This window comes from Convolutriloba macropyga, chromosome 1, assembly GCF_964194025.1.
Source record: "Convolutriloba macropyga chromosome 1, txConMacr16.3, whole genome shotgun sequence".
NCBI lineage: Eukaryota > Metazoa > Xenacoelomorpha > Acoela > Convolutidae > Convolutriloba > Convolutriloba macropyga.
Window position 1 is genome coordinate 80,773,205 of NC_134468.1, and position 72,089 is coordinate 80,845,293.

The 72,089-nt window shown below is 35.1% G+C and overlaps 3 protein-coding genes across 4 annotated transcripts; all 3 read right to left on the reverse strand.

The window, feature by feature from the left end:
* Nucleotides 1–779: 779 nt before the first annotated feature.
* On the reverse strand, nt 780–21,729 carry LOC142343095 (lanC-like protein 3). The gene is made up of 6 exons (XM_075394784.1): nt 19,672–21,729; nt 9,550–9,810; nt 8,930–9,202; nt 7,228–7,463; nt 6,279–6,487; nt 780–1,066 (listed from the first exon to the last, which is right to left on the reverse strand). Exons 1-6 carry the CDS (start codon nt 19,823–19,825, stop codon nt 934–936), a joined length of 1,266 nt encoding a protein of 421 aa, XP_075250899.1. The 5' UTR covers nt 19,826–21,729; the 3' UTR covers nt 780–933.
* A 12,879-nt stretch (nt 21,730–34,608) lies between these two features.
* Nucleotides 34,609–37,880, reverse strand: LOC142343104 (uncharacterized). 2 transcript variants are annotated; one of them, XM_075394799.1, is made up of 2 exons: nt 37,535–37,880; nt 34,609–36,175 (listed from the first exon to the last, which is right to left on the reverse strand). In XM_075394799.1, exon 2 carries the CDS (start codon nt 36,104–36,106, stop codon nt 35,063–35,065), a length of 1,044 nt encoding a protein of 347 aa, XP_075250914.1. In that variant the 5' UTR covers nt 36,107–36,175; nt 37,535–37,880; the 3' UTR covers nt 34,609–35,062. The 2 variants fall into 2 exon arrangements, with proteins under 2 accessions (XP_075250914.1, XP_075250909.1); XM_075394794.1 differs by lacking the exon at nt 37,535–37,880 and adding an exon at nt 36,605–36,795.
* Nucleotides 37,881–38,227: 347 nt separating this feature from the next.
* LOC142343119 (UBX domain-containing protein 4-like) lies at nt 38,228–43,234 on the reverse strand. Its single transcript, XM_075394810.1, has 3 exons — nt 42,836–43,234; nt 42,028–42,335; nt 38,228–39,220 (listed from the first exon to the last, which is right to left on the reverse strand). The coding sequence occupies exons 1-3, from the start codon at nt 43,207–43,209 to the stop codon at nt 38,487–38,489; spliced, it is 1,416 nt and encodes a 471-aa protein (XP_075250925.1). The 5' UTR covers nt 43,210–43,234; the 3' UTR covers nt 38,228–38,486.
* Between the last annotated feature and the right edge of the window lie 28,855 nt (nt 43,235–72,089).

Here is a 72,089-nt window from a genome sequence, read left to right on the forward strand (position 1 = left end):
AATGAGAGAAAGTCATCAAAAATGTTGACAATTTCAGATTCAAAAAATAATACAAAAAAAAGCAGCAAAGCAAAAAAAACAAGGCAAAAAACCACCTTTCAGTTATAGAAAACAACGGATTACCGTCCTAAGAATTACACTGATTGTTAAAAAGTCATGTCATCGAAACTGTTTTTTTTAACAAAAAAGGGCCTACATAAAGAAAAAGTGACAAATATGGTGGAGACGTATGAAATTGGCCCCGCACTTTCCTTCAAAGCAATAATGCTTTCAGGTCAAAAGCCCCCTAAATTAATTGCACTTTCGGTTTTGGAAAAAAATGTATAAAACCGAGACTCGTTGTCGAGTCCTAAAAACACGGGAATCTCAATATTCGCCAAGCTATGGCTTGGCACCTTAAAAAGAATCGCAAAAATTAGTACTGAAAACGAATTTTCTATGCCCAGGAGTTTTGGGTCTCGCACGCAAATACCTTGAAATGCACTAAGCGTTAAATTTGGTTTAATTTAATGTCTCGTTGCCAGCTCAAACAATATTTATATATTTGAGAACAGCATTTGAATGCAAACTAAAGTCTCAGAATACGGCTGCAGATTACTAACACAAATGTCTTATCTCAATTTCAAGCGTAGCTGTGGACTGAAAATGAGTCGCTTTTCTGAGATTCAACTAAAAGAGAAAAATTGCGACATCCGACCGAGTAGGACTTTTACCAGGAGCATCTTCATCTTAATTTCATAAAATGTCCTTCTCATTATTGTCTTCGAAAAAATTAACGATTATTGCAAACTATTATTTTCAAACAATTAAATCTAACGACTATTTACAAATTATTTACAAATTAATAGTACAAATTTGATTGACCGATTTAGCATCGATGATTGTTTGTCTGCGGCAGTTTACGGCAGATGTTAGTGAGGACTTTTTCGATGATCAGAAGACGTGCGCAAAAGGAAATTCTGCCTTCGTTGGCTGTAGAAGATCGACTAAGAAGCAGATGGTACCAGCCCAACCTTCGAACAGACTCCATGGCTCATCAGGCACACGTGCATTTAACTCAAAGTCCCTGAAACAGAGCACTGCGTTATAAATTTACAATCTAGGCAACCTAGGCTCCCATTAGTTCTCATGAAAGGATGGAAAAACGTACTAGCGGTGTGGTTTGCATCTGAAATTCCTAGATGAAGAGCCACACTATTCAATCGAACAACTGTACTTATGGAGCGGGAGACACTATTGACCAATCAGTTTATTCAAATTGAGTGAGAACGTTAAGTAAGGCACTTTTATTATGTGACAGTTGGAGGCAAGCCAATGCAAATCTAATAGCAATTGAGCTCAGCTCATTAGCATTTCCGAATGAGTAGTTTTCCTCAAAAAACGAAAAGCAAATATAGGAGCGCCGTTAGCTTCAAACAAAAGAAAGAACAAAATAGCTCCAATAGCTCGTAGACCTGCAGTCTATGTTCACAGTAAACAAAATCTGTCAGTTTGAAGCAAGATATTTAAAATCGAAATGGTGCATCAATATGCTCGAGAAGCCCTTCTCATTTTGGCAGAAGGTTGTTTTATTGATGAAAATAGTGCGTATCCTCAGAGATAAAATTGTCAGTTTCTCGAAGTAAAACATTTTTTAAAAACAAAATTTCGAGTTTAGATAGGCGATCACTCACTTATGATTTGGAGCGCAATACGGTCAAAATGGGTGGCTCTTGATTGATAGATGTCCAAAAATCTCGGGAGTTACATAGAAATTTTGAAACCTTAAAAATCATTCTTTTGACCGTATTTTTTAAGATAATGCTCCTGTGCATAAAACAAAGCAATTTCTTTAAAAAGGGGTGGAAAGTACTGGAAGGGAATTACTGGAATTGAAAATAAAACTTTAGCTTTCAAAGGACCGGTCGGCTTCGGCTCAGCACACCTACTGCTATCGCGGCTATTAAAAAAACGAACAGCTCCCAAATGACCGGTCGGTTTTGGTAGTAGAGCTTAGGGAGGTTAGCTTTATGGGAATGGGAGGGTAGCTTTATGGGGGGGATGAGCGGATTGGGGGGTTATCAAGCGATAGGGTGGGGGGCTAAAGCTGGACGAGAGGGGGATCCATATCACCAGCTGGAGAGAGGTGGACGAGGGGTAACTGCGTAACTGCGCGGGTCACACATTTAAGATCAAGAACCACACTTTACAATTTGAATCGCATAATTAGAGACTAGTAAGGCCCCAAGAGCTGCCTGTGGTTAGCCCGTTGGTTTTAGAGGACAAAAACTCAGAAGGGTTAGACGAAAAATTGGTCAAGCAAAAAAAAGCCGAAAAAAGACAACACGACTTATATAATTCCAACAAACTTCGATTTAGAGCCATTAAACACATTTCGGGAAAATAGAAATTTTCTAGCTGTATGACCACTTCAAAATCGATGTGATGCTTCAATTCAATTTAGCTTCTAAACTAAAACGTACTCAGGCAAAACTAGGAAAACATAGCATTCGCTCAATTGAACTCTGATAACCTAACGCATTTCATATTGATGACAGGGAATTATCTTTTTATCCCGTCTTCGTATTTCGCTTTTGACTTGACCGTATTCAAATATAGCTTTGATTTGTGAAAGAATGTTGAGAGACAAGTAGCGGAACAGGTGATCACCATAAACGATCTAAACAATCCAAAATTGCAACTTTTAAATGAAAACATAGCCGGCATACTGCCGGAAAAAAGCCGCCATTGATTCGCATAACACCGACTGGGATTGAAGACAATGAAAAAAATATTTCTCATCAGTTAGACATACTACTGTTTCTTAAAGAGAGGAAATGAAGATTCGGTTCTCCTTCTTTTCATATAAGCTCGCCTTGCAGAGGAACTGCTGTTTAAAAAGACTTTGAAAAGAATGAAACTAGATTAGAAAAGTCCGAAAGATTTCATGCAAAATGTCAAAAAGGAAGAGAAATGATATAATGCTATAATAGCCGGCTGAGAAGATGAGGGCGGCTATTTGGCACTAAAAAAACTTTCGGCCATACTTTTGATAGGTCTGCCATTACATAACCAGATCTAGAAATCATAAGTTGAAAACTTCCCAATGAATCAAAATATTTATTCAACTGTTTTCTCTTGCCTTGGGGCTTACACAGCAAATTTAGTCGATTAGATGCATTTGCTGATATAGATAATATTGCAGAAACCGCGTTGGAAAAAACTGATAAAAAACATAGCAGCTAGATTGTCAGAAAATAGCCGCAATAGCTTTGTAGATCTGCAGTCCCAAAAATAAACAGACCAATAATTTTTTTTTATTAAATGGTGAGATGTGAGATTTAAGAATCTGTATTGTTCATTGATGCTTCTTTTCGCTGCTCTCAAATAACCTTTAATTAGAGTGGCACATACTCACTTGACCTTATCGCTCTGAATTAAAGGACAGTCAATTTCAGTTGAAATTGCATGAACAAATGAACAAAAAGCACACTTAAATTTGTTGTGACGTCATATGGTCGTAACAAAAATCGCGACGAAAAACATAGCCAAAAGAATTTCGGAAACGACTCGAATAGTCGCGTTCAGGAAACAATTACCTTTTAAATCCACTGGTTCCTACTAAAGTGACTACTAAAAACAAAAAAAAAATAAGGCAAAAAATGATAGCCCATAAAACCAATTGAACTAAAAAAATACAATAATTCTATATAACATACCAATTTTTGCACTAAATTTATTTTTTTTGACAATGGAAAACATCGAAGCACGCGAGAGGCAAAAGTCAAGCCATGTTAGGCTGCCAAACATCTCGGAAGAAAAATTCGAATACAGCAGGAAGTGGCAAAAATTATAAATTTTTTTTTATCAATTTCTGTAACTTCTCTCTATCGAACCACTTTTTTACAACAAAAAATAGCAATCAATTGGTAACTAAATGAACTTTGTCGCTAAAACTATAAACATTAGTTGTCGCCTCAAATCACAATGAACGCAATAAAATTAAACAATGACAAAAATTAAGTCGAAATTAATCATGAAAGACTAAAGAGACAGAACAAAATTCCAACGCAAAATTTTTATGTTACCAAAAACAAGCCCTAAAAATATTAGCAGAAAAAGAGCGTTGTTAAAAAATTGTAAAAGTGAAGCGAGCAAAAGAGTGCCATTTTATGTTGATAAAATCAATTGCATACAAAAACAACTCTAATTCAAAGGTAAAGGACAAAATTATTAGTTCAAATCGATAATTTTCAATTTAACAAAGGCATGACGAATAAAACTATAGGTCTTAGGAGAATGTTAGCAAGAACCATGCTAGAATGTGGTGAAAGTGGATAAACTGTGCAAAAGATGAAAAAACTAATGAACAATTTCTGAAAAATCAAAACTATATTATAAACTCTAAAATCAAAAGGAAAAAATGGGGCAAAAAACATGATTTTTTCTTATTAGGCAATAAAGGTTTAAGAACATCACATAGTCAAGTTCCCGTGTCAGTAAAAACTGACAACAGCTCAATTGCCAACAAAAAAGTATTCGAAAAAAAATTTCAAAATATGGTAAAAATGTTCACTGAATTTTTAATTTTAAGGGTTAACGCCGAAAACAACTCCATTAGCAAAACGAACCGAAAACACCGATGGTGCACCAAGAGACTTTTTATGGTAAATAAACTCAAAGTACAAACGAAACTTAGAAAGCTGCCAAAATCGGATTAGTATGTGTAAAATTTAATAAAACAAAAACGCCTCACGTGAAAAAGAGGCATCTAATTCAGGAATAACCGAAAAGACGTTGGCATATTTACTATTTTGGCTTTAAAAGCACGCTCAAAGAACCACAAATGAAGAAATTATTGAAAAAAAGTCCAAAAATTGACAAAAAATATGGAAATATGCACTTGAAACGCATTATTCAGCTCTCAGGATCATTGTGGTACCGATTTCAGATTGTTGCATGTCCAAGCGGCATGGATTAAAATTTACTTCTACAAAAACAAAGCTACATTTGAAAAAATTGGGCCACATGGACAAAAAAACGCTAAAAAAACTCATCTACACGCACCAATCTCTCAAAAACTCTTTTCAATCTATACGCACCAATCTCTCAAAAACTCTTTTCAAAGTGAAACATAACCAACTAAACGTCGGAAGAATTGCTCTCAAACGACTAGTGGGAGACGTAATGAATTGCAGCCTGCTTCAGTCCGGGAGGGGGGAGGCAGGGAGCCTAAATGGGACTAAGAAGTTCAATAGTGGGTTTCAAATAACAACATTAGAGGTTAACATATACCAATATTAAGATTTGCAATAGTGGGTTTCAAATAACAACATTAGAGGTTAACATATACCAATATTAAGTAAAAAATGGCACCAGTTTCGGCGCACTTTTCATTTGATTTTTAGTATTAAATTGCCGCCAATTGAGTTCAGCTGCTTGAAATTGTGATTGAGAGAGAATTTTAGATCATGCGAAACGCAAAAAGTCAAGGGCGTAAAAGTCACTCGAAAAGTCGAAATTGTCAAGCGAAAATTTTGCATAAAAAGACACACGTTTACAATAATTGCCATGAACTTCGTTCAAGAGCAATTAAAAAGTCATACACTGAACGCAGCGCATGAACAAAAAACTTCTCTTGCCCAGAAAAAGCTAGTTCACATGGCAATTTTATACACTGTCACTATTAGGTCAAAACGCCGCCTGAACAAATAGTACTTCCGGTTTAAAAAAAACCACAAGAAAACCAGTACTTCTCGAGTCGTAAAAAACCAAGAGAAGGCCAATAATAGCCCCAGCTATCGCTGTGCGGCTAAGAAATATTACACAAATTTCGGCGCACTTTTATTTGACTTAATTGCCGCCAATTGAGTTCAGCTGCTGACTCTTGTAAATGAGAGAAATTTAGATCACCCAAGGCGAAAAAGTCACTAGAACAGTCAAAACGGTCAGGCAAAACTTTTGCAGAAAAAGACCAACACCTTTACAATAATTGCTTCAAACATCGTTCGAAAGCAATTAAAAGCGTTTGGCTACGTAAAATTATTTTAAAAAACGTGACGTTGCCACAACCCTTCCGAGTCCTAAAACCAAGTACTGCAATAGTTTCGCTCAACTTGCATTTTTAAAAACTATAAACTATCAATCTCAAATAATTCCATTAACCTTTCACTGTCTTCAGTGGTGCTGTTCCTTTCTTTGCGATACAGCAGCTAACTAAAAGTACTCATGCACTCATGCTTAGTCTATAATTTGTGAAGTTCTGACGATCGGCCACAAAACAATTTTAAACCCCCTACCTAGTGAATAAGAACTGTGCGAACTGCAGCGCTCTGTGGTAATATTTCACGTCTCCAGTCAGTCTGTACATCATAAGGAATGCATAGCCATTGCCAGCTACACCATGACAAATACCCGGGCCCTTCTTAAGTAACCCACGCTTCCAAATCAAGTCAGCTGCTCTAACACAGCTGCTGAGATACTTCTCTTCTTTGAACACCAAGTACGCCTGAAAAACAATTTACAACTTGAGAAATTGAAGATGTGAGTTGGGATATGATTCCGTTCGTTGCAAAATTCGTCTCTAATTCAACAGTTTTATCAAATCTTAAACTATAAGGTAAATTTGATCATTTTTTAAAACATAGCCGGCAGATTGCCGGAAAATAGCCGCGATAGACGCTTGTGGCCAAAAATGAATTGAAACAACTAAAGAAATAAGATACAGATTGACCAGACTCTATTACTCAGGAATTAGGGCATATAATTTTGGCACCACTTAGATATACACTATTGACCTTTAATTAGTAAATCTTCATAAAATTTAAAGTTCCCTAAGTGAGTTCAGAAGTCAATTTTTTGAGTGAGTTAAGTCACGCAATTGACCTAAGAGCAGAAATGACGTCACGAACACAAATTTTAACTGCAAAGCAGTAGAAGTCACTGAAGTCATTGAAAAAGTCAATTCCAAGAAGTCAGGGTAAGACGGAACAAAAATCTGTCAGACGATTAAAAAAAATAGGAGCGCAACAATAGCCGCCTGGAATTGCTGACGCGGCTATTAAACAATTATATATTTTAGGTTTTATAGGATTTCGAGCCAAGCGCTTAAACATCAACTGTAAGCTGCGGTATTTCACATTTTAAGGTCATTTTCATACGCTTGTGTGCTTCGCAATTAATTAATTTGAATGGCTACGGATGAACTCAAATTTTGTAAAATTCGAAACTGTTTTCATGCAAATCTACCTTCGCAATGAGGTGAATGACTCCGGGAGCACCATGGCACCAATGCACTAACTCGTGTTCCTGTGGTCTCTTATGTGTCAACTCATCGGTGCTTGGCTCAAAGTTCCCGTTGGCCTCCTGGGTTTGGAGGATGAAGTCAATCGACTGCTTGACTTGCTGTCTACTCTCGGGGTTTGAGACAACTGAGGGTTCATTCAGAAGGGCTAATAGAATTCCAGCCAGTCCATGTGCCATTCCTAGAACAAAACCTTGTTTAAAATAACAGGTGGACGTTGACAGAGATAAAGGCAATTAATCTGTTAAAAAATTATGGTAAAATTTCAAGTTTGTAAAAGCACAGTTTGCTAACTGTTCCATTTACTCACACAATAGAGACAGAACTTGTAACTGACACAGAACATCGGAACGTTGGTCCGTTACTGGCTTCACTTGTTATTGATTACTTTTGGCTTGGTAACATTGCGGCATATAGAACAACATAGCCGGCAGATTGCCGGAATAGCTGCGAAAGAATAGACCTGCGTGCCATATAATAGAGATAGAAACAGATACAGATCTAAATTGAAAAAAAAATTGACGCCGCTCAAAAAACTAGGCTAAAAACATTCAGCAATAAATTAATACAGCTTGTTAAAATTCATTCCACAGAGGCCTCTTATTAGGGACCTTTACTGCACATAGGAGTTCCTTTGACCTTAAACAAATTCAAATTAAACTTAAGTTTTAAAGTGCAAAAGTCATTTTATTGAGTGAGGTAAGTCATGTATGATCAAAATCTAATCACGCAAATAACCTAAAATCTTTCGCAAAAGCGAGTGAGAAATGACGTCACGCGCGCAAATGCCGTTAGTGAGAAGAAGTCATTCAGAAAATTTGACTTTTTCAGCTTTGCGGTGTGAACAAATGTAAAACGAAAAAAGAGCGTCAGACGACGAAACAAAGAAAACCAAGAGCACCGCAATATAGCTACGCTCAGCTTACAGCTTCGCAGCTATAATAAGCAAACAAAGCTCCAAACAAGTAATTCGTTTTCATGCTATCGGGCTTTATCAATTTATCCCGTTTCTGAGAACATAACCGACTAAACGTCGGACGAATTGCACTCGAACGACTAGTGGGAGCTCTAATCAATTGCAGCCTGCTTCAGTCGGGGGACATATTAGACTAAGAAGTTCAATAGTGGGCTTCAAATAACCACATTAGAGGTTAACATATACCACTATTGATTTAAAGTGAAAAATAGCACCAGTTTCGGCGCACTTTTCATTTGACTTTTAGTATTAAATTGCCGCCAATTGAATTCAGATGCTTGAAATTGTGATTGAGAGAGAATTTTAGATCACGCGAAACGCAAAAAGTCAAGGGCATAAAAGTCACCCGAAAAGTCAAAATTGTCTAGCGAAAATTTTGCATTAAAAAGACACACACGTTTACAATAATTGCTATGAACTTCGTTCAAGAGCAATTAAACAGAAGTCAAATCCGTGAGACAAGAAATATAAGATGCAGAATTCCAGAAACTACTATAAAAACTAAATAATAAGATCAGCAAAAATGTCACACGTCTATGAGATCTGAAAATCCTCAAAGTATATTTTTCTAGCATTAAACCTGCTTGCATAGTAGCTTCACTTGTACGAGCTTTAATATTAAGTAGTTTTAATTCTTTTTCTGAATTTCCGGCTAATCTCAGGTATCTAACCCAGATATTCGTCTCCATAATAGGCGTACATGAGCGGACACTGTCCCGACTTCCTGAAATGTGATTCGGATGCCATTCCACTTGTGATCATACTGTTACACAGTCTTTGCCTCACAGCCCCATCAACTGGAGGTCCCTGACCCAAAACTCTGATGACACTTTGCACAGCTGTCAAATAGCCCGCTCTGCCCACAAACAGCTCATCGCCTCCATGTTTGAAGAAATTGACCGGCTCACAGATACAACTAGCCGCACTTAGACGAGCCAACATTTCTGAAAAAAAAAACATCAGTTATCATTTAGTGAAAATATTATCCGTTTAGGCATTTCCTTTTAAACTGTTACTTAGAATTCTATGACTAAGTTTAATTTTGGACCTGCTGAATTCTGCAACATCACAGATTGTGATCATCAATCAACTCTAATAGCTTTTTGCACTAATTTCAAACATCTTAAATTACATTGAATTATGACACGAATCGCTTTTACATTACTATTCTAATTCCCAATCATAAACTTTTGAACTTTTTAATTCTCTCCATCTAAATAGGATCTGAGCAAAGAAGTACTTATTCGACATTTTTATTACAACTTTCCGCAGAACCAACAAGAGCACAAACCTCTAAGCCTCTCTTTCTCTCCCAATGATTCGTAAATGAAAGAAGCAGTCACATAGTTCCCCACATTCCCCAACAAGAATGCCACTTCGTCAAAGTTGTCTACGTGTTTTAGAAAGATCTTGCCCAGTGCGATTTCCATGTACATTTTGGCGGTCTGTAACAGTTTTGCATTGTGCTCTGGGAACAGTCCTGATTTGGCTATGTACCACAGACTGAAGGCCATGCCACTCAGTCCCACATATAAGGAACCCTCTGCTTTGCCTAGAAATTACAATAGAAGTTAAAACCCCTTTCTCTTCATCATCACATCAGATCAGTACGACTTAAAACTTCAATCGATTACAAAATAGTACAGGCAAATTTAAAGGCTAAATCTCATAATCGGGAAAAATGAAACGAGCACGAAATGATTATTGGAACAGTTCTATTTGCTATAGTCAATTTTTAAAATTTATGAGATTACAAAATAACAGTTTAATTACCCACCCCGCCATTGAAATCGAAACAAAAAGGAAAAGACCAGAAAAACGCAACTGCCAAGATGCTATGATTTCTTTCTATAGTGCGTTTTCAAAGACGTTGCCAGAAATTTGTTGAGACAGCTTTATTGTATCAAAATAATGAAATTTAAATTGTCATTTGATTGAGCGACCAATGTTTGTTTACATATAAAATTTACTGGATTTCTTTCGTTTTTTTTTCGGTAATCAAAACTATATTCAACGATATTTTTGATACTGACTTTCAATTTCAAAATAAATCAAGTAACAATTTCTCTTAAACAAAACTTTAAACAAAAAAATGTCTCCGAATCACTTGCCAGTTCTGCAAGATTGAAGTAACTTTCTATTTGATAAGGAATAACTTTGCGAAACGTCAGCTAAAAGCACACAGCGATTCCCGTTCTCAAAATATTTTCTGTTTCTATAGCCAACGAGCTTTACAGATAGAACATACTGGTTCAGAATTTCTTATTAAAAAATAAAAACGTTAGCGACACCTTAATAAATCCAAAAAACTACCGTTTTTTATCAACTACCGTCGAAAGAATTACTCTCTAATGACGTGCGAGGGATTCGCTTTGGATGCTAGCCTTAGACTGCGGGGAAAAAGCGTGAGGGTTTACACTAGAAGTCAAAAATTGCTTCACATCATAAATATCTGAATCCACACAGGGTACACAGTAGCTTAGCAAGACCGTACACTAAGAACTTAGAAAAAACTATACGACAACTCCTTCGACATAATGTCCCCTCTTGTACGACGTTAAAAGCAGTAAGTATATTTAAGTAAGCAAAAAAACCTTAAGTATATGATCAAGCTGAAGAAATCAAATTTCTGAGCAGATATAGTTTCCGAATTTAAAGGAAGCCCACTCAAATAACCAAAACAATTGCTTAAAACTATCGTACATCGTACTTTTTATTTTGAATAGAATCTTCAAGGCCACAATATTAATAGTCATGTACGTTGTTAGTTGCATCAGTTGTGTCAATATTTTTCTTCCTTGAGTGCTAGCTGTAATTTTTTTAAAATGTTCAATTCCCTAGAAAATTGTGACTAAAAAAATTTTCATTTCAATTCAGTAGACTGCTTCAGTGGTTGCCGAAAGTTTGAAGAAAAATTCTTAATTTATAATAGGATTTCATATGGAAGTTTCCTAGAAAGGTGTCCTGGAGCTTCCGAGAATTCTGCTCGGTAATCTCAAACTGTAATTCAGTGCCAGAACAAATAGTGACACTTGAAAAAACTTAGCCCTAACCTATACTCGGTCACGAAAGAAGTCAATGTGGAATTTTAAACGGTTCACTGCCTGTTTTTCAAGCTATTATTTGTCAGTACAAAACTGGCCACTCGTTTTCATACTTTTTAATCAGTCAATTTTGACAAATCGATATATTCATTGCATAGTGAGTAAAATCATCAGAACACCCGTCCAAGTAAAATATTTGAACGGAGATTTTTTCGAATTTTGCTCAATAATAATTTGCAATAATAAAATAAAATATGCTCTTTTGTAAGGATCTCTTCGCAAAAAATTGTCTGAATTTTCTGGTAATTTACTTTTTCCTAAACACCAAAGCAATTATTTTAGCTAAAACTGCTAATAATTCTCCGGGACGCTGCCCCAAAACTGCCCACACAATCTTCAAAGACTAAAAACTTGTTTTAACAACAACACTTCTTGATGTCAATAAGAAATCAAGTTTAAGCAGAGATTTTAATCACCCTGGAAGAGTAATTGAAGGGACAACATCAGTAGGTCTAAAGCGTTAATTTTAAAAACTCCTTTTGAAGTGAACCGAGAAATTGGTGTTTGAACAAAAGATTTTTCATGTGCAACCTAATTTGTTTTTGTCATGATTTGCTTGCAAATGCTGATTTTGAAAATGATAAATGAAACAAAGTGGTGCATATATGCTTTGGTTGGATTTGATCAATTACCGCTGTTGAATTTTATGCCTTTGAAAGTTTTTATAAAATAAAAGTGTATAATTGAGTTAATACAACTGAGTTGTATAATTGAGCCCGTGTTTTCTGTTTTTGTCGTCGCATCATAGAATCTCAAAATTGGCAAGTCGCATTGACATTTGGCGAGTAGAATCTAGTTGATGTTTTCAGAAAATCGCGTATGATTTTATTAGCTGTGAGACTCAAAAGTGGTCTTGACTGTTCACAAAAATTTGCTTGCACCTGTTGTTTTTGACAAATTTTTCCTTTAATCGCCGAAAAGTCTCCTTGTTTTTTAAACAAGAATAATATAAGATAAACATAACCGACTAACGTCGGGCGAATTGCTCTCAAAAGACCGGCGAGCGGTTGGCTTCGTCAGTTGCTAGTCACGGGGGGGGGGGGTGCACCGGGGGCTGATGGGGGGGGGGGCAACAGCGCGGTGGGGGGTGGAGGCAATAGTGGGGGAGGTGTCTCAACCTCTAAGAACCGCCCTTCACACCATAAGAATAAGTCTCCAAACCAATTTGAGCTGAAACAGAGCTGAAAGGCTCTAAGAGCACTTAATACCCGCTGGGCGCTACCTGTTTATCCCGTTTTTGAGGACGAAAAGTCAAAAGCGTCAGACGAAAAATTGGTCAAGCGAAAAATCGCATTAAAAAAAGACCGACAGGACTAATATAATTGCTACAAACTTCGTTTGAGAGCAATTAAACAAAAATTTGAGTTAATAGTTAACGGCTTGACTTATACGTTTGTCTTGAAAGAAAATTTAATTCCAAAAACTGATAATTTTGTCGTCCTGTTTGACAATTTGCAACGTAGGCTCATCAATGACAACTCCCATATGGCTAACAGTAAAGAAAATGGAATCACTTTAGCTCTTGTTCCAATCTAACGTTTTTTTAAACAGTTTGATTTTTCAAAAATCATGAGATTTGCCAAAACTGTTGGGTTTTTTTTCTCATTAAAACAAGTTTCAATCTCAACCAAAAAACATCGGCCCTATAAAGTTGCATTTTAAATTCAATAGTATTTTCAGTCTATGCCTCATGATATCAGAGAAAACATACCCAGTAGATTCCCGGAAAAAAAGCCGCCGTTGATTCCCATAACCAAGATTGGGATTGAAAGAAGAGACAAAACTAGTGAGAAAATGATTTTTGTACATACAATTTTTTAGTGCGAACTATTTTTTATGTCATTTTGGAGCTGAATGTACTCCTGTTTCGTATTGAGACCACGCACGGGCTATTATCAATACCAATAAATATTAGAGATGGTAACTAAGAACAAATTTCCAGTAACGGGCATCTAAAATTGGGTTTTATGGTTTATCCCGTTCTGATTTTGTTTTCTGATACCGACTCTGTTCATTTTGAATTGCTTTGCTGAGCAACTGCTGTATAAAAACACTGAGCAGCATGAGAGAAGAGAGAAACTAGCCTAGAGAAGTCAAAAAGATTTCACGCAAAATGTTGAACAAGCTGTGAACTAAGGTAAAGCGAAATTTTTATTTGACGAAGTAAATAACATAGCAGGACAAGTCCTGACGTACAATTCCAAGAATTTTCATTGACTACTCAAAAACTAGACCTAGAAGGGACAATGAGTGAATTGGGCAAACCATTTCTAAAAAAAATCGGATCGAAAAAAATTTTTAAAAAAAAACTGAAAAACAATGTCAAAATGCCGACCAGGATTGGGAAAACCATTTGGAACAAAAATCGTATCTAAAAAATCGACAAAACAGGAAAAATCAAAGTGAAATTGCCGCATGTGAACAAAAAACCACTAGCGAGAAAGCTATCAAAATTTGTATGCTACCATCATTTGATCACGCTACAAGAAATCACAGCGCACTCTTTTTGGTGACTTCTAGGGTTCAATAGCTGAAGTTGTGCTGAGGTCAATTTTTACTGAATTCAAAACGGGGATTTGTAAAATGTCTTTCTTGAGCGTGATGCAATACCTCACTCGGTAAAAACAACTTCGGTGCCCACTTTTTAATTCTAAGTAATAACATGTCTAATCTGCTTTCAAGCGAAACAATCGAATCTCTTTTGTGGTTCTACTTTTCATCTAACGTCTTTCTACTTTGACAGTGCCTAATATTGAAAATATATTGAATGCCCTTAATCTGGTTAGTTAAATTTTTGTACATGCTAAGGAAATAAAAAAGAGCCGCAATAGCTTCGTAGAATCTGCAGAATAAAAAAAAACAGTAAAAAAGACAGACCAAAAAAATTCGTCTTTTCATTAAAGGCTGATATGTTATATTTTGATTAAAATCTGTATAAAATTTTGCTGCCTCTTTTAGCTGCTCTCAAATCTTCATATAGAGTGACACACATTCAATTGACCTTATCTCTTTGAATTAAAGTAAATAAGAGTCAATTTCAAAGTGAGGAAGTCGTTTTTGAGTGAGGTAAGTCAAGTGCCACTAAAAATTTAATCACGCAAATGAACAAAAACTCGCTCCAATGACGTCACGCAGGCACTCTAGTTGAACTTGCATGAACGAATGAACAAAAAGCAGATTTGAAGTGGTTGTGACGTCATATGGTCGTAACAAAAATCGCGACGACATAAAAAACATTGCCGGAGGAATTCAGGAAGCGACTCGAAGCATCAAAACGTCACAAAAAACCGTAATTGCAGCTGAAGATATTACCTTATGTATTAAACCATTACATCACCAGATCTCATCTCAAAATTGTTGAGATTTAAACCATTGTCACCAAGAGAAACAAAATACCGCAAAAATTTACATTATTGAAAGCGTTTGGTAAAAAAGTCTGAAATAATTAGGATGGTCAAAACACTGAAAGAATGAAGAAGCTGACAGGGCTATCAGTCGCACTCAAATAATTCATGATTCTAATCTCAAAAAGATCGCGAAAGCAAACGGCAGGTACTAATCTTAGAAAATTAGTTAAATTTTTCAAAAAAAGAATGCTCAAATTTAAGAATCAGAAAACCACTAGTTGGATTTCTAATCACTGATAGTAAGACAAAAAAAATTTACCTTGTATATATTCTTGATATAATTTCATACTAATTCAAAATATAATTAATCATAGAAAAGACATAGGCAACAGAAAAAGATTCAAGGGCAAAAAATCGTTTAAAAACAATACCAAAGCCTGAAAAAACTGCAATTAACAGTAATAAGTGGAAATTTGGGAAAGGCTTTCTAACAAACTCTCAGTACTGCCTTATGCTGAATCAAATCAATTGCAAACCAAAGAAATGACGAAATTCTAAAAAAGGCTGAAATCATTCAATTTTTTTTACAATTGACAAAATCAATGTAGCGAATATAAATGTAGGTGCCAGGACATAGCGCCAAAATGATACATACAAGAATTTGAAGAATATGGACACAAAGTAAGTAACACCGTAACAAAAAGACATTCTTGATTTTTGAAAGTTAAAAATAAAAAATCAAGAAATATGAATACATTTCATTGTTCAGCATTCGAAACATAGAAAAGAAAACGAGTCATCCCAGACAAAGAATTATCCTCCTGAACAGATTCAAAAAGCAGAATTCAAACAAAAATTTTTGAGACTGCATTTATGAAAAAAAACTGTTTTTCAAAAACTTAACAAACTAACGCCAAAACGATTGAATTTTTATTGAAACGAAAATTGAGTCCCTCATGTTGCACAAAAATACTATTTCTAGTAATTAAAACCAAAATACGAACAAAAAACTGAGAAAAATTGGAAAAGAACCACCAAAATCGCATTAGGATATGTAATTTTACAAAACAAAAATATATCGAGTTGGAAAGAGGCGTTGAGTATATGAAATACCAAAGGGAACTTATTTTCAACAAAAAGACGGCTGAAAGATCCATTGAACAAGTTTCAATCTCAACCAAAAAACATCGGCCCTATAAAGTTGCATTTTAAATTCAATAGTATTTTCAGTCTATGCCTCATGATATCAGAGAAAACATACCCAGTAGATTCCCGGAAAAAAAGCCGCCGTTGATTCCCATAACCAAGATTGGGATTGAAAGAAGAGACAAAACTAGTGAGAAAATGATTTTTGTACATACAATTTTTTAGTGCGAACTATTTTTTATGTCATTTTGGAGCTGAATGTACTCCTGTTTCGTATTGAGACCACGCACGGGCTATTATCAATACCAATAAATATTAGAGATGGTAACTAAGAACAAATTTCCAGTAACGGGCATCTAAAATTGGGTTTTATGGTTTATCCCGTTCTGATTTTGTTTTCTGATACCGACTCTGTTCATTTTGAATTGCTTTGCTGAGCAACTGCTGTATAAAAACACTTAGCAGCATGAGAGAAGAGAGAAACTAGCCTAGAGAAGTCAAAAAGATTTCACGCAAAATGTTGAACAAGCTGTGAACTAAGGTAAAGCGAAATTTTTATTTGACGAAGTAAATAACATAGCAGGACAAGTCCTGACGTACAATTCCAAGAATTTTCATTGACTACTCAAAAACTAGACCTAGAAGGGACAATGAGTGAATTGGGCAAACCATTTCTAAAAAAAATCGGATCGAAAAAAATTTTTAAAAAAAAACTGAAAAACAATGTCAAAATGCCGACCAGGATTGGGAAAACCATTTGGAACAAAAATCGTATCTAAAAAATCGACAAAACAGGAAAAATCAAAGTGAAATTGCCGCATGTGAACAAAAAACCACTAGCGAGAAAGCTATCAAAATTTGTATGCTACCATCATTTGATCACGCTACAAGAAATCACAGCGCACTCTTTTTGGTGACTTCTAGGGTTCAATAGCTGAAGTTGTGCTGAGGTCAATTTTTACTGAATTCAAAACGGGGATTTGTAAAATGTCTTTCTTGAGCGTGATGCAATACCTCACTCGGTAAAAACAACTTCGGTGCCCACTTTTTAATTCTAAGTAATAACATGTCTAATCTGCTTTCAAGCGAAACAATCGAATCTCTTTTGTGGTTCTACTTTTCATCTAACGTCTTTCTACTTTGACAGTGCCTAATATTGAAAATATATTGAATGCCCTTAATCTGGTTAGTTAAATTTTTGTACATGCTAAGGAAATAAAAAAGAGCCGCAATAGCTTCGTAGAATCTGCAGAATAAAAAAAACAGTAAAAAAGACAGACCAAAAAAATTCGTCTTTTCATTAAAGGCTGATATGTTATATTTTGATTAAAATCTGTATAAAATTTTGCTGCCTCTTTTAGCTGCTCTCAAATCTTCATATAGAGTGACACACATTCAATTGACCTTATCTCTTTGAATTAAAGTAAATAAGAGTCAATTTCAAAGTGAGGAAGTCGTTTTTGAGTGAGGTAAGTCAAGTGCCACCAAAAATTTAATCATGCAAATGAACAAAAACTCGCTCCAATGACGTCACGCAGGCACTCTAGTTGAACTTGCATGAACGAATGAACAAAAAGCAGATTTGAAGTGGTTGTGACGTCATATGGTCGAAACAAAAATCGCGACGACATAAAAAACATTGCCGGAAGAATTCAGGAAGCGACTCGAAGCATCAAAACGTCACAAAAAACCGTAATTGCAGCTGAAGATATTACCTTATGTACTAAACCATTACATCACCAGATCTCATCTCAAAATTGTTTAGATTTAAACCATTGTCACCAAGAGAAACAAAATACCGCAAAAATTTACATTATTGAAAGCGTTTGGTAAAAAAAGTCTGAAATAATTAGGATGGTCAAAACACTGAAAGAATGAAGAAGCTGACAGGGCTATCAGTCGCACTCAAATAATTCATGATTCTAATCTCAAAAAGATCGCGAAAGCAAACGGCAGGTACTAATCTTAGAAAATTAGTTAAATTTTTCAAAAAAAGAATGCTCAAATTTAAGAATCAGAAAACCACTAGTTGGATTTCTAATCACTGATAGTAAGACAAAAAAAATTTACCTTGTATATATTCTTGATATGATTTCATACTAATTCAAAATATAATTAATCATAGAAAAGACATAGGCAACAGAAAAAGATTCAAGGGCAAAAAATCGTTTAAAAACACTACCAAAGCCTGAAAAAACTGCAATTAACAGTAATAAGTGGAAATTTGGGAAAGGCTTTCTAACAAACTCTCAGTACTGCCTTATGCTGAATCAAATCAATTGCAAACCAAAGAAATGACGAAATTCTAAAAAAGGCTGAAATCATTCAATTTTTTTACAATTGACAAAATCAATGTAGCGAATATAAATGTAGGTGCCAGGACATAGCGCCAAAATGATACATACAAGAATTTGAAGAATATGGACACAAAGTAAGTAACACCGTAACAAAAAGACATTCTTGATTTTTGAAAGTTAAAAATAAAAAATCAAAAAATATGAATACATTTCATTGTTCAGCATTCGAAACATAGAAAAGAAAACGAGTCATCCCAGACAAAGAATTATCCTCCTGAACAGATTCAAAAAGCAGAATTCAAACAAAAATTTTTGAGACTGCATTTATGAAAAAAAACTGTTTTTCAAAAACTTAACAAACTAACGCCAAAACGATTGAATTTTTATTGAAACGAAAATTGAGTCTCTCATGTTGCACAAAAATACTATTTCTAGTAATTAAAACCAAAATACGAACAAAAAACTGAGAAAAATTGGAAAAGAACCACCAAAATCGCATTAGGATATGTAATTTTACAAAACAAAAATATATCGAGTTGGAAAGAGGCGTTGAGTATATGAAATACCAAAGGGAACTTATTTTCAACAAAAAGACGGCTGAAAGATCCAAAAATGAAGAAATTAATTGAGAGAAGCAAAAAATTAACTAAGAAATCAAGAAATATGTGCCAATTTTGAAATTCAAACGCATTTTCATGCTCTGCAAAACACTGTGGTATCAACTTCCGAGGTTTACATTTCAATATAGCATCGATTAAAAATTGTTTCTACAAAAAACCAAATTACAAGCAAAAAAACTGGGCCACTTAGACGAAAAAACAGCAAAAACGGTTATCTATTTGCCATTCAGTCAAAAACTACTTTTCAAAGTCAAAAACTCATTCACTGAACGCAGCGCATGATCAAAAAACTTCTCCCGCTCAGAAAAAATTAGTTCACACGGCAATTTTACTCACTTTCGCTTTTCGGTCGTCTGAACGAATAGTACTTCCGGTTAAAAAAACCTTAAGAAAACCAATACTCCTCTTCGAGCCGTAAAAAAACCAAGAGAAGGCCAATAATAGCTCCAGCTATCGCTGTTCAGCTATTAAAAACTTCACTAGCATGCACGCCTGAGAATCAATTACTCTGTATTACATTTTCATATCTCAACTTCAATTGCAGCCATTTAAGTTAGTATTTGGATAGCAACGTTTATTCGCAAAGTTGAACACATTTTACGTGGGAATCAAGTTACTCCTGTTTAGTGGAAAGTTATATCTCTATATTGCTTTTCTTCCATATGTACATTTCTGCAACCTACGCCAAGTTGAAGTTTGACATCCATGAGTTGGGGTTCATATTTATTTGGAGCGTTCACTTTTATTTCAACGAATGCATTGAAGGACTATCTCTAAAATTAGTGCTCTACGCTGTTGCGTAATACTGCCGATGAAATGAAATTCAGTCCTCAAATTCAAATAAACGCGATTCAAGTTAATACGCATCAATCTGTGCATCAATAAGCATACCAACGTACGTTCTGTGGTGGGATTTCTAGGAACAGCGGGAAATTTGTTCATCAGTTGGTTGGCTAAATCCAGGATCCTGGCCTTCAGCATCTGATCGTCTGGTTTCACGACTGCACCAGGGGTATAGTCGCCCAATTTGTTCTCAAACCTCCGGCTAGACATCTCCCCTATCTGAAGTCACGAATCGATCACCGCTGAAAGTTATCATCTAACTGGTCGCCCACTTTTAACTTTTGCCGGGGTGTAAGAAGGACGTAAACTGTCACAACGATATTCATCGCCAACTGATTATAATTATTATTTGCTCAAGTTGCTGATAATCAGACAAGGGACAGATTAAATTTTCACTAAGGGAAACTTATCACTTCTTTTTAAAATAAGTAGCTCAAATCCCGTGTTTTTCCTAGATAAAAATGAGAGTAAAACAAAAGTCAAATTCATCAAGTAATCAAATTATAAGTCAGCATCAAAATTAAGGGGTAATGCGTAATCAATGTCCTTCGGCAGTAAGATGCAAAATAACTCATCTTAAGCTTTAAAACTGAACGGGAGGCAAGGTAGTTCCAAAAAATCCCTATAAAAGTTCGAAACTTCATCCGATGTCTTAATTCAACCTGCCAACTAATCCTAGTCCATATTTCAAAATATCCTTAACAGTTAACGCATATTGGACTAGTAGAATCAGCACACAAACAGGTTACTCGACAAGAAAAACAAAAGCCAACTATTGACTGTTACCTAAACGCAAAAAGCCAAACCCCAAAAAACCCTTTGTCGTTAAACAGTGTTGAACAGTCTTTATAGCAAACAACCTTCGAAGTGAAATTCATACAAATCGAATTTCCCGAAAAAATAACAATTGCAGCATTAAAAAATATATGTAAAAATCAACGCTTTCCGCTTAAAAAAATTAGAAGTAAGGTCCAAATTCCAGATATAACATGTAACGAGCGTATCGAAAAATAGCAGCGATCTTATACTTATTTCACGAAATTGACAGGTTAGAACTAAGCAAAACCAACCGAAGAATTTGGGCGCAATGCAGGCTAATCATTGGCTCAATTTAAATAAAGAATCTCCGCCCTGGAGTTTAACAGTTCAAAACTCAGAAAATAACTTTTTAACGTGGAAGAACTTTTTAACGTGCATGAAAAAAAATCAGCATCGCTATAAAATTCGCTGAGAAGCAATTCAATAAAAAGTCCAGTCCAATATCTAAACTTCGTGAGATTCAAATGGTTACTTTCCTTTTCTCAAACTAACATTTGATGGAAAAGTCTTAACAGTTACACATTAAAAATTAGTCAACTATACCACTCAGTGAGCTAAAAGAGTCAAAGCAGAGAAAATTCATTGAGAAACTGAGAGTTTTTGTCTAAGTGGTAATGTCTTAGTAAGAAAAAACAACAGAACTGAACAGCTAATTCTCTTAAGGTCGAGCAGTCGATCAATACAAAAAAGAAGCATCCAAAAGTGGAATAAACTTCCGCGTGATGTCCGGACTATCAGATCAAAATCAAAGTTTAAACGCATGTTAAAACAGCATCTGCTCCAACAATTCAAACTTGTACCGTTGGAAAGGAACGTTGGTGGCTTCAAAGTTATTTTTACCTTTAGAAAACGGAACCACTAATTTTGATTTTTAACATTGTACTGATTTTGTTTATATAATTTTAAACTTGTAATATTTAACCCCTGGGTTATATTTTCAATTTACTTGTTTAAAAAAAGAAAAAAAAAAGAAACGACTTAACTTTAATATAAACGTTTATATAAACCCCTGAATAAATGAATTCATTCTTTCTTTTTTTGTGCAAATAGCTACTCTTGAGCCACTGACTTTTTGTCGCCGCGATATGAAAATATTCTTTCCACTTGAGAAGTACATTTTGTTTCTATTCACACCCAAGACAACATCCTTCTACAACACTTTTCTCAAAACTATTGGGAAAAATCACTAGAAAGGTTTCCACATCTGACTCTTAAAAAAAGAATCACCTGAAGAGAACCCGAAGTTTTACCAATGAGAATACCTATTTCATATTCCTATCAAATCGAGCCTGAAAAAAATGAGTTTTAAAGCTGTTCACATCCAATCTGAGCTAATCAGGTATTGATAGGGCAAATTTTTCAAACGGTTGTCAATCAAGACGCATAAAGTGCTGCACACAAATTATGCATACCCCATACAAATTTTTGCTAGGACTCCACTTTAGGGGAGGAGGAACTATATGCTCAAATCGGTTTATTTTTTCTCAAGCGTAGAATAAGTTATAAAATAGTTTCTCGAATTCCGCATTTTTGTGGAGTTAGGGAAGTTGAAATTTTGGCAAAAATCGGCGGATTTTCAAATATTGTATTCTTTTACTAAAAATATACCTAAATGTGACCAAAAACCTTATAATTGTTGTTATTCTAAATTGCAAGGAGATGTAGAATCTATTGATTAATATTGATTGACACGTTGTTTTATTTGATTTACGCTTTACACTGTTTAAAGAAAACTGGCAAAACTAAGTAAAACTTGAGTATAACTGCTAATACTTCCCAAAAACACTGCCCTAATACCTGATCACATGATGATCCTAAATTACATTGAGGACTAGCAGAAATTCTATCGTCTAGCAAAGCAATTTGGAACTGCAGTTTTGAAAGTATTCTAGCATGTATAGATTTAACGTAATTTTGTTCTTTTAACGCATTTTTGGGGCCTAATTTGGATATTTTTTAGCCTTATTTTAACTTTCGGTACAATAGGTATCAACAACAGCAAAATTTAGGCTATTGTTGGTCTCACCATAACGTCCATCAATCCAAAAGATTCATGTGCGGGTTTTTGTTTCTAACTCCTTTTGAAGCAAAGCGAGAGAACTTGTTTTGCGAAACATTTTTGATACGTGAGTTTTTAACATGCAGCATTTCAACTTATTTTTGCTAATTTGGAACGCCCCATGGGCAGCTAATGAATATATGAGTGTTTTTAAAAATATATTAACTAGTAGATTTCGGTTTTACTGTCGTTTTCAAACTCAAAAGAGACCGTAACGTTCGAAAGAGGCCAATGAATACCTTTTCAAAGTTGACGTTGACAAATTTTATTCGTAAAAAAATGGGTTCTGCCTGTTTTTTTTTGTAGTCTTTTGTAGATATTTATGCCTCAAAACTGACAGGTCTCATCGTATTTTTAGGAGGCAAAACAATCTATACAAACTTTTCAATTGAGAGATACAGTTTTACAGGGCTAAATTACAATGTATTTTTTAAAACTTATTAGTAGTGATTTTTGAGTTTTTCGCGGATTTGAGCTTTTTCTTGTCTTGTATTTAAGTGACAATACTGGCGGGTGCGATTTGCTCTTTGCTGAGCCTTAAACAATCTTTGCACTGCATTTGGCTGATAGAATGTGTTTTATATGACATCACTGGGTTTTCAAAAAAAATGTTTTAGCTAATTGATGTTCTTTATGCAGTTTTGTCCTTTGGCATCTTTAATTAGAAGTTTCATGACTGTTTTAAAAAAATTTAAATTAATTTATTATTCTCTTGAATGGATAGCTCAATGTTTTGAGGGCAGTAACGCAACTTGTTTTTGTGAAAAATTTGAACTTTTGATTTCTCCATTTTTTGCTCGCCTTTGTCGAGCTGTTACTTATTCTTGTTAACGAGAAGTCCCATAAGAACACCAAGATAGTAGTTTTAGTTCTCATCTATCAATTGTTTATCAAGTTGCAGTTATCTATAATTATTTCAATCACTTCTTTTTTGCAATTACAGACCTGTTTTTTAGGTTTTCGAAATCGTCATTTCTTTGATTGATGCTACGCCCCAAGAACTCAAAGAGCGACTTCCTTTATGTAAATGTTTTCAACAACCAATGAGATTGTCTACACGAGGTCAATTTTACTGCATTTCAGAGGGTATTAGGCCATTAGTTTGACAAATTTTTTGATATCGATGACTTATTGACTCAGTAAAATCGTTTCTACAACCACAGATATAACGCAATCACGTATAGAATGAAACTGCAATGTATATTCGAAATTAAATAAAGCTCTAAAACTAAATACTCATTAGGCAATTTTACTCGGCAGACAGCGTTCAAAATTTGATTTGAATATGATTAAGCTTAGGTTAAGAACTTTATTTTTTGTTAATTGGCAAAATTAGGTTTTTAATTGATTTTTCAGCTCGGGAAATTGTATATGCTTGATTTCATTTTTAACCATATGTTTTCGGTCCAATTGGTTGTTCATTCTATTAGGAAAAAATGACCTCATTGGCATACACGTCGGTCTGTATTTCAGAATCCATTGTCACTGAAAATCTCGTACTGTTTTGTAAGAAAAAATTTCTACATCTCTACTTCATTTGGTAGATATTTAAGCATGTGTTAATGTGGATCGTAACTTAAGTTCCTTGTCATACATATCCAGTTATTTAACAGGTTGAATTATACTCGTAAGCAAATTCAAACGTATAGCCGTGCTGCTATTGGCGATAAATCTCATCTCGCGACGTTCTAGTTAAGAAGTTTTCAACCACCTTAATTCCAAGTTCCAGTTTTGCAGTATTGGCAGATTTTTCAATTGATCACGATTGTCTTAGATTCAGTAAGAAAGATTCGACTTGCTGTTCTGTTAATCGTTGAGCTTCGTATTTGTGCCAAACTCAACTAAATATTCACCCAAATCAGCAGACCTAACTATACGAAGCCAATAAAAGCAATTGTTTTAATTATTGATATGAAAAAAATGGGAGAAGCAGTGGAAATAGTTTAGTGACTTGATATAATCGAACTGCTATTCAATGAAATTTAATAGCCATTTTTACAAAAAAAAGGGGGCTTCTTTGTTACAACTCGAAGCGCTCGATATTTAGGAACAGCAAAAAGTTAATTTCAGCATTCTCCTAACAATTTTAATGTTGACTCAATTTATTTAAGGCAAGTTTGACAATGCTGCCGAAGACAGTAAGTCTCGACAAAAACTAGGGACTTTCAGTTGGCCACCTGTATAATTGGTTTTCTCATTTCTTCCACAATAGTTTTGCTTCCATACTTACTACAGGTAGCAAATACAGAGCAAAAAATCCAGTAACTGATTGTTTACTTCAACAGACAAAAAGTTCCAATTTTGTATGTCATACAGAGACAGATCTGAGAAAAGATTTGAAGCGTTTGAAATCCAGATCTTGTCGAAAATTTTTTGCTCCAAATATGTCAAATTTGAATAAAAGTTTGGCGAACTCAACGGTTGCCTCATATTTATATTGATATTTCAATTGAATTCACATTTTTTTGAAACTTTCCGAGCCTCAAAAATGAGTGTTACTTCAAAGAGATAATATTTATTGTTCAGCTCACAGTCGATAATTCAACTAAACTGGGTTTGCAGATACGAGGAAGAACTAAGTTGATGTTTTGAGTCATTTATATCTTTCGCTGGGCAATTGAATAATCTAATTTTGCGCTAAATTTATGCACTATTTCACTCTAGGCTCAAGCTTTCTAAAATGTATTGGAATAGTTTTTTTTTAATAAAAGTCAGGAAAGAATTGTTACATCAATCTTCTATGATAACACAATCAAGCTCTCAATACTTGCTATGCTATTTTACTGTAATACCCCTCCAAACATTTGAAAGCAAAATTCTTTTTAATTTTAATTTTAAACCTTCAGCCATGTTTTCCAATTTGGCGTTAAAAATTCAAAACCGAACTCTAGGAATTACAGGTGGATGGTATTTCATCGAGCGCATTTTCCGTTTGTTTGTCATTTTTAGTATTCAAGTAAACTCACAAAACATCAGTTCTACTATCCCTAAATTTCTTAGCAAAACTGCTTGAAAGCGATATTTGAAATATCAAATTTGTACTGTCCTCAGTAAATTGCAGCCACGTACAAGAGAGCCTGTTAGTAGCATAGGGCTTTATCAACAGGGCTAAGTTAAGTACATATTCTTGACCTTCATTTTGACTTATTCTTCGAAAATAAATATGAGCCACGTTAAAGTATTTTTTTGTGATGTAACTCACGTATGATCGAAAAACATTTTGACAACGATCGAAAAAGCTAATTTTGACCTAAAATCATACACAAAAAAATTAAGAAAGACTAGATAAATCTTAGCATGATTTACAGCCAATCAAATTAGCCTGAGCTATAACCGGAATCCAAGACTCGTGATTTGAAGTGTTCTTGAGTTTAATTTATGAAACGACAAATTACGGTTATGCTTTCCTTATTTATAAAACATGAAGTTTGTCCCCCTTCATCAAATTTGTCACCCAAGCATGAATAAAGCAGTGGTAATATGATTAATCAAAATCTTGGCAATATTATTAACTATTTAATGAGCTTTTTCTACATACATACAAACCGACTAGCGTCGGATGAATTGCTCTCGAACGACAGGTGAGCGACATTTAATTTAGAGGGGGCGTAGCTTCGAAATGTATTATGGGTGCAAAAAAGACCCCACAGGGGTTCAAACCCGGACCTCCAGATTAGCAGTCCGGTATCTTTACAAAATCTGACTTCATTTCAGAACGAGAGCAACTTGTATCACTCAAAAATGAACTAAAGTGGGGAAAAACTCTCCAAAATGAAGAACTAAAGTGTGAAAAACTCACTCAAGATTTCAAGGAACTTCGAAACCCTAGGAGTTTAATCCCAAAACCTCCAGGATAGGAATCTGACATCTTAACCGCTAAGCTACAACGGATTTGATTCTCAACCGCTCACAATCGCTTCTGTATTAGGAACAAGCAATGAGAGCAATTTGGATCACTCAAAAATGATGGAGAAGCATGAAAAGTCAGTCGAGAAAAAATGTTCTCGGACAAAAAATTTTTTCATAAAAAAGACCGACACGTTCAAAAATAATTGCTTTCAACTTCGTTCGAAAGCAATAAAATGTCTTGTCCCTATTCATGCTGACAAAAATTGTTTAAATCAGACTGTAAGATTCCCATTTAAAAATTGAAGCGATATTGATATCAAATCAGCGAGCGAACATTACAATTCAGACTAGAATGGAAAACATCCTGAAGGGATAAAAGCACGTCGCCTTTACATAATACATGTCCAGTTTTTTTTTTCAAAACAGAGGACGCAGTTAAGATTCAATAGTACTTGAGAAACTTACATTCAACAATTTTTTTTTGCAATTTCATGGTTGTGACTCTATGTTCAACAGCAAAGCACAGTTAGTCTTTGTAACAATTTCATGTTGTCAGATGATGAAAGTAAAACTTTCAGAATTTAAACGTTATCTGCTTGTGATTCAGGTTTCCACTGAAAAGTTTTCGCAGGTTAAAAACTTCTTTGACGCTACACCCTTTCAACCATTTTTGTGCTAATCAATTTTTGATAAAGTGCGTAATGAACATGATTGAGCATCGTACCACCTGACAAGATAACTCAAGAATATTTTTAATAGTTAACAGCAGGATAGAATTCCATAGACACTTCTCGCAATGCAAGATTCTGCTTTTTGCAAGATTCTTCTTTTCGCAAGATTCTGCTTTTCGAAAGATTCTGCTTTTCTACTCTCCTTTTAATTAGAGTACTCTTTTAAACTAAGATTAATAACTAGTTTAAACCCACAAACCCCAAAAGCGTACAATTACAGCCGCAAATAAATCTTACCGTGAATACGAATACAACTTGAAGTGAACGTTATTTTTTGAGCGCTTCATTTTATTTGCTTTCGAACATAATTGTACACTATTTTCACCTGAAAGATAGTAGCTATATATATAGCTTCTAATTCAACGATCATCAAATTGAAAATTTTATTGAGAGAAAAATCCCTAGCAAAAAACAATTCATTCTTTGATAGATAGTTATGAGAGCAAAGGGCGATAGACTTTCGAAGCATGCTTAATCTCAAAAATTCAATTAGGGTTTATACTGAGAACGATCATCCGTTGCCTTACTCTAGGGCCCAAAAAATTTTAAAAACTGGAGCCCTAATACCTTTCTTCGCTCACAGAAGTTTTCCAAAGATCTTCCTGGTCTCCCGAAAAAAGACGGCCGAGTTGTATGTCAAACGAATTCGAACAAAAACTTGACCTGAACATTCAGCCTCTTCTAAGTTTTTTAAACTCAGCCTTTACTCTGGAAATCACAAAAAAAATCATACTGACTGACTTTTCTTCAAAACCTAAACCAAGAGTCGCGAAATTGATCAAATTAGCGAACATTACAATAAGCGAACATTACAATTCAGACTAGAATGGAAAACATCCTGAAGGGATAAAAGCACGTCGCCTTTACATAATACATGTCCAGTTTTTTTTTTCAAAACAGAGGACGCAGTTATGATTCAATAGTACTTGAGAAACTTACATTCAACAATTTTTTTTGCAATTTCATGGTTGTGACTCTATGTTCAACAGCAAAGCACAGTTAGTCTTTGTAACAAATTCATGTTGTCAGATGATGAAAGTAAAACTTTCAGAATTTAAACGTTATCTGCTTGTGATTCAGGTTTCCACTGAAAAGTTTTCGCAGGTTAAAAACTTCTTTGACGCTACACCCTTTCAACCATTTTTGTGCTAATCAATTTTTGATAAAGCGCGTAATGAATATGATTGATCATCGTACCACCTGACAAGATAACTCAAGAATATTTTTAATAGTTAACAGCAGGATAGAATTCCATAGACACTTCTCGCAATGCAAGATTCTGCTTTTTGCAAGATTCTTCTTTTCGCAAGATTCTGCTTTTCGCAAGATTCTGCTTTTCTACTCTCCTTTTAATTAGAGTACTCTTTTAAACTAAGATTAATAACTAGTTTAAACCCACAAACCCCAAAAGCGTACAATTACAGCCGCAAATAAATCTTACCGTGAATACGAATACAACTTGAAGTGAACGTTATTTTTTGAGCGTTTCATTTTATTTGCTTTCGAACATAATTGTACACTATTTTCACCTGAAAGTTAGTAGCTATATGTATAGCTTCTAATTCAACGATCATCAAATTGAAAATTTTATTGAGAGAAAAATCCCTAGCAAAAAACAATTCATTCTTTGATAGATAGTTATGAGAACAAAGGGCGATAGACTTTCGAAGCATGCTTAATCTCAAAAATTCAATTAGGGTTTATACTGAGAACGATCATCCGTTGCCTTACTCTAGGGCCCAAAAAATTTTAAAAACTGGAGCCCTAATACCTTTCTTCGCTCACAGAAGCTTTCCAAAGATCTTCCTGGTCTCCCGAAAAAAGACGGCCGAGTTGTATGTCAAACGAATTCGAACAAAAACTTGACCTGAACATTCAGCCTCTTCTAAGTTTTTTAAACTCAGCCTTTACTCTGGAAATCACAAAAAAAATCATACTGACTGACTTTTCTTCAAAACCTAAACAAAGAGTCGCGAAATTGATCAAATTAATTTGTAACTATCACTTTTTTCAGGCTTTGAGGCATGAAGAATGTCGTGAAACTGGACTAAGAGGTAGCCAGACTGAAAAATAATTCTAGAATCCTTGAATGACAGTCTATCTCAAACATCGATTAAGGTATGTGACTGGTGGTACCACATGATCAAGAAACCGACAATTAATTCTTTTTAGTTCTCAGAGTCCGATTCAAACTGACATGTTGGGGAAATTTTAGGTGCACGGAATTGCCCCAAGTATCGGTCAAACAAAAAGCACAGTTTCATCACACAAAATGGTCAACTACGGAGCTCGCCTAACCAAGGACCAATTGTGACTCATCTATTTCAACTAAAATCATGTCAACTTATACAAGGCAATTTTTCTACCACTGCAAGTGTTAAACCCATCCAACCTAAGAAAAATACAAATGCAGAAACGGTGCGGACAACCCAGCATTTCAAGAAAGTTCGGCAATTTTATTTCCCCGATAGGTTATTAACAATTCCAATACGCTCGGAAATTCAGTTTCAGCTCGAATTCTAAGCCAGCTCAAGTTCGACGGTAACTCCTTAAGCTCAAGTTTTAATATCACAACTATCGGCCACACCAGTTGACAGAGCAGATTGGTTTGGCCAAGACTTCAAGAGGTTCCTCTGCCTGTTGAATTTCCACCACAAGTCAAAGCAAGTTATTCAATACCGCTACCAGAAGCAAGATAATGTATTTTTGTTCTGTTAAACCAGGTTTCGATAGCTGCTTACTAGAATGCCAACGCAATAGAAACCGATATGAAATTGCTTGATAGACAAATTTGAGTTTCTACATGACGTACAGCTGTACGCATAAAGCCTTAAATATGCGTTAGAATTCAGAGGTGAAAAAAAACCGCGAATTTTAATAAATCTTAGAGTTAGGCTTAGAGTACGCGCCATAATTTCCGATTGGAAAATTGACCCAGGTTACGTAACAAGTAGTTTTGCCTCAATGCAATATTTTCAGCCACTGATAGAATATATAGACAAAACTTTAGCAATAAACTCCTGTAGATTAGGCTTGCTTCATATTAAGAAAACCATTTTTCATGTCTCGAAATCAGAGGATAAAAATCATTTAAGAGCACTAAAAATCCCCTGTCTTCGTGAAGCTGTCTGCGTGAGGATGAGCTCTCACTTAACCATAGCTTCAGGTTGACAATAGTCTGCCCAATGTTGTCTGCACTGATGGTACCACTTGAAAGTTTCAGACGCAAAAAAGGTCACCGAAAAAGAACAATGCTGTTCATGGAAAAGACCATCTAAAATATGACAAATAGTACAAAAAAATGCACCGAGAACAGGCTACTGAGGCCTAATGCTGTTCACCTGCGATTATGAAGAAGCCACAATTATTACTTATTAAACCAGTTCAGCCATCTGCTTTGATTAAACTATTGCTTTCGAAGGAATTTGTTATTGATTTAAAAAAAAACGAACTAACCAAAGTTCAATTTTTCCAGCGATTAAAAATTAATTATCTTGATTGGGCTCTGGTTCTGGGGTAGTTCAGGATATTGAATTTCCGCCACAAGCAAACGCAGAAAATTCAATATCGCTACCAACACTGGTTCAGAGTCGTTCAATTCTTTAAAACCCTGCTTCTGGCAGCTGCCCACTAGGCTGCCAATGAATCTAACAATATGAACGGAAATAATTGACAGAACAATTTGAGGTGCTGCGTGATGTAGGGTTGCAATGATCTGGCTTTTAAATATGGCACTAAATATTTCACGATGGCAAAAACCGAAGGGCTTCAGAAAGACATTGAAAAAAACCGGTACAGAATCAAAAACAGATCAGGCAATCAGCCACTCCACAAGCTTCTGCTATAAGCATAATAATTACTCCGCGAGCTTCTGTTAGTGAGAGAACAATCATTCATTGAGGAAAAAACAGACGTAATTTTTATTGATGCCTAGCAGTTACTGCAAATTTCTTAATAATTGTCTTTGACTTTCACACTTTGAACCCTCACAGTCCATTTCTGAGAACATGCTATGAGATTCGTGGTATTGCTAGAGACAATTCTGAATGGATAAACACGGCTTTATCGGTTTAAACGGAAACTTTGCAGTAAAAAATTCTTTAAAAGATGGATAAAATAAATGCTCAAAAATCCCAAAAACAGTTGTTCTCAAAGAATCAGTATTTTCGCTATTACGGAGAATAGCTAACAATGCGATTAAAACTCTGTGTTTTCGCTTTCCTGCTGATAATAAAACCAAAAAAAATAGAATAGCAAATGCAAGTCATTTTTCGAAATAATTTTGCACGGCCGACCGTTTGACTCAGGATTAATTGATTTAAAATATATAATGTCAATTAAGCCTATATTCTCCAGTAAACGTACGTCAGGTCAATTTAAAAAGTGCAAATGATCGAAAACTCATTTAACCAAACAAACTCAATAAACAAACACGGCAGATTGCCGGAAAATAGACATCATTGATTCCCATAACCCCGATTGGGATCGAAAAAACAGAACTGATTTGATTTTTGTACAAAATCTTTTTAAGTGCGAACCATCTCTGTCATTCCATATTTATACATACTCCTGCTTCTTAGTGAGGGGATACAGGGGCAAGTATCAATGACAATAAGCACTAGACATTGTAAATAAGACTAAAACAAAGTTCAAATAAGGGGCATCTGAATTTCGGTTTTATGGTTTTATCCCGTTTCCATTTTTGATTTTATTTTTCGATACTGAATCTGTGGATTCTAGACGTTTTGATTAGCAGCTGCTGTTTAAAAGCGCTCTTGAGCACAATGAGCTAATGAAAGTAGCCGGAAAAGTTTCAAGCAACAATGAAAAAGCAGTGACTTACGGTACAGCAAAACATATTTCTATTCGACGAAGTAAAAACAAAAAGTAGGCCCTTATAATAGCCCTTGTAATGAGGGCGACTATTAAACATACCCGGCAGATTGCCGGAAAATAGCCGCCGTTGATTCCAATAAGCATGATTGGGATTGAACGAATAGAATATATTGAAAAAAAAAGATTTTTGTACAAAAACATTTTTTAAGTCCGATTTATTTTGATGGCATTTCGTAGTTGAACATACTTCTGTTTCTTAGAGAGAGGCTACAGGGGCTACTATCAACACCAATAAGCATTAGAGGTGGTAACTAAGACTTATAGGATCGACGTTCAAATAGCGGGCATCTAAAATTGGGCTTCATGGGTTTATCCCGTTTCTATTTCTGACTTCAAATTTTTATACCGACTCTGTTCATTTTGAATTGCTTTGCTTAGCAACTGATGTTCAAATTCACTTTTAGCAGAATGAGAGAAGAGAGAAACTAGCCTAGAGAAGTCAAAAAGATTTCACGCAAAATGTCGAAAAAGCGGCAAAATGGTAAAGCGAAAAAAAGTTTGACGAAGTAAAAAAAAAAATACGAGCGCAATAAAAGCCGGCTGAGAAGATGAGGGCGGCTATTAATAATAAATCTGTAGTGACAGCAAAATGCTTGTTTTCTGTAGTCAGCAAAATTACGACAATAATGACTGACATTCACTTCCAAAATACATTAAAAAAAAACTACAGAGATCACTCACTATTAGGCCAATGGCCCGTTCTCAAGTGTCTCAGAGAAATAGTTGCAGTAAGCGCTTAATCTTACTGAATTTTAAAAATCAGTTAGCCCTAGTACCAAAGAGGACAAAAAATAAGTCAAACTAAAAACGTTCGCAATAATTTCATTATTTACTAATTTTATAGCAAACTATGACAAAAATCTCACGTCCAACTCAGCGTAAAAGATTGTAATTAAAGAAAGAGCAAGGCAATCAATAGATCCCCATCAGCTATCGCAGCTAGCATAACACTTTTTGCTCTAGAGCACACAAAGTTAAAATTTAACACAGTCGGTAGTTAAGACATCTCTATCACAAAAACAAGGCACAAAATCTTTGCAGCAAAGATCTCCCTCAGCTGCGTTTAGCTAAAATTGGTGGCTTAAACTTACAGCGAGAAAGTTTCTCTAAAAGCATTCAACGTATCCTCTACTCTTTGGAAGACAAAAGGATCACAAAAATTCAACTGCTCGAAAACAAAAATTAAAACTTTCTGTAAAACCTTTTGTGCAAACGACTACAGCAGTTTTCTTAGTGAGGTGAATGGCCTCTATTGATAATCTATGATCGGAAAAAATGCGAAAAAAGGATCCAAAAACCTAATCTCATCGGCTTTTCATTAAAACTAGGGTACTGAATTTACCGAAACATGCAAACTCAAACGAAACTGATCGACAAAAGGAGTTAGCCCGAAGTCAGTTTCCGCAAAAAAATCGAAACCATGCAGCACTTCTTGAGATAAATTTTTAATGTTATATGATTATTGTAGTTTCCTGGTACAAAAAAAATGAAATCTGGAATTAAGAACTGATCGTAGAAATGGCAAAATTCAGCTTTGTTAATTGATTATATCTGCACGCTAACTGGGAAAAAATCAAGATCGTGGATTCAACTATGAAGGAATGGAAACAACTAATCTATTCAAGGCCGAATTTCTATTTGAGCGAAAACAAACTCAAAATTTTTTAACTTCAAAAAATGTTTCAGCTACCTAAATTTCACTCTGAAATTTGACTCTGAAATCATTCTACAAAAGATGGCTGACAAGAAAAATGAATCAGCTTCAATATATTTTGAGTATCAATCTCACTGGCTCTCCCTTACTCGTGGAGATTTCATTTTCACCTCATCAGCTCAGAAAATTCAATGATGTCAATTCAATGATTTGAAAGACTCACTTAAGAGCTTGCACGAGAAACTGATCAAATTTTGTTTGCCCATTAGCCCTTCAGTTTGCAACTTCCCCAGAGAAGGGCAGGAATTACTTTTATTTTGCCCTGATTGCCCTTATGAATTCTAGCAAGCGTTTTGGGTATCATTGTGGCAGCAAAATCTAGCCATTATTTTGTATCTCTGGAAATCAAATAGGGCTGTTTGTTTTGAAATGTGCGCTCTCTGAGCAATGAAAGCATCACTATGCCAGGTCTAATTCACAACCGGCTTTCGATTTACCCGTTTACAGTATTCGCCCGAATTCAGCTTTTGTGTCAAAGCAAGCATACTTGAATGTATAATTCTGATACAGGCTCTTGCCCAATGTCCAGTTATTGCAATATAGCAGATTTTTGCAGGACTACAGAATTGAGATTTAGGCTACTTGAAATTGCCAAATATTGTGGGCTTTTGAAACAATGTCTCGCTTTTTAAGCAGCATATGACAGTAAGATTTACTTATTTCGGCTTTACAGTATTGCCATTCGATAGAGCCATTGCAATTTGTGAGCCACTGTAATTTTGAGCCATGTTGCTCGTTTTCAGACCGAGCATTATCTGAACATTTTTAGCACTTTCGGGCTATCAATTATTTTGGAGTGTCTATTATGACATTCGTCATTTCCATCTCAAATATGAGGCTCATCAACAGCTTGCTTGATCTACAGCTTTGTAGCTGGGCTGCTTGCTTGCTGGGCATGTTTGATTGATTGAGGCAAAAAGATTGATTATAACAGAATAATACGATTCAATTCAGGTTGCTTGAGGAGCGAAAGAAGCATACAATTCAGTTGTCAACTCACAATCAAATCATTTCTATTTTCAAATCACTTCAAAAAAGTAGCCAATAATTTAAAGAGATGTTATAAATTTGTCAGATCTGTCAAAAAGCTCTTTCACGACAGACCCAATGAGCGACTTACAATAGATGATTCGAAGATCGGAAACTCAAGACAATTCCGAAAAACAATCAAGAGCGCCCGAACGAGTCGACTGCGATTTACAACAAAAATAAAACTAAAACATGCACAATGGGCGAAGGAAGGTTTCGAGTCTCGAGATCTCAGTTTGGAAATCAACAACAGCAAACAAATAAGGGATATGGGATTAGAACAGGATACCTGCCGCCGGCATAAGATATCAAAAAATATTGAAATCCTACACTTTAATGCAGGTACTTGCTTAATCCTTGCTGTTGGCGTAAGCCTCCAGGTCAGCGTCCAGTTGGTTCACATCTGGAACTTGATTCTTCCCACCCTTCATGCCTCCCATCTTTCCCTTCATGCCTCCCATCTTGTTTCTCATCATCATGGTGTTCCTCGCCCGCTTCACCATAGCAGCCGCGAGGTTCTGTCTGGTCTTGACAAATCCGGGTTTGTTGTTAAATGTCTTGTTCATCATCACGGGTCTGGGTCGGTTGTTAACCAGGCGTTTCTGGGGTGACTGCCTCATTTGTTGTTGTTGTTGCATTCGAGGTCTGAACCCAACTTGTTGGGGCCGGTTCTGCATCATAGGGCCACCCGATACTTCGAGCTTCATGGGACGTCCGTCAAGGGTAACTTGGTTGTACTTCTGGTAAGCTTTGACGGCGCTGATTTTGTTCTTGAAGATAACTTCAGCAGTACCCACAGATCGCCCTGCCGTCGAGTGGTTGACTCCGTATCGCACCATGGGACCGAATTCACTAAACAGTTCCTTAATGTCCTGGTTCGAGACTCCGAAATCCAAGTTTGAGATGTACAATTTCGTGCTTTGTTGCTGGCCCATTTGCTGGTTGTTGAATGGACGGTTCTGTTGCATTTGCTGTTGAGGTCTGAATCGCATTTGAGATCCTTGGAAGGTGTTGTTAAATCTCATTGGGGTTCTTTGTTGTACAAATCCCTGATTTCTTCGCTGCATAAACCCTCCGAAGTTCTGTCGGTTCTGGAAGTTCATGTTCATGGGTCGTCGGTTCATCATTCCGAAGTTGTTTCTTCGTTGGAAAGTGTTGTTTTGTACAAAACCTGGTCTTCGAAATTGAGGTCGCCTCATACCGCCCATGCCACCGAAGTTTCGGACTACGTTTCCTCGTGGCCTCATCTGGTTAAATCCTTGCCTTCGGTTTTGGAAGAAAGTTTTTCCGCCTCGGTTCTGGTTAAATTGTCTTTTCTGTACACCTGCTCCGGCAACCTTTCCATTGAATCGGATGTTTCGGGATTTGACAACTTGATCCAAAGTCTGATCCATTTTATGCGATGATTTTTCCTTTTGATTTCAATTTAGGTTTGAAAATTAGGAAAACGGAGTCGTTACCCTCTGAAAATGCAGAAAAAAATGTGAACAACACAAGATTTCAAACTTCATTCAGCATCACATTCGCCAGAGATGAACGCAATTTTTTAAACTTATTTTTAAAAATATGTGAAGAAAGAATGAACGAACTATCTCAAAACAAAAGCAAGTAAATTCGACGTTGAATGTTGAAAAAGTTTCAATAAAGCGTTGGAGTTCGTCTAGAGCATGACCGCAAATACCAAAAGGTCAATTTTTTTAACTAACAATTCAAAAAGAAATTCTAATAAACCTAGATGTCTACGTACAAACAACGAAAAAATTCAAAAATCAAATTCTTCTTAACTTAAGAGCTTTCAAATAAAAAATTGTATATAATTTTTGAAAAACTAGTTGTACCTTTCAACCTTGAAAAAGTTAACCAATTCTCATGATATGAAAAAGAAAACTTGCCTTGAAAACGCGTTTGCTAAAATATGAAGTCTAAAATATACACAAAAGCGGGGAAGTACGAAAATATTCTCTTTTGCTGTAATATACACAGTTGTAACTAAACAAGGGATAGAAAGCAAGGAATATATCTCAACAGGGAATTCAGCAGAAATATAATGGAAACTGAACAGTGGCAGTAAAGCAAAGAGAAATGTTCACAATGAAATTTGTATTTAGGCCACTGTGACTAATGTCCCCGAAAAGCAACGCGCGTTCTGATTGGATGTTCAAAAATACGCAAATTGTTTACAAAAAGTCGGTTTGGAATTTACACGTGTATATACCGCAGCTCAACTGAGGGGAATTTATTCACGTTGCTTTACCGCCGCACACGAACGATCTATGAATCATTCCCCCCCCCCCCTTGTTATCTCAAAGCGCACACATTGACTGGTATTTACGTGAATAGAAACAGCGCTCTAGCTCACAAATACATGCACAATCTACCTAATCCATGCGCGATAAGTCCCAGCATGAAAGCGCTAACTCGCACTAAATTTGCTGATTCATGCTCTGAAACAAAGAACAACGCGCAGATAAGACAATTAAACAAACCACAGCTTGCCTTGAGTTATTACTTGAGTGGTTAAAGCCGAAATGCTAATTGCTATATTTTACTCTTTTGCACTAATTGGGGGTCCTAGTTACCAAATTAAGAACTGACTCATTTCTTTACTTTAATGCTTAAATTTCCCAAAAGTACCAAACGCAAGAAATGAAAGGCAAATAATTCGCTGTAAAACCTGAACGAATGTCCTTGAAAAATGGGGTAAAAATATAACCAAATATCCTTGAAAATATCTGTACAAAATCTGATAATAATTGTTTAAAAATGGAGCAAAATTAGACCAAACACCTTCGAAAAGCTGGGTCATGCAATAAATAACTTACAAAGCGTTTTGGAAGAAAACCAGAAAATAAGCTTCAGAAGTTAGTAAAAGCAAAGCCGTCAAAATAATACAAGTATACTAACTAACAGTTGAAATGTAGTTTTGAAAACCGAAGGGGTCAATAAAGTTTACTATCAGCAAGAAACCGAACTAAGAATAAATTTGCGATTAAATAAGACTACGATGATTTATTTAATTGACTGAATCTTAGACTCGATATTACACATTTAAACAACGTTAAAATAACTTTACACAATATAATCTCACTTCATAACCAAGTTGGACAAATTTGTTGCAATCATAACCTTCTGCTTCATCAAAATTACGTCATTCGAATTGATCGTAACAAATACTCACATGTAGGGGGAACCCTATTGGAGATCAGGAATCAATGAAAAGATCCAAAACTCAGGGGCGCAGAGACGTTATTGGCCAAAATTACAAGTCAGGAAGAGAGCCAAAGAAGGAAATCGGGTCTAAACTGTTTCTTTATGACCCCTTACAAATTATGCGTTGTTATATATAGGACGATACTATGTAACAACATAGCACTCCCCCCCCCCCCCGGGGGGGGGGGGGGGGTGCTAGGAAATAAACCCCCTCGAAAAAAAAACCACTTAACTTTAGATAAGAAATAAACCCCCACGGAATGGCCCGCGAGGCATAGCCAAACGCGCAGCTCTTTAATAGTAAAGTGGGGGTTATTTCTTATCTAAAATGAAGTGGGTTTTCTTCCGCAACCGCCCCTCGGGTTATGCTCATTAAGCTGGGGGCCCCGAAACAGAATAGATCTACGATGTCTTATCAATGGGTCTCTTCATGATCTCTCTACAGATAAATTTAGGTCAATCACTGTTTTTTCCAGATTTTCTACCCGAGGACGGTCTTTTCATTAGTGACAGATCTTGACAGAGGATTAAATTCGATAACACACAAAATTTGCCTTCTCAATTTTACATTTGTTGGGTTGAATTGCCATTCCAGGTATTATTTTCATCATCGTCATTATCGTCGGTGTGGAGACGATGTACATTGCCTCCGCTACCTTCAGGTTTCGATTTAATACTTTCATCTCGGTTAAGCCTTCTTTGCCTCACTCCCGAAGCGTCTCCCCCTTCACCAGAATTAGCACCACTCGACTCTGTTCGTCCCCCGCTAGCCGCCATTTGCGTACTTCTGACTTGGTTGCCACTTTGACGGGAGCCTCCAGTAAAAATTGACAAAAGGAATGTGAAAAAAGCTACGATCATTGCTATCAATTTGGCGACGAAACCTTCCGATGGTTGTTGACTTGAACCGCTTTGAGATGGTGCAGATGCAGCAGTTCTCTGCTGCCCACGACGTCCGGGTAAAACAACAAGAACTGTTGAAGGTATCAAGGACAAACTTTCCAGAGTCTCGTCCATCTCATCTTGTGCAAACACTCGTCGGGGGTAGGGCACGGCGAGGCTGAAATCCGAATTTCCAATTCTACTTGCGTAATCACGTTTGATATCCTCGTTCAATTGAGCCAGCTTAGTTTCTTTAGGAGCAGTCATAGTTTCGTGAGTTCCATCCGGGAATCGCAGCTGGATTCTCACATTCCCATCAAATGCGGGAGGCGATGACGTTGTAGAACTGCTAACTACGGGCGCAGTCGTAACTTTAATTGTTGACTCTGCATTTCCGGCTTGTTGTGCAGCTCTCGCTGAAAGAGAAGTTGACTTAACATAAGTATTTTACAAGCCATCAATTGTGGAATTACATTGTCCGCTTCGATAAGCTCATTTTCTACAACATATAGAGAAAAATAGTACAAGGAAAGGTCATTCTTACTTGGCTTAGATTTTATTTGGCAAAATATGCATTTAATGACATCGAATTGAATTCATCGAATTTCAATATTACGGAAAAGAACGATATCAGTCAATGGACTTTTAAACCGCGACGAATGGAAACCTTTACACAGATCTATTGTGGAAACAGTCTAGAAGGACGCGAGGGAACTTTTCGTTCGAGGGAAGCCATCACCTCGACAATCACTAGTAAAAGCTCAACAAGATGGCTCCTTTAATACTTTGCGGAGGGCAAACAGTTCCAACATTCTTCTCGAAGGACTTATAAGCCATCGGTTTCTAAATCATTATCCTATCATTTTCGGACAAATCTTATGACCAAGGATTCAAAGCCAAGGATTCAACCAAGGACAAAGAAACAAAACACCTAGCCAGAATTAAAATCTTAAATCATCTTCTGATTCCATAAAGATACCCAAGTTATTTCAGAAAACCTAAGGAAATATCAGATTCAGTTTCAGTAGAGCTGTTTCCAGAAACGGAAATATGAACGCAGAAAACATAAACAATACCGACACACTTGATTTTCTTGCCAAATCCCCCTTATAAATTCTCTCCGATTTCAATATAAAATAAATCAACATTTAAAAAACAGTTAATTGAAAGCAAAGATTTATAACTGATGGACAAGGTTTCAACAATACATTCAAAAAACACAACTACATTCAAACAACAAAATTTTTTGAGGACGAAAAGATAAAAGGGTCAAGAAAAATCGATCAAGCAAAAAATTGCATAAAAAGACCACAGGACTAATATAATTTCTACAAACTTCGTTTGAGAGCACTTAACAATCAAATCTAGGCTGCATTGGCAGCTGATAATGAAAATTTAAAAAAAAGATAACCGGCTAACGTCGGGCAAATTGCTCTCAAACGACCAGCGAGCGGTTGGTTTTGTCAGTAACTAGTAACGCTTTAGTGGGGTTAGCTTTTGCTAAATTGAAAGCGCGCGAGGTGAGCGCAGCGGGGGAGGTGGTTGATGGGGTTGGGAGCAACAGTGGTGGAGAGAAAGTTGGCAGGGGGTCCATGGGGCCCTTTGGCTGCACGGGGCCCTTAGGGCCTGACCGACGTGCAGGGGTGGGGATTGGAGTGAAGTGAGTGGGGTTGTTGTAAGGGGGGTTGTTGTAAGGGGGGTGGCCAACTTCTAAGAACCGCCCTTCACACCATAAGTATGTCTCAAAAACAGTTTCTGTGAATCGCATACTTAGAAACTAGTTAGCTGGAAGGCTCTAAGAGAAATTAATTCCCGTTGCGCGCTAACTGTTTATCCCGTTTTGAGGACTTTCAGGACATTTATCCCATTTCGGTGTGATTCCGATTTCGGAATTTCTTAAATTTTACATGAGTCGACTAAGAATTGATTGAATTTTAATTGCTATATTCTAGAAAAATACACAAGTATTTGCGGAGAAATTTCAGATAAAGTTTGCCAGTTTTCTGTAAACGGCATTAAAGCGAGTTCCAACTAAAACCTGGCCAACATGATCATGCCTCGAATCGTTTTATGCAAGTATTAGCAGTGTAAATTCAAGAGCTCTTTGGTCAAGTTGGACAAATTTCACGAGGCTCTTAATACATTTTACAGAAAACTGGCAAACTTCCAGATGTATTTTCTAACGTATTTGTCTTTTTTCTAAAACTGAGAGCAAAATTTAAGGAAACATAAAATCATACTGAAAATGCTGCTGAAAAACAGGCAGTAAACTATGTATTTTGGAACGTTTACTTTTTTAATGAGTGTACAACCACTTTATTTCACTTTCTGTTTCATTTCTCAGAGCCCTAGCTAGATTTTCAAGAATGCAAGAGGAGAGCCATGAAGTAAAAACAGTACAAAACCAGAAACTTATCCACATTCGATTGTATTTCAACTATTCATTTTCCACATCCTTTAATTTTGCTGACCGTCGGAAGCAAAACAATTTAAAACAAAAAGTGCCCTGAAAAAAAATTGATTATATAATACAAAAATAATTGCTTCAAACCCACACATGACATCAATAATTTCTTCAAACTTCGTTCGAGAGCAATTAAAAACTTATTCTAACACCATGCAACCGCAGCACAATTTTAGAGTACATACAATATTTTCTGTGGTCGTTATTCTTTGAAAAAGTACATCAGTTTAGCCATACATATTTTTCATTTTACGTTAGTTATTCAATTTCTTCACAAATCTGCACGTTATAACATCAAACAAAAACAGCACCTTCTCTTGGTTTCAAAGGTATGAAATTTTTACTTTTCAGTACATGTATCTTTTTTTACTGGGGAACTTAAGACAAAATCTTGTGTGCCATCAATATTTTCACCAACCAGATTATTTAGGCGGCGAAACAGTGAGAGCCTAAGATATCTAGTCTCAAATTTTCTTCAATACGTCTTATTTCACATTATCCAGTGCACTTCACTTGCGGCATTTCCCGTTTCACCAACATTCGATAGATTGAAAATACGATAAAAGCGATGATGCGAGAAATGAAAATCCTTCTGGGAAAAAATTAATGATTTTGTAAATATATTAGCGAACTCAATAGTTTTTCCAAAGTAACGACTCATTAATTTGCTTCCGAACAAGTTCAAATGCTTGAAAGTAAAAAGAACAAGGTTGATGGAAAATTGTCTAATCTGATTTCTAGCACCTGATTTATTATTACCTGCTTTGTCGGCTCGGTCTTGGGCTATTTTCTGTTTGATTGCTTCTCTGGCTAATCTGTCCTCTTCTTTTTCTCGCTTTCGCTCTTCAGCAATTTGTTTCATCTGCCGCTCCTCAGCATCTTGTTTGGCTCTGGTTAACTCTGCCATTTGCGATTTTCGCCGTTTCTCTGCCTCTACTTCTGCAGCCCTTGCTTCCGATTGCTTCTTTTGTCTGATTTGTTCCAACTTTTCTTCTGCATATTTAGTTTTTTCTTCAAGAGTTTTGTCAGCCTGCGCTGAAGAGGAAGTAGGTGCCTCTGTTTTTGAGCTAAAAATATTGTTCTCATTACGGTTGTAATCATGCAGAATATAAAACTTTGCAATAAAGTTACAAAAAGCTATCCGCTTCAATATAATACAATGGAATGGGGAGCCAATTAATATCATTCATGTAGCCGCAGTAGGAGCGGTTTCAGGGGATCGCTGCCCCCCCCCCCCCCGAGTGGGAACCCTTCGTAGTTTATGTGGTAATAAGTTTTTTATGGATTGTAGGTTCCACAGGAGCATAGGACTTTAGGTGAGCAAAACTTGAATTCATTAAAGCTCTTGAGTTCATTGAAGATCTCTATTGCATTGTAATAGAAATATTTAAGCATCTTTTAGTTAACTTTGCAGATTTTGGTGACCAATGTAAAATCGAAAATTTGAGGACTGGACTCACATGCGGGACTCAATTTCACGCTTAATTTATTCTCTCTTCTAACTCGTAACTAAATTCACCTTTTCAATGGACCCGTATTTTAAAAAATCCAATATGTATCCACTTACATTTCCGCTTGCTGTGCAAATTTTTCCTTCGTTAAGTTTATTTTCGACACAAGATCTTCTTTTGAGCAGGCACCAGCTATGATTTCTAATGGTGTCCCATTAGGGGCTATGATATAAGTTGAAGGAACAATCATTACTGGATAAAATTGTGTGAATTGCGAAAATGCTACTGTTGATTGCTCTATGCGAATCAGAACCAAGTCCTTGACTATCTCAGCTACCTCGGGGTCATTCCACGTGTCCTCCATTTCTTGACTTTTTGGGGAGCCATCACGTGCGAACACAATAAAAACTACATTTTTTCTCTTAGATTCAGCTATTGATTCTGCGATTGTGCCGGAATACCATATACTTGACATTTCTGAAAAATGCATTGAAGATACACTCGTTGAAAGTTCAGATCAAAAAATTAACTGAAACGTCGCCTGCCTTGAAAATTAAATTTGATAAAAAAGAAAGCCCCTCAGTCTAGTCGATCAACTTTAGCTCCCATAAAAGAGTAGTCGGTCAACTGAGTGACAGAAAGTCGATGCGTAAGTACAGACCTATGCGTAAGTACAGAATTTGACAGCAACCAGCACAAGAGGAAAACCAGCACAATAAAACAAGAGGAACCAAGAAAAATCTACAAAAGAGGAACCAGGACGACAGAAAACTTAAACTTTGCGGAAGGTCATGATCTTCCTGCATAGAAAAACTAGCTGATTGAAGGCTGCCTTTTAGTAGTAATAGTAGTTATGGGAAAATTTTTAAAAAAAATTATAACAGATGTAAATATGAGTTGTAAATAGGTAAAATGTTCGATTTAATTTATTGAGGTAGTCCCTACAATTGTTTTAATTGTGGTCTCAGACAAATGTAAAAACATATTCAATTTAAAGTTAAACAATTTCTGAAACATTTTCAACCTGACGATGAACGTAATGTTCAAAAAAGTTTGTTTTAAATATCAACAGTAGTAATTTTAATTTAACAAATTGGTTTCTTTTACATTACAGAATTAGAAGTAGTAGGCATTTGCCCCTTCGGTGTCGTCAGGCGAGGGGACTATGTCCCCTTTCTTAGTCCATGGTTGACGTTAAATTTTCCACGTTTCACTTACCAGTTTGCTATAACTCGTTTCTAAATGATGCCAAAAAAATAGGTAGTTATATTTTCAAAACCATTGCATTTTCAAACGTGCTCAATAGACGAACAGCTTTAGAGAACGTGAAAGCCTTATGCCCATCTTTGCATGTTGCCTTACAGAATTCCTATAGCCACCCGTCTCATCTCTACATCGGTAAGTCGGCCATACTGTCTCAGGAAGGTACGACACAAGGTGATCCCCTTGCGATGGCAATGTATGGAATCGCAATCCTACCCCTAATAACAAGACTTCATAATGACTCTTTGACCCAAAAATGGTATGCTGATGATGGTAGCGTCGTCGGTAAGTTAGAAGATATCAGGGCACTCTTCGACAAGCTCACTGAGCTCGGTCCCAAGTATGGATATCTTGTCAATCCTCCGAAGTGTCAGTTGATAATTAAGCCAGGAGGCGAGCGCCAAGCGTCAACTGTGTTTGCAGGCACAAATGTGGAAATCACGCAGGGCGCTCGAGTCCTGGGATCAGTTATCGGAAGCTCTGAGGCCAGTAAAAATTTCCTGAAAGATGCAGAAAATAAATACACAAAAAGTTTAGACAGACTTGGTCATTTTGCTCTCACCTCTCCCCAGAATGCCTATGCTTGTTTGACGAAGGGGGTTCAACAGAAGTTGAGCTTCCTTTCGCGTACTACACCTTCCATGGACGGGGTTCTGGACAAGGTGGAGGAGCGGCTTGGCCGAGTCATACCGAACATCGTCGGCAAAGAAGTAATCCAAGAGGAAAGAGAACTTTTTTCTCTCCCTCTCAGAATGGGTGGGCTTAACATCGCCCTCCCACAAGATCTTCACAAAAATCTTGAGCAATCAGTTGAACTCTCAAGACCGTTGGCGTCATTCAATAATATTCAACAATGTGAAGTAGAACAAACCAAGATCAGTCTCAGACAGAAAGCAGACAATCAACGTGAACTCATCTCGAAAAAATCCAGAATCGAAAACAATCTACCAGAAATGAAGTATATCATCCAGCTGGCCTCGGAGAAAGGAGCATCAAGCTGGCTTAACGCGCTTCCGTTGTCAAAACATGGTTTTGACCTCACGAAGACAGAGATCCGTGATGGAATAGCACTTCGCTACACCTACGCCAGCCATATGCCCATGAGGGAAAGAATTCAGCCTCACCCATGCCCTCCATTTAGCCAAAGGTGGTTATACGCACCTACGACACAACGAAATTAGAGATGTGTTTGCAAACCTGATGGATGACGTTTGCCACGATGTACAGATAGAGCCAAAACTTCAGTCGCTCGATGGAGAAATTTTCTCGAGTAATTCCACCACCACTGATGATGACGCTCGACTGGACATCAAGGCAAACGGTCTGTGGGGCTCCCGCTTTAATCGCACTTTCTTCGATGTGAAGATTTTCAACCCTCATGCGAAGAATTGCCCTAAGACTATAAAAGATGCATACAAATATCACGAGAGCATCAAGCGAAATAAGTACGAAGAGCGAATCCGCGAAACCAAAAACAGCAGCTTCAATGCACTGGTTTTTGCTTGTTCGGGTGGTCCAGGTCCATCAGCATCGCGCGTTATGAAACAACTCGCAACCAAGATCAGCGAAAAACGCGGAGAGCCGTACGCCGACACTATAAGCTACATCCGAACGAAAATCAGCTTCGCACTTCTGAGGAGCTTTGTTCTCTGCTTGAGGGGATGTCGTGCCCTCAAGCCTCGTGTTCTCAGTGAGACTTCGATTTGCGCCGTCGTGGAGGAAGGAAGGCTGCACTGAGTGTTTGGCTGCTTATCTTTATTCATTTGCTTATTCCTTGATGATCCATTTTTATTTTAATCCTTCCATTCTAGTTCCCTATGTGTGCTATATATATATATATATATATATATATATATATATATATATATATATATATATATATATATAGGTGCTTTCCTCTCCACTTGTTATTTATTTTTGTGACTGGGCCGTCTTTACACTGTCTGGAGGGGAACAGCTTGGAGTGCAGCATCCGGCTACTAAGTGCTGCTCATCATACCCTATTTTTCGACCTACTTCCATCGATGCCGGATGGTGTACACGGCCCTTTTTTATATCATTTTTAGAAGAAGAGAGAAGATAGGACAAAAAATTGCACTTTCAAATTAACTCGGTGGATGTCTATTCTCATGAGCACAAATTTTAAAGAAGCTTTGCTGGGAAATTTCAAGGCGTGGTATTAATTGATCGAATTTCAGTTTGTCACTGTAATGAATGTGTGGTCGTCAAGCAGACAAATTGGTCAATGTTAAAGATGAAATGACCCGTAGGAGATTTAGAGAAAAGAAAATCCATTAATTGTAGATATATGGAAAGCGGTAAGATAGGACTGCACTAAAGTAGTTCATTATAATTGGGTTTTGTCGTGTTGCTGATCTGTTTCAAACATTTTTTCTGAGGAGTACTTTTGAGTTTGTTACATAAGTAAACCAACAAACACTTTAGTGTAACAAAACGGGCATAACCATATATTTATACAAGCTAAATTCAACCGAAGGAGTTAGGCGTGGTGAGCTTCTTTTTAGCATGAAAAGAACTCCTTTTTTATGTGGATGTTTCAGATCATTTGTTTTATAACCTCCTAAATCCTTCTGTACGTGTAAATTTTCGATCATAGTTGCAGAAAAACAAAAATGATGCATGTAACTTGACATTGACACATGTGAACATTTTCAACATTTAAGGGAAATTTGTGTTGTTCACTCGATTTCACCACTTGAGTAAGATCAAAATAACTCTGTGGAAGTCCATTCACAAGCGCACAAGTTCTTAAGAAGCTTTGCTGGCAGATTTCAAGGCGTGGTTTTGAATAATCGAATTTCATATCGTTGTCACTGCAATGAATTTGTGGTTGTTCTCAAGCAGACAAATTAGTCAATGTCAAAGTTCAACAGCTAAATAGCGTTTAAAATCGATATAAAATTGTTAAATTATTTGAACGTTTTCGCAATAACTTGCATCGTCAGAAGTTTAAACATTGATAAGTTAGTATTTACAGTGATGGATATCAACAGCAACGTGTTTTGATTATCTAATTTTATTTTCAAATTTTTCTAAAGTTTTTTTTACAGGTTTCAACTTTCAAATTTGTTAAAATGTTAAAAAAAACTTCAAAACTTTTAAAATGAGTCTTTTTCTGTTTGAGTTTTGAATAAGAGATTTTCGTTTTGATCTAAAATATAACGTTGCTGGCAAGGCAATTCGTTAATTATTAGCGACCTCGGAACAGCGGAGAAAAAACAGCTCTTCAGAAATCTGGTAAATTGTTGACGTAAATTACACTGAATACAGATGCCAAAAAAAATCACTGCGGAATTCCACTTCTATCATTTCTGCTTTAGAAAAATGACCGTTGATTCTAACTCCCTGCTTCGTTCCGATTGAATGATATTGCAGTAATTTGATGATTGTCCCACGGACACCAAGTTTGAATAGTTCTGTTAAAAGAATACCGTGATCGATATTATCAATCGTTTTTCACATAGTCGGTATTTTCACTTGAATCAGTTGATTTATATTTAGATTCTCAGTAAAGCAAGAGATGAACAATGCAGGAGTGATTTTTTTTGAAACCATATTGGGCTTGATGGAATACTGTTTCAAATTGCCGGTTAAGCATATCAACAAACAACACTCAAAAATTTTAAATGCAACTTTCAGAAGAAAAACTTGCCTATATCAATAGAGGAACAAAAAAAATCTAAAATAGAGGAACCAGGACGATAGAAAAAAAATAAACATTGCGAGAGGTCATGATCCTCCTGCATTGAGAAAATAGCTGATTGAAGGCTGTGTTTTGATAGTAATTATATTGGTAATGGGATTTTAAAAAAAAATTGATAACAGATGTAAATATGAGTTACAAATAAATTATAAAGGTAAAAAAATTTTTGTTTGAATTTATTGAGATAGTTCCCACAGTTGTTTTAATTGTGGTCTCAGACAAATGTAAATACGTATACTTTTTATTTTTAAATTTTTATGAAACAATTTTAACCTGATGATTAACGTAAATTTCAACAACGTTTGTTTTAAATATCAACAGAAGTAATTTTAATGTGACAAATGGATTTCATTTAGATTACAGTAATAGTAGTAGTAGTAGTAGTAGTAGTAGTAGTAGTAGTAGTAGTAGTATTAGCAGGAATTCGGCCCTTCGGCGTCGTCAGGCGAGGGAACTGTGTCTTTTTTCTTTGTCCATGGTTGCCATTAAACTTTCCACGTTTTATTGAGTAGTTTGTTGTAACCCGTTTCAAAATTATGCCACAGAATATTAAGTAGTCAAATTTTTGAACACAATGCATTTTCTAACTAACTCTGTAGAAGTCTATCCACAAGAATACAAGTTGTAAATAAAGTTTGCTGCCAAAATTCAAGGCGTGGTTTTATATGATCAAATTTCAGTTCGTTTTCACTGTAATGAACGTGTGGTGGTCCTAAAGCAGACAGTTTGGTCAATGTTAAACTTGAGATAACCCGCACGAGATTTAAAAAAACATCCAGTAATTGCAGTCGTACGTGATTTAGAAGAAAAAAAAACCCAGTAATTGTAGATATAAAGAAAGCGGTAAGATAGGACTGCACTAAAGTAGTTCATTATAATTGGGTTTTGTCGTGTTGCTGATCTGTTTCAAACATTTTTTCTGAGGAGTACTTTTGAGTTTGTTACATAAGTAAACCAACAAACACTTTAGTGTAACAAAACGGGCATAACCATATATTTATACATGCTAAATTCAACCGAAGGAGTTAGGCGTGGTGAGCTTCTTTTTAGCATGAAAAGAACTCCTTTTTTATGTGGATGTTTCAGATCATTTGTTTTATAACCTCCTAAATCCTTCTGTACGTGTAAATTTTCGATCATAGTTGCAGAAAAACAAAAATGATGCATGTAACTTGACATTGACACATGTGAACATTTTCAACATTTAAGGGAAATTTGTGTTGTTCACTCGATTTCACCACTTGAGTAAGATCAAAATAACTCTGTGGAAGTCCATTCACAAGCGCACAAGTTCTTAAGAAGCTTTGCTGGCAGATTTCAAGGCGTGGTTTTGAATAATCGAATTTCATATCGTTGTCACTGCAATGAATTTGTGGTTGTTCTCAAGCAGACAAATTAGTCAATGTCAAAGTTCAACAGCTAAATAGCGTTTAAAATCGATATAAAATTGTTAAATTATTTGAACGTTTTCGCAATAACTTGCATCGTCAGAAGTTTAAACATTGATAAGTTAGTATTTACAGTGATGGATATCAACAGCAACGTGTTTTGATTATCTAATTTTATTTTCAAATTTTTCTAAAGTTTTTTTTACAGGTTTCAACTTTCAAATTTGTTAAAATGTTAAAAAAAACTTCAAAACTTTTAAAATGAGTCTTTTTCTGTTTGAGTTTTGAATAAGAGATTTTCGTTTTGATCTAAAATATAACGTTGCTGGCAAGGCAATTCGTTAATTATTAGCGACCTCGGAACAGCGGAGAAAAAACAGCTCTTCAGAAATCTGGTAAATTGTTGACGTAAATTACACTGAATACAGATGCCAAAAAAAATCACTGCGGAATTCCACTTCTATCATTTCTGCTTTAGAAAAATGACCGTTGATTCTAACTCCCTGCTTCGTTCCGATTGAATGATATTGCAGTAATTTGATGATTGTCCCACGGACACCAAGTTTGAATAGTTCTGTTAAAAGAATACCGTGATCGATATTATCAATCGTTTTTCACATAGTCGGTATTTTCACTTGAATCAGTTGATTTATATTTAGATTCTCAGTAAAGCAAGAGATGAACAATGCAGGAGTGATTTTTTTTGAAACCATATTGGGCTTGATGGAATACTGTTTCAAATTGCCGGTTAAGCATATCAACAAACAACACTCAAAAATTTTAAATGCAACTTTCAGAAGAAAAACTTGCCTATATCAATAGAGGAACAAAAAGAATCTAAAATAGAGGAACCAGGACGATAGAAAAAAAATAAACATTGCGAGAGGTCATGATCCTCCTGCATTGAGAAAATAGCTGATTGAAGGCTGTGTTTTGATAGTAATTATATTGGTAATGGGATTTAAAAAAAAATTGATAACAGATGTAAATATGAGTTACAAATAAATTATAAAGGTAAAAAAATTTTTGTTTGAATTTATTGAGATAGTTCCCACAGTTGTTTTAATTGTGGTCTCAGACAAATGTAAATACGTATACTTTTTATTTTTAAATTTTTATGAAACAATTTTAACCTGATGATTAACGTAAATTTCAACAACGTTTGTTTTAAATATCAACAGAAGTAATTTTAATGTGACAAATGGATTTCATTTAGATTACAGTAATAGTAGTACTAGTAGTAGTAGTAGTAGTAGTAGTAGTAGTAGTAGTAGTAGTAGTAGTAGTAGTATTAGCAGGAATTCGGCCCTTCGGCGTCGTCAGGCGAGGGAACTGTGTCTTTTTTCTTTGTCCATGGTTGCCATTAAACTTTCCACGTTTTATTGAGTAGTTTGTTGTAACCCGTTTCAAAATTATGCCACAGAATATTAAGTAGTCAAATTTTTGAACACAATGCATTTTCTAACTAACTCTGTAGAAGTCTATCCACAAGAATACAAGTTGTAAATAAAGTTTGCTGCCAAAATTCAAGGCGTGGTTTTATATGATCAAATTTCAGTTCGTTTTCACTGTAATGAACGTGTGGTGGTCCTAAAGCAGACAGTTTGGTCAATGTTAAACTTGAGATAACCCGCACGAGATTTAAAAAAACATCCAGTAATTGCAGTCATACGTGATTTAGAAGAAAAAAAAACCCAGTAATTGTAGATATAAAGAAAGCGGTAAGATAGGACTGCACTAAAGTAGTTCATTATAATTGGGTTTTGTCGTGTTGCTGATCTGTTTCAAACATTTTTTCTGAGGAGTACTTTTGAGTTTGTTACATAAGTAAACCAACAAACACTTTAGTGTAACAAAACGGGCATAACCATATATTTATACAAGCTAAATTCAACCGAAGGAGTTAGGCGTGGTGAGCTTCTTTTTAGCATGAAAAGAACTCCTTTTTTATGTGGATGTTTCAGATCATTTGTTTTATAACCTCCTAAATCCTTCTGTACGTGTAAATTTTCGATCATAGTTGCAGAAAAACAAAAATGATGCATGTAACTTGACATTGACACATGTGAACATTTTCAACATTTAAGGGAAATTTGTGTTGTTCACTCGATTTCACCACTTGAGTAAGATCAAAATAACTCTGTGGAAGTCCATTCACAAGCGCACAAGTTCTTAAGAAGCTTTGCTGGCAGATTTCAAGGCGTGGTTTTGAATAATCGAATTTCATATCGTTGTCACTGCAATGAATTTGTGGTTGTTCTCAAGCAGACAAATTAGTCAATGTCAAAGTTCAACAGCTAAATAGCGTTTAAAATCGATATAAAATTGTTAAATTATTTGAACGTTTTCGCAATAACTTGCATCGTCAGAAGTTTAAACATTGATAAGTTAGTATTTACAGTGATGGATATCAACAGCAACGTGTTTTGATTATCTAATTTTATTTTCAAATTTTTCTAAAGTTTTTTTTACAGGTTTCAACTTTCAAATTTGTTAAAATGTTAAAAAAAACTTCAAAACTTTTAAAATGAGTCTTTTTCTGTTTGAGTTTTGAATAAGAGATTTTCGTTTTGATCTAAAATATAACGTTGCTGGCAAGGCAATTCGTTAATTATTAGCGACCTCGGAACAGCGGAGAAAAAACAGCTCTTCAGAAATCTGGTAAATTGTTGACGTAAATTACACTGAATACAGATGCCAAAAAAAATCACTGCGGAATTCCACTTCTATCATTTCTGCTTTAGAGAAATGACCGTTGATTCTAACTCCCTGCTTCGTTCCGATTGAATGATATTGCAGTAATTTGATGATTGTCCCACGGACACCAAGTTTGAATAGTTCTGTTAAAAGAATACCGTGATCGATATTATCAATCGTTTTTCACATAGTCGGTATTTTCACTTGAATCAGTTGATTTATATTTAGATTCTCAGTAAAGCAAGAGATGAACAATGCAGGAGTGATTTTTTTTGAAACCATATTGGGCTTGATGGAATACTGTTTCAAATTGCCGGTTAAGCATATCAACAAACAACACTCAAAAATTTTAAATGCAACTTTCAGAAGAAAAACTTGCCTATATCAATAGAGGAACAAAAAGAATCTAAAATAGAGGAACCAGGACGATAGAAAAAAAATAAACATTGCGAGAGGTCATGATCCTCCTGCATTGAGAAAATAGCTGATTGAAGGCTGTGTTTTGATAGTAATTATATTGGTAATGGGATTTAAAAAAAAATTGATAACAGATGTAAATATGAGTTACAAATAAATTATAAAGGTAAAAAAATTTTTGTTTGAATTTATTGAGATAGTTCCCACAGTTGTTTTAATTGTGGTCTCAGACAAATGTAAATACGTATACTTTTTATTTTTAAATTTTTATGAAACAATTTTAACCTGATGATTAACGTAAATTTCAACAACGTTTGTTTTAAATATCAACAGAAGTAATTTTAATGTGACAAATGGATTTCATTTAGATTACAGTAATAGTAGTAGTAGTAGTAGTAGTAGTAGTAGTAGTAGTAGTAGTAGTATTAGCAGGAATTCGGCCCTTCGGCGTCGTCAGGCGAGGGAACTGTGTCTTTTTTCTTTGTCCATGGTTGCCATTAAACTTTCCACGTTTTATTGAGTAGTTTGTTGTAACCCGTTTCAAAATTATGCCACAGAATATTAAGTAGTCAAATTTTTGAACACAATGCATTTTCTAACTAACTCTGTAGAAGTCTATCCACAAGAATACAAGTTGTAAATAAAGTTTGCTGCCAAAATTCAAGGCGTGGTTTTATATGATCAAATTTCAGTTCGTTTTCACTGTAATGAACGTGTGGTGGTCCTAAAGCAGACAGTTTGGTCAATGTTAAACTTGAGATAACCCGCACGAGATTTAAAAAAACATCCAGTAATTGCAGTCGTACGTGATTTAGAAGAAAAAAAAACCCAGTAATTGTAGATATAAAGAAAGCGGTAAGATAGGACTGCACTAAAGTAGTTCATTATAATTGGGTTTTGTCGTGTTGCTGATCTGTTTCAAACATTTTTTCTGAGGAGTACTTTTGAGTTTGTTACATAAGTAAACCAACAAACACTTTAGTGTAACAAAACGGGCATAACCATATATTTATACAAGCTAAATACAACTGGAGGAGTTAGGCGTGGTAAGCTTCTTTTTAGCATGAAAAGAACTCCGTGATTAGTTCCCTGACTTTTTATGTGGATTTTCACTTAAGATCGTTTGTTTTATAATTACCTAAGATCTCATGTATGTGTAAATTTTTGATCAAAGTTCCGGAAAAACTAAAGTGAAGCATGGAAATAGACATTGACACATGCGAGCATTTTTTAACATTCAAGGGAAATTTTTGTTGTTCCCTCCATTTCACCACTTGAGTAAGATCCATCTGCCAAATCAAAGTGGAAATAGTAACTGATATGAATTTAGCGTTGTCGGCACAGAGGAGAGAAAAAACAGTTCTGCAGATTTCTGATAAATCGTTGACGTAGATTACACTAAATAGAGTTGCCAAAAAAGCCTTTTAAGACATACAAACAAACAACGTTCAAGAATTGTAGATGCAACTGTCAGAAGATAAACCTTCCTATAACTATTGAATCAGAATTACAACCCTTTCTATAGGTGAGAACAACAAATGAGTTTTTCTAGCAATCTGGAAAAATACCATTTTGCTTTATTTTGTAGGAACTTTGGTTTATAGGTTTACTGACTGCCCTTGAACAAATTGTGTATTCAATCGCAAGAATGTTTCTGGACCTTTTGCCTTGTAAACGTCTAATTTTCCGCAGGTTTTTCAAGAGTTTGTTGATATATATTAGATCCTGTAAACTATTGCAGCATCGTGGGCGAATGGTTCAGAACGATGTTGGAGAAGCTTTGAAATATGAAGCAAAATATTTTTAGAAGAGGGAGCGGTGACGAATTTGATCATTAGCTAATTCGTTCTTAAAGGAGACAGAGCTGGAAATTGCGGTCGCTTAGAAATTTCTGTAGTATTTAAAAATTTTTTCAGTAGATTGTTATGCTGCTAATTTTGATTCAACTTCTGGTTTACCTTCTTCATTCAACGTTTTAGCAATGCCCTCTAGCATTGTTGTTTTCTTTATTTTGTTTGCATTGTTTCTTCTTGCTGTTTCAAGACGCTTAATTGCGTTTGACCTAGACAGTTTAATTCTCGGTGATGATTGTGTTCAATGCATTGTTTTTGGAACGTTTCGGAAAATTATGGGTATAATCCAATCGTACCACTGTTCAAGCAGAACATTATTGTTACTCCGACAACATACATGAAAAGGTAATTCCTTTATCTGTATTTTCATTTCATCAATTCTAAATTTACTGAAACTTCAAGCTATCTTTGAGTTTGTTTCTCTTAGATACGAGGAGATTAGGTTTCTGACCCATGCTTTAAGGGTAATTGCATCATGATGCGATAACAAACTAAAGTCCAGATTAGTTTTCTTGCAGGAGATATTTTCTGTTTTTGGGTTTACTAAAACGAGATTAAAGATAGGTGATGATGAAAGCCGTAAAAGTTTATTTAGTCAACAAATTTCTGTGTATCTAGGGAGTTAGCTCAATAATCGCGCCAATCCATTTCCGGCGGATTGAAATCATCTTGCACAACTGATGTATAGAAGGACTTAGACAGTGTAAATATTCGTCAAACAGTAGATAACAATTTTCAAGTGATATAGCATAAGGTGTGGATAAGGATAAATTTGAGGGGGGGGCATTAAAACACACATACAAATTATCCGAAAAAAAAAGAAAGTAAGCGAACATTCCCCATCAAGGGTTGTATAAAAATAATTTATCTGGAGACAAATTTGTTCTTGATAGCAATCAAAAAAAATAAGTAGTTTGATGTGATATTATCAGTTTTCTTTCTGATTGAAAAACTGCAAACTAGGGAAGAACTAGCTTGATATCGTAAATGACAAATGAAGCCAAGTCTCTATAATCACCAAGATGTCAACAGTTTTTGGTTTTACATAATTAGCATTTTTGGGAAATTTATCTTGGATGACTATACAACGTATATTGAAAAAAAAACTCCTGTATCCAATTTAGTTATCACTGAGTTAGCTTAATTTCTGTACCATCAAATAAGATTTTTTTGTTGAAGATTCGAAATTTGATGCGCAGGTATACTTCTTCAATAATTAGTTTATACCGTTTGATTAGACATTTATTTGCTATTTCTTTTATTTGCTATTTCCTATTCAGAAAATTGCTGATAAAGAACTTTGTTTCCTTGCCTTGATTATAGTACCTAATTTTATGAACGTTTGCAAGCAATTTTCTTACCGTCATTGAATTGCTGAAAGTCACTAACAGCAATTTTGGATTAGATTTTGATTTGATAAATTTACCTAATTGTCTGATATACAAAACTGATTTTTGTTTTTTCCAAAAACAACATGATTCATTGAGTTTTTTAAATCTCATGCTGCATAATGTCAATATTTTGAATTTGGTTGCAAGGAAAATTGGTATCTGTTTTTGAGGAGCTTTCATTGTCAAAATTAAGCAGTCTCTATAATCACCAAGAAGTCAACACTTTTCGGATTTACATAGTTAGCATTTTTTGGGAAATTTATCTTGGATGACTATACAACGTATATTGAAAAAAACTCCTGTATCCAATTTAGTTACCACTGACTTAGCTTAATTTCTGTTCCATCAAATAATAGTTTTGTGTTGAAGATTATAAATTTGATGCTCAGGTATACTTCTTCATTAATTAGTTTATACAGTTTGATTAGACATTTGTTTGCTCTTTATTTTATTTGCTATTTCCTATTAAGAAAAAAGCTGACAAAGAACTTTGTTTCCTTGCCTTGATTATGTTACCTAATTTTATGACCGTTTGCAAGCAATTTTCTTACCGTCATGGAATTGCTGAAAGTCACTAACAGCAATTTTGGATTAGATTTTGATTTGATAAATTTACCTAATTGTCTGATATACAAAACTGATTTTTGTTTTTTCCAAAAACAAGATGATTCATTGAGTTTTTTAAATCTCATGCTGCATAATGTCAATATTTTGAATTTCGTTGCAATGAAAATTGGTATCTGTTTTTGAGGAGCTTTCATTGTCAAAATTAAGCGGTCTCTATAATCACCAAGAGGTCAACACCTTTCGGATTTACATAGTTAGCATTTTTTGGGAAATTTATCTTGGATGACTATGCAACGTATATTGAAAAAAACTCCTGTATCCAATTTAGTTACCACTGACTTAGCTTAATTTCTGTTCCATCAAATAATAGTTTTGTGTTGAAGATTCTAAGTTTGATGCTCAGGTATACTTCTTCATTAATTAGTTTATACAGTTTGATTAGACATTTGTTTGCTCTTTATTTTATTTGCTATTTCCTATTAAGAAAAAAGCTGACAAAGAACTTTGTTTCCTTGCCTTGATTATATTACCTAATTTTATGACCGTTTGCAAGCAATTTTCTTACCGTCATGGAATTGCTGAAAGTCACTAACAGCAATTTTGGATTAGATTTTGATTTGATAAATTTACCTAATTGTCTGATATACAAAACTGATTTTTGTTTTTTCCAAAAACAAGATGATTCATTGAGTTTTTTAAATCTCATGCTGCATAATGTCAATATTTTGAATTTGGTTGCAAGGAAAATTGGTATCTGTTTTTGAGGAGCTTTCATTGTCAAAATTAAGCAGTCTCTATAATCACCAAGAAGTCAACACTTTTCGGATTTACATAGTTAGCATTTTTTGGGAAATTTATCTTGGATGACTATACAACGTATATTGAAAAAAACTCCTGTATCCAATTTAGTTACCACTGACTTAGCTTAATTTCTGTTCCATCAAATAATAGTTTTGTGTTGAAGATTATAAATTTGATGCTCAGGTATACTTCTTCATTAATTAGTTTATACAGTTTGATTAGACATTTGTTTGCTCTTTCTTTTATTTGCTATTTCCTATTAAGAAAAATGCTGACAAAGAACTTTGTTTCCTTGTCTTGATTATATTACCTAATTTTATGACCGTTTGCAAGCAATTTTCTTACCGTCTTGGAATTGCTGAAAGTCACTAACAGCGATTTTGGTTTAGATATTGATTTGATAAATTTACCTAATTGTCTGATATACAAAACTGATTTTTGTTTTTTCCAAAAACATGATGATTCATTGAGTTTTTTAAATCTCATGCTGCATAATGTCTGAATATTTTGAATTTGGTTGCAAGGAAAATTCTGGTCAACCAAAAATTTTATTTTTCAAATTGGTATCTAACTTTGAGTAGCTTTCATTGTCAAAATTAAGCAGCTTGGTTGGGGAGGAATTATAGAGTGAGTTGACTGAGTTTTCAGATCTGACAGTGTCGATTGAGCGGAAAAATTAACGTTAAAAAATCTCATAAATGAAAAAGAAGCTTTTTGTCAAGTAAAAAGAGCGTGATGTTGGCTTAAGCTCCTTGCCTTGGAGAAAAAAATTATGATTTAACCTGTGAAAAATTTAGCGAAGAAATTGCCGAAAGATAAAGATTGGATTGCAAAAAAATTGCCATCAACATGCCGATGCGAAAACAATTTTAAATTAGAGCAGGCTAATAGTTGCCCAAAATGTGGCTATAGACACATCATAACATAATGATATTAGTAACTTTTTGCGACCTGTTCAAAGAGGTCTACAATGGTGACGAAGTAGAGCCCTGCTTTTAGACCTTGGAAGCTGAAATCTTCGCAAAGAGAAGTACTACTTGTGATAACTACGCCCGACCAGCAGAACGCAACTTTAGTGAAAAGTGTTTCATCCTTATTCTAAGTGCTGTCCATGAAGCACACGGGGTTCCTACAAATGTCACGAAACACGAAGTCAAAAATGTAACCTCTTGTCCAAAATTCTTCTTATTTTTCGGAGACGCTGGTCCGTTAGCATCAAAAACGAAACAGCGATTGGCGTTCACGATCAGTGATAAGAAAAAAGACTCATATTCATACGTGATCATGTAAGTTAGGACAAAATTGAGTTTCGCGCTTTTGAGGAGCTCTATACAATGCCTTCGCGATGCACGCTCCATGCGCTATCGTCTTGCAGAAGAAACGTCAATAAAAACCATTGTAGAGTAAAAGAGAATATTGCTTTAAACGTTTCTATATATTTCTAATTCTGATTCCAAATCACAACACGTTTATTATTGCTATTTAACAAATCTATTTTTATTAATATTAGCCGAGTGTCGAATCTATATATAGTTTTCTTTATATTGATTAAAGATAGCTGATACCAAATAAAAATTTACAATACAGTGGACTACATGTATTTAATACGGTATGACCGACTTTCTCCAATAATATAGGGTAAAGACTATCTGCACTTATTTTAGGATCAAATTAGCCGAGTGTCGAATCTATATATAGTTTTCTTTATATTGATTAAATATAGCTGATACCAAATAAAAATTTACAATACAGTGGACTACATGTATTTAATACGGTATGACCGACTTTCTCCAATAATATAGGGTAAAGACTATCTGCACTTATTTTAGGATCAAATTGACTACATTTATTAGATTACATTTCAACAATAGATATGGTTTAGCTGACTCTATGTTTTCTAAAAATAATAAATTAGAATTTAGGTTATTAACAGAGGGGACAAAATTTCCAAAAACAATTTCTAGTTGAAGGATACTTCTTAACAATTCTGCCATCAGCAAACAATCATGAGAAACTTCAGTTGCATACACTATCGTAGTCAGTCATTCTAGAAATAGTGCTTGTACGCCATCAACCATCTTGTGTACACATTAGCAATATTGGGAATGCCCGCATAAAAATACCGACTAAAGAGGAGCTTTCATTGTCAAAATTAAACGGTTTGGTTGTAGAGGAATTATAGAATGAGTTGACTGAGCTTTCAGATCTCACAGTGTCGATTTTATTTCCTATGGACTGTTGTTTATGTCTTCCTTGAACTCCATCTCTGTGGTTGTCTTCAGTGTTAGAAATTTTTATACGGCTTCAGTAAAATTGATGCAAAATCCAGAGGACGCTTTCGCTGGACATTAATGTCAAGGCTTCAAAAGAAAACTTTGTGCATATGTGGTGTACCCAGCAACCAACGTTTTCACAATCAACAGAAATTGTAGTTTCATTAACTGTTGATGAGCAATGTGGACATATCAAGTATTAACAACTACTGGTTGACTTTGTTTGTGTCATGTTTTGCGTACAGTTTATGAAACTTTTTTCTGTTCGTATTTCAACTTTGTGATCTTTCGTGACATTTTATTCTAACTTTAATTTGGTAGAATCAAATGTCACAAAAATTGAATTAAGCTAATATGAATTGCCTAAATTAAATATAACAAAAACCAAGAGCCCCTACGATTGATTTCAGGCAATTAATTTTAGCCTAAATATTTTGATAATCTTGTTCAAAAGTTATAATATGCTCATGATTTACTTGTGTGTGGTAAACACCGTACGGGAAATTTAAAACAGTTTCGTCAAGCTTTTCTATTTGTGTTTTGCGGTGCTTTAGTTCTCAGTGTTCTCTCATCTCTAAGCCCCGTGATCTGTGTGCTCTCTGGGTCTGTGACCACGCCATTAGGAAACGACATCTAACCATCAGCGTGTGCTGTTCCTACACACGCGTTATTATAAATTTATATAGCGTTTATTTGTGTTTGTATGGTGCGTGCCTGTGATTGTGCTCCTGTTTTTGTGCGTGATTGAATTGAATTGTACATGCGTAAACCAGACAAAACTGCTTCATAATACAGTTAAGGAATATATATGCATATCAATTGCAGTGGCCTGTCTATTTAAAACGATCAATATCCAAACTCTTTTGCAAACACTGCAATGAACATGCAAAATTTGAACCCCGGAAAACAATTAAGAATAGCCACACATCTTCAAGTGAGGCAGCATGGGAACCATGGAAAGATTTCAAGTAAAACAAACAGACACTCCTAAGAAAATCTGCGAAAGAACAGTCCACTGGAGACAAAACCACTTCAACTAAAGCAAAAAAGTTTGCTTTAAAATTTCCAAAGCCATGAACATCATCCTAGCTATTATGCTTGAAGATGGGCTGCCGACTGAATGCGCTAAAATTTTCAAGATGATATTGCCGCATTTATTTCTCCAAAGATCAAAATGAAAACGATGCATCCGTAAAAAAACCCTTGTTCAGAATGCTCAATCGTTGCGTGACGTGCTGATTCAACGACACTTTCATTGAGGCAAAGGCACTTTATGAGCGTTTAAGGAATATAAATAGAAAATGAGAGGTTGGTTAATTTACCCTATGACAGATAAACGGTGTAGTGCAAGACGTCGGATTCTCTAAGATGTCTTTCAGATGATACAAAGGGTGTTGTTCTATCAACATCTATAGAAGTGCTTGTCAAAGAAAGCATTTGTACTGTACTCAAACTTCTACAAGAAAAGCACAATGTAGTTAGAAAGCTGAACCCAATAACCCCGTGTGGAAACTCACAAATCGGGATTTGTCGATCCACCCTTCTATTTTTCAAAACAGTTAACGGCTCTAAGCAAAACCGTGCTGCAATGATAACAAGTAGCCGCCAAGGCCTATCTGCTATTGATGCAGGAGAATACAATTTTGACATCACAATCTACCCCTGCAAGACAACATTCAATCTTCCCTATAATTTCCATCCATAATTTCCTGAATTCCTACAAAAATTTTTTGTCTGATTGCAAGCAATTAATGTCCCGGGGTCCAACTGAATGGAATTGGCGAAGCCTTAAGAACAATTATAGGTAAGAGTGCAGTGAAGTGTGTTAGGCGAGTTCTAAAGTTAGTTGTTGTAAACGTAGAAAGGGGCCTTGGACTAAAGAGTAGCATGGAACAACTTATCCATACGTTTTTCCGACACTTTCTTGAAGTTCCTACTGAAGCCATTGTTCTAATTGATGCCAAGGACATTTTTTGAGCTTTAGTAGTGATCTGGCCATAAAAAGTATCAGAAAATTTTTCTTATCAATTTATTTTGCGATCAAAAACCCGTATAGAAACTCATCAGACTTCTCTAAAGAAAAAGGATCAATCAAGTCTCCTGAAGGAACACAATAGGGTGATCCAAAAGCTATAAGAATGAACGTTGTGGCTCCATAAATTGATCCCTATTATTGCTAAGACTACGCCAAAGCGGAAGAGTGGACAAACTGCTGAAATTTCTTTTTGATGCTCTTTTCACTACAGAAGCTGATCAATCCCTCATACGATGAAACATATCGGAAGGTCTTCTCTATTCCGGTTAACGACGGAGGCGCAAGAATTCTTGTACCTAAAGACAGCAAACGAATATCAAAGATCTGTTTGGGTATATGAGCCGTTGGAGATTCATAACAATATAGATGCAGCGTTCTATCAGGAAAAAATACTTAAAAAATATCAGAAAATAAAAGCAGTTACAGGCTTGAGCGGAAAAATTGGCCTTGAAAAGTCTCATAAATGAAAAAGAAGCATTTTGTCAAGTAAATAGAGCGTGATGTTGGCTTAAGCCACTTGCCTTGGAGAAAAAAATTATGATTTAACCTGTGAAAAATTTAGCGAAGAAATTGCCGAAAGATAAAGATTGGATTGCAAAAAATTGCCATCAACATGCCGATGCGAAAACAATTTTAAATTAGAGCAGGCTAATAGTTGCCCAAAATGTGGCTATAGACACATCATAACATAATGATATTAGTAACTTTTTGCGACCTGTTCAAAGAGGTCTACAATGGTGACGAAGTAGAGCCCTGCTTTTAGACCTTGGAAGCTGAAATCTTCGCAAAGAGAAGTACTACTTGTGATAACTACGCCCGACCAGCAGAACGCAACTTTAGTGAAAAGTGTTTCATCCTTATTCTAAGTGCTGTCCATGAAGCACACGGGGTTCCTACAAATGTCACGAAACACGAAGTCAAAAATGTAACCTCTTGTCCAAAATTCTTCTTATTTTTCGGAGACGCTGGTCCGTTAGCATCAAAAACGAAACAGCGATTGGCGTTCACGATCAGTGATAAGAAAAAAGACTCATATTCATACGTGATCATGTAAGTTAGGACAAAATTGAGTTTCGCGCTTTTGAGGAGCTCTATACAATGCCTTCGCGATGCACGCTCCATGCGCTATCGTCTTGCAGAAGAAACGTCAATAAAAACCATTGTAGAGTAAAAGAGAATATTGCTTTAAACGTTTCTATATATTTCTAATTCTGATTCCAAATCACAACACGTTTATTATTGCTATTTAACAAATCTATTTTTATTAATATTAGCCGAGTGTCGAATCTATATATAGTTTTCTTTATATTGATTAAAGATAGCTGATACCAAATAAAAATTTACAATACAGTGGACTACATGTATTTAATATGGTATGACCGACTCTCTCCAATAATATAGGATAAAGACTATCTCCACTTGTTTTAGGATCAAACTGACTACATTTATTAGATTACATTTCAACAATAGATATGGTTTAGCCGACTCTCTATATTTTCTAATAATAATAAAATAGAATTTAGGTTATTAACAGAGGGGACAAAATTTCCAAAAACAATTTCTAGCTGAAGGATACTTCCTAATATTTCTGCCATCAGCAAACAATCATGAGAAACTTCAGTTGCATACACTATTGTAGTCAGTCATTCTTCTCGAAATAGTGCTTGTACGCCATCAACCATCTTGTCTACACATTAGCAATATTGGGAATTCCTGCATTAAAAATACCGACTAAAGACCTTGGCCAGGTTAACCGCTTTAAACCAGTAGTTACAATTTTGTTTGCTTTTGCAGCATCCACCAACTTTTGTTACCATCTTTTTGTGATAAACGGTCCCTACGTACTGTTTCAATTCGAGGTTAAATGGTTCACTAACAATGTCCCCAAAGAACAAAAACACATGCAACTCCTTATATATGGCAGGCGGTCCCGTCCGATCAAGCACTCTCGGTAAACCAAAAGTGTTTATGTATAGAATTAATCTTGTTTAAAGAAGACATTTTTGAAATTTTGAACGATAAGGGGTCTTGATGAAGAATTTATTGAGGGATCTCTCACATATTCTCTTCGTTTTTGCGGTCGAAGTGTAATCTTCGGCAGTCATGTACCAAAAACCTTGTTTGTCACCCGGTTTGTTCAAGGACCTATGATTTAAAAGAATATCTGTGATCCCTCTGAAAAATGTAAAACTTGTTCATAACGGTTTTGGGCAAATCTTTTGCTAAAAACAACAAAAAAGACTGTGGGGTTTGACTATTTTGACCTGTGGGGTGTACAAGGGCTAGTTGCCGTCGTCTTCATGTAACAATTTTAGATGACGTGGTTTTTAGGTAATTCTTCTCGGTAGAACTTTTTTTACTATTTATAAAATTACTTATAGTTGTTTCCATATATCGGGACAGGTTTGTTGATACGGGTATGTTGAGTATTGTTAATTATGCGATGTTCGACCAAATAAGTTTTTTTGCATATCCATGTGAAATGATCAGATATGAACATTTGACTAAAGGGGCTTTCAAGAGTGAGGCTGGCCCAATTTGTATTAAGCTGCGGTAGCTCAATTACTAATATAGGGTAGAGCCGAGAGTCATTTTCATTAATTACGGTTAAGTGTTGTCGAATACAATATTGCATTATAGATACGTATGGCTGAGTACTTTTTTATGATCGGGTAGAGTTAATTCTCTGTATTAAGATAAAATTAAGCCGACCGTATGTCTTATACATATCTCTCTACATGTTTTAAGATCATATTTGATTGCTTCTACGTATTAAAAATTTGTTGGGCCGATTTCTTGTACTGAAACTGGGAATAGCCGAATACATGTTTTAGATATGTTACAACTCAGTCTACATCCTTGAACTGGGTGGGACAAGTTCTATCTGGAAGGGTCATTTAAATAAAAGCTTTTGGATTAAGTGTTGTGTTTCTAGGTTTTGGGATTAGATATAGGTTTTTCCATGTAATAAGGCTGCTTACAATTGTTTCCACTTATTAAGAATTAGTATAGCTGGTTTTATGCATAATTATTGTTCAAAGTTTCTAATTGGATTCTTCTTACTAGTTTACTCTAAGCCAATTGGTAGATTTATTGATTTCGTTGCGTAAAAAAACAATTTTGACCTCTATTTCACAGTAGTGATAGCTGAGCAAAATTGAAGTTAAATAATTCTATTAACAAAACAGTAGCCCGATAGCCCAATCTATACTTTAGAGTGAGTTGTGATTGGTTCCATCTATAAGTGTCAATTTTGTACAAGCTTTAGGGCTAGGTGTTGTGGTTTCTAGTTTATGGTATTACATACCAATTTTTCCACGTTTTAGGACTACATACAGCTGTCCTCATGTATTAGGTTAAGCAAGATTGAAGCAATTGATGTACCTAAAATGTTGCCAAAAAATCAACATGCGCATTTAAAAAAATTAAAGTAGAGCAGGCTCTTCCTTGCCCTAAAAGTGACTATACGCACATCATAACACAGTTACATCCGTAATTTTTTGCTAATCTGCTCAATGAGGTCTCGGATGAGGCCGAAGTAAAGCTCTATTTTCAGACCTTGCAAGAAAGAAACATCGAAAAAATAAGTACTACTTTTGATGATTAAGCTGAACTTGTTATAAAAGCCGAGGGGTTCTTTGAATCACGTTTCAGCAGAACTATTTTTTAATATAAAGCGTTTAATTCGTACTCTAAGAGCTGTCCAAGAAGCACACCGTATTCCTATAAATATCACGAGTCCTTCGAAATACGATTAAAGGATATTCGAAGTTAAGAAAGCCGCCTTCTGTCCATTATTCTTCTTATGTACCGGAAGAGCCGGTCCGTCAGCATCAAAAACGATACAGCGATTGGCTTTCAAGATAAACGGTCAGAAAGAAGCCTCATATTCGAACATGATTACATACAATAAGACAAAAATAAATTTTGCGCTTTTGAGTAGCTCAATACACTGCCTTCGTGAGGCACGCTCCATGCGCAGGCGTTTATCAGTAGAAGCGTCAATGGGAGCCACTGTAGAGGAAGAAAGGCTGTTTTCCTAAGCGTTTTTTATACTTCTAATTCCGATTCAATATCACTACACAATGTTTTTCCGATTGTTATTTATCAAATACATTTTGATTATAATCCTGATGCTTTAATTTCACTATTTTTTGCATCTGATGCTTCAACTTTTGACTACTGTAAGCATTTGTAAATATACATAAGATTTGACTTGCTGTCCTCCAATTGACCGACTACCTTTTTTGGGGAAGGCTTTCTTTCAATTGACATCTTGTTGGAAAAAAATAATTTTGGGCAACTTTTTGCAAAAGAACGCAAGATTTTTATTTCAAAAAACAATTTCCTCGAAAATCTCCTAGGCAATTATATTGTCTGACATTTTTTAAGATAAATACCCCATGTCTTAAATTCTAGATCCCGCAAGCACTAAAAAACGGTATAGTCGACGGTCGAATCTGTATAATTTTCTTTATATTGATTGGGTATAGCTGACTCCAATTAATAAGTTGCAAAAATAGGACTACATTTACTGGATACGGTATGACCGACTCTCTCCATTAATATAGGGTATAGCCTATCTCCATTTTTTAGGATTAAGGTCACTACATCTATTGGACTAGAATACAGTGGACTTTAATAGATGGCCGACTCTATGATGGCCGACTCTATGAATACTAACAATAATAAAATAGAATTTAGGGTATTAAAAGAACTTATTTTCCCAAAAGAACTTACTAGTCGAAGCATAGTTCCTAACGCGTCTGCAGGAGAAAATGCAGTTGCAAATTCTATTGTAGTCAGTCTTTCTCGAAAAAGTTCTTGTACGCCTTCAACAATCGTGTCTTGAGATTGGCAATATCGTGAATGGCGGCACCAAAATATCCATTGGAGTGATTGGCTGGGCTAACATCTCTAATCCAGTACCGATTTTCCTGACTTCTTTTTTAGCCTCAGCCGCCCTCTGTTTGCCGTTTTGTTGTGATTATCGATGCCTACGTACTTTTTCACTTCGAAGTTATCCCGTTCATTAATATTGTCGCCAAACAACAAAAAAACAAGCAACTCATGGTTCATTGCAAGGGGTAAAGTGTCCCGTCTGAATATCAAGTTTTAAGGTTAGGTGTAGTGACTTTTAGTTGATGCTATTCAGTTGAGGTTTTTTTACTATGCATAAAAATTAGATATAAACGTTTCCACATATTGAGACAGGTATGTTGATACAGGTATGCTGAGTAGAGCTGATTATGTGTTTCTGCCAAAAAAAAAAAACGTTTTTTGGATATCGGTGGTTTATTACTAGTGTACTAAGTGAAATCTTCAGATATGGACATTTGACTATAGGGGCTTTCACGAATGAGGGTGGCCCAATATCAATTAAGCTGAGGTATAGATAGCTCAAATAACTAAAATATGGTAGAACCGAGAGCCACCTTTAACTATTACGGTTAAGAATAGCTGAATGCAACCTTGCCCTACAGTTATCTATAACTGACTACTTTTTTTAAGATCGGGTAGAGCCCATTCTCCGCATTAAGACAGGATGCAGTCGACCATATGTTTTAAGACTTTTAATATCTCTCTACATAATTTGATTAAAAGATTTATTTGATAGTTTCTTTGCAATAAAGTTTTGCCGGAACGGCTCCTTGTACTGAAAATAAAAATAGTTGACCACATGTTTTGAAAAGGTGCAACCCAGTCTGTATCTTCAAATGGGGTGGAACTAATTCCAGCTGTAAGGTTCATTTACCTAAAACTTTTGGGTTATGTGTTCTGTTTTCTGGGTTTTGGGATCAGATATAGGTTTTTCTATGTAATAAGACCCAGTAGCGATGGCTAAGCAAAATGAAGTTAACAAACAAAAAAATTAACAAAAAAATAGCAGACTACATGTTTTAGATATGGTATAGCCCAATGTATGTCTTAGAGTGGGTTGGAATTAGTTTCATCTATAAGTGTCATTTATTCACAAGCTTAGGGGTCAGCTGTTGCGATTTCTAGTTTTGGTAATACTTATAAGATTTCCCACGAATTCGGTTAACTAAAACCGAGTCCAACCTTGCACTATAGTTACGTAAATTTGACTACTTTTTCTAACGATCGGCTAAAGCCAATTCTCCGCATGAAGATAGGATACAGCCGCGCATATGTTTTAGGACTGTTAATAGCTCTTTACTGGTTTTACGATTATATATGATGACTTCTATTAAAGTTTTTTTGCGCCGAATCCTAGTATTGAAACTAAGAATAGTCGACTATTTGTTTTAGATATGGTACACCCTGTCTATATCTATAAATGGGGTGGGACTAGTTCCATCTGTACGAGTCATATATGTAAATGTTTTTGGGCTATGTGTTGTGTTTTCTAGGTTTTGGGATTTGATATAGGTTTCCCCGTGTAATAAGACTACGTTAAGTTTTTCCGATGTGTTAAGAAAGAGTATAGCCGATTTCGTGGTTAATTATTGTTTACTGCTTCCTATTGGATTCCTATAAATTTACTTAATGCCAGTTGACAGATTTAGTCATTTAACTGAGTAAAAAGTCAGTTTCTGACCTGTATTTCCCAGTAGCGATATCTAAGCAAAATTGAAGTGATTAACTATGTACCTAAACGTAAGATTCTAAATGATCCATCGATTAAGTTAAAATCCTGTTGATGCCTGTTTGGTTAGAAAAGTAGAGGCAAATGCAATGAGTGGCACAGAAAAAACAATTTTTTGATTGACAGTTGATTCCGGCGGTCTTAGAGGTTTGGGAAAATACCAAAACTAAAAAAACATTTCCATCATAAAGCGCAGAAAAACAGACATATAAAAAAACAACTTCCAGAATTAGTGGAAAGTTTACAAAACAATAGAATGAAACCAAAATGTGGCAAGTTTCATCCAGCCGAGTGGTTAATAAAGCCAACACCAAAATATTTGAGAAGAAATGAAAAAATTAGATATTTGGCTAGAAAATTAAATTCAACTTCATTAGTTTTCGGCTTAGTTTTTTTTGAAATTACAAATTTAACAAGTTATAATTAATAAAAATTAAAACATGCTTGACTTGACAACTATTCAATTTCATTTGAGGAAACAAAAAAATTCTGTTGAGAAGCAACAGGATTCTCTTTTGCATTCAAAAAATCTATTTAATCTTTAATCAAATTTGAAATGAAATTCGGATGGAAAAAATTAGATAAAAAAGAAAACATGATGGCTGCCGTTATTTGGAGAAGATGTTTAAAGATTGTTTTCACTGGAAAACTAAAAAAGGAAATTTTACAACTTCGACTAAACTGAAGAAGAACTTCCTTTGAAAAGCGATGCATTTTACGAGGCCAGGGCTTAGAAAAACTTCGTTGTTTTACTTTTTCTAAGGATTTCAAACACTATTATTCACCAATGCAACATTGGCAAGCTAAATCTTAAGATCTCTACATTGCAATAGTTCGCAAACGTAAAAAGTGTAACAGAGTTAAAAAGTTTTCTTTTGAAGAAAATTTTGCCACAAGATGTTTTTGAATATTTCCATATTCGGAAATGATTTTGATAAAAACGTAAGTGGAACCAATAAGAAGACTAAATTTAACATGCAATTTATTGATTAAGAATTTTTTCGTCACCAAATCAAATTGACCAAATATTTCTCACTGAGTTTATTCGTTCTATTTATTTTGACCCCATTGTCTAAAAATTGACAAACGTTCTCTGAGCTAACTTTCCAAGTCATTGAGTTACACTACTCTGGAATTCTTGAAATGTACCTGTTACATCCAAATCCAGACTACAAATTCATACACTTCAGCTTTTTTTCTTAAGAAAAATCATTTCTAAGGGGAAGTTGGAATTGCAATGAAACCCAGCTCACATTCAATAGAACAAAATCATGGAGGATAAGCCGGAATAATCTCGCAAGGTACGAGAGGTTAGCATTGGAGAAAAATGCCGAATACATGTGTATATCATTCAATACATTCAAAAATGTATAGCATCATTTTAGATGCAGTTAAATCTTTTTGGTTGTAAAATAGAATACAATGAACTCAAGCAAGTGACCTTTTTCAGCTACTTTTGGGACAATTTATTGGAAACTGTGATACATTTGAGGAATTTTTTGAGAAGTGTTTGTCTTCTATTAATTAACATTTTTTTTGTTTTAAATAACTAAAATTTAACTTATTTATATAACTTAAATAATTTAAGTTTTTATTGGTTTTACATAACTTAAATTTGATAATGATTTGGGTTTTTTGCTCCAGGAACCTTTTTTATTCCTCGGAAAATTACAAAACATGTTTCATTTTGGATCTCATTACCGAAATAAAAATTATCGTCAATCAGTTCTTGAACCGAAAAATTTCACGATATTAAAATTCTTTTGGACGTAGAATACCAACCTTAGAAACTAGGTTTGGTTATTCATAATAGATTAATAAGATCAAGTTTTATATTTCGTTCATTCAAGCAAAGTTTCATTTTAAAAAATTAAAAACAGTTGTCCTCGATTCTGTGAAATGTTTTTGTGAATCTTCCCAGTTCCTTTTTCCGTGATAAGTATCTGAAATAATCGTTTCTATTTAAATCAAATTTTATCAAGCTCAATTTCAAAACATTACACTCTTAATCATTTTTTGTTAGTCTTTGAGTTTATAAAATCAAAAAATGTTAAATAGTATGGTGTTTTTAAAGACTGTTTTTCGGTAATATTTACCAGCATTTAGTTACCTGAAATCTACAAATCAATTAAATTGGAATTTTAGAGAGTCTACAGGGGATCAATTTGAGTAATGGAATATTTGGATGATTTTAATTGTCTTCAGTCATTTGCCAACATTGCTTACCCACAACAGAACGATTTGCTAAATATTTGTAAATGTAATCTTCTTTTTAACTGTGTCTGTAAAAATGTGAAAACCTGGAAGATATTGGAAGTCGAAAAGCGTCTAATCTCATTGATATCATGAATACTGACTGGAGTTTTAGCAACTATCCGTACCGACACAATGAAACATTTCACTATGAAAGCTTGCTGCCCTTGCGGAATTCACACTCTTATTCTTCCGAAAAAAAATGATTTCTGTAATTTGTAATTGTGTTCTAAACTGATATTGTAATTTAATATTGAATTCTTTTTCTTCCTTATTAAAAAAAATGCATCGGTCAAAAGTTAGATTAAGAAACGTTCTATCTAACAGAAAACAAGCATTTTTTAGTTTAAACCTTCTGATTTTTAAGGCTTCTTCGCGAACTAGAAAGGAGAAGTGACTTCGTTATTTGTTCAATTGATTTTTTGGATTTGAATATTTTTCTCCTCTTTCTATTATCTTTTTTCATCATTCAGCGGGAAGAATTTTTTTCCTCACTCAAACTTGAAACTAGACACAAATCACTAAAAACACAAAAAAGTATTTTATGAACAAAATGTCTTTGCTCAATTGTTAACTACATTTTCATTATTGGCGTGTTGTAAAGTAAAATCTACTCTTTAAACTCTTTTTAAATTTAATACTTTTTACTGACTATAAATGATTGCATGATTGCTAAACAAAGAAATTTGTTTTTTTTGAGATTTATAAACAAGGAGGCTGATCTAGGTAGTGTTTGTACATAATGCTCGAACCGTCTCTTCCATTTTTGACATAATATATCATATTGACTTAGATATATTATATTTGCGAAGTCTTAACAATTTGTCAATACAAGGTATACGCCAATGGGGTGGTATGATGCTGAAGAAAAAAATGGAATGTTCAAGAGATCTTTCTAACGCAATCTGAGATTTTACCAACAGATTTGCTTACCATTCAAATTACTGCTTTGAATTTGAGAAGTGATCTTGTTTCTGGTAACTGCATTTCGTTTAAGTAATTTTTCAGGGAGCCAAACGTTCTAGTCGAAACAAAAATTGAACAATAGAAAAACTTATCGTATTAAAAGCAAGCAATTATTCGCTAGAACAATGAAATTTTGAAACGGAATGATATTCTTTTGAAGTACAGAAAATAAGTTTGCAAACATATTACAAGAAAGCTAGTACAGCATCTGCTCCAGCAATTTAAATGTGTACCATTCAAAAAAACATCGGCTACTGTGGAAACTACTCCCATTTTAAACAGCGTCCCAAACCCTTTATTTTGAAATAAAGTACTAATCTCAAGAAATAAAATACATTTATTACGCCTGATTGGCAATCTTTAACTGAAATGTAATGAGTGTAATTTAATTCTCAACGCTGAAACAATTAAAAATTCATGTTCAGTGATTCTTCAAAAATATTCGTTTTATTATTAGAAATTTTGCTTTCAACTCCAACATTTCAACTGGTTGAATAGTGCGACTTAGAGTGCCGATGAAAAATTACATTATTCAGAGTACAAGAAATAAAAAAAGTAAACTCAAGTTTTAAACACAATTATTGACAACGAACTAACTTCGAGTTCTGTTTTTCAAAGAAAAAACACTGAGCCCTGTAGAATATAAACACATAAAACATAAATTATCAACATTATTTTGTACTTGACTCAGTAAAATTTGAGAACTACGCTTAATGAGGGTAGATGGCAAAATCACAAAAAAGAGCAAAACAGGTAGGTTTGTACATTACTTATTTTTTTAATTTTCATAACGAAACTAATAATTTACGTAGATACCAATACTTTCAATTAAAACTCAGTAGGAAGCCATTGAGACTGTTTCATTGTCCCCAAAAAGATTTCTCCTTATAAATGAACACCAAATACTTTTACATCAAAATGGCTGAATTTTAGTTTCTCAGCGGAAATACAAATATTTAACTGGGACTGCGCTCAGTGCCAATAAGACATGCTTTACAGTTTCTATGCAACAGACAACTATGAAAGAAAACTGAAAAATTTTTGAAAGCTGCTAAAATCAAAGACAGAAAACTAAAACATTTCGTATTAAAACGCTATCTAGATTAAAATTCCAATTCAATTTAATCGTGAA

Excerpts from the sequence above, each read along its gene's own strand:
- LOC142343095 (XM_075394784.1), bottom strand. The coding sequence starts at position 19,825 with ATGTCTAGCCGGAGGTTTGAGAACAAATTGGGCGACTATACCCCTGGT. Across the intron at positions 7,464-8,929 it reads TTATGGAGACGAATATCTGG|GAATGGCACATGGACTGGCT; the intron begins GTTAGATACCTG and ends GTTTTGTTCTAG. Across the intron at positions 1,067-6,278 it reads GCACAGTTCTTATTCACTAG|GGACTTTGAGTTAAATGCAC; the intron begins GTAGGGGGTTTA and ends GCTCTGTTTCAG.
- LOC142343104 (XM_075394799.1), bottom strand. The coding sequence starts at position 36,106 with ATGGATCAGACTTTGGATCAAGTTGTCAAATCCCGAAACATCCGATTC.
- LOC142343119 (XM_075394810.1), bottom strand. The coding sequence starts at position 43,209 with ATGCATTTTTCAGAAATGTCAAGTATATGGTATTCCGGCACAATCGCA. Across the intron at positions 42,336-42,835 it reads TTTGCACAGCAAGCGGAAAT|CTCAAAAACAGAGGCACCTA; the intron begins GTAAGTGGATAC and ends CAATATTTTTAG. Across the intron at positions 39,221-42,027 it reads AGACCGAGCCGACAAAGCAG|CGAGAGCTGCACAACAAGCC; the intron begins GTAATAATAAAT and ends CTTCTCTTTCAG.